Below are 72,089 nucleotides of genomic sequence, written 5' to 3' on the forward strand. Positions count from 1 at the left end.
GATTTTTCAAAAATTACTGGACCCATGACTAAGCTGACCAAGAAAAGTGAAAAATTTATATGAAGTCCGAAATGTGAAGAGAGTTTTCAGGAGTTAAAGAGACGATTGACGAGAGCACCTGTATTAGCTTTACCTAATAGAAAGGATAGCTTTATAGTATATACAGATGTTTCCAAAGAAGGCTTGGGGTGTGTATTAATGCAGAATGATAAGGTGATTGCGTATGTCTCTAGGAAATTAAAGCCGCACGAGAGAAACTACCCAACTCATGATTTGGCGTTAGCGGCTGTCGTATTTGCATTGAAGAAGTGGAGGCATTACTTATATGGGATGACATTTGAGGTTTTTACGGATCACAAAAGCCTTAAGTATTTATTTGCCTAAAAGGAACTGAATTTGAGGCAACGTAGGTGGATGGAATTTTTGAAAGACTATGATTGTATGATCTGTTATCACCCTGAAAAAGCTAATGTAGTGGTGGATGCTTTAAGTCGTCAAGTGCAGGTGGCAGGATTGATGATTAAAGAATTGCACTTGTTGGAAGAGGTTAGTTGTTGGAATCCCCGACTCGAATCGAGAAAAGTAATATTTGGGAACATTATCGTGAAATTCACTTTGTTGGAACGTATCAAGGAAGCTCAAGAAAAGGATTATGAAGTGCAAAAGTGGTTGGAGAAAGTGAATAAGGGAGAAAAGTCAGATTTTAACTTGGGAGTAAATGGCGTGCTAAGATTTCGAAATCGTATAGTAGTGCCAAAGGACGAAGGGCTTAAGAAGGAAATTTTAGAAGAATCACATCGATCTAAGTATACGGTACATCCTGGAGGGAATAAAATGTACCAAGACTTGAAGAGTTTGTACTGGTGGGAGAGCATGAAAAAGGAAATTGCCCAATTTGTCCAAACTTGTTTCATTTGTCAGCAAATTAAAACCGAGCATCAGAAACCATCTGGTCTTTTGCAACCTCTAGAGATACACGAGTGGAAGTGGAAAAATATCACTATGGACTTTGTATATGGATTACCAAGGACACAAAGAGGTCATGATGCAGTTTGGGTGATAGTGGATAGATTGACCAAATCGGCTCACTTTCTGTCGATTAGTATGAAGTACCCGTTGGAGAAGTTAGCTAAGTTATACTTGGATGAGATTATAAGGATACACAGGATACCTGTAAGTATTGTGTCCAATCGAGACCTTAGATTTGTTTCGCGATTCTGGCAGAAGATGCAAGAAGTATTAGGGACTAAATTGAATTTTAGCACTACTTACCATCCCCAAACTGATGGACAGTCTGAAAGGACGATTCAAACTCTTGAGGACATGTTGAGAACCTGTATCTTGGATTTTGGAGAGAGCTGGAGTAAGTATTTGCCATTGGTGGAGTTTGCTTATAATAATGGTTTCCATTCATCCATTTAAATGGCTCCGTATAAAGCGCTTTATGGTCGAAAGTGTAGATCTCCGATTTGTTGGGATGAAGTAGGTGAACGAAAGATTTTAAATCCAACTACAGTACCTTGGATTGAGGAGGCGCGAGAAAAAGTGAAGTTAATACGTCAGAGGATTCAAATCGCACAGAATCGTCAGAAGAGCTATGTAGACAATAGAAGGAAGAATTTAGAATTTGCAGTTGGAGATCAAGTTTTTCTTAAGATTACTCCTCTGAAAGCGAGTTTGATGGCAGGAAAAGGAAAGAAGTTGCAACCGAGATTTGTAGGACCATATAAGATTCTTCAACGTGTAGGGAATGTGGCCTATAAGTTGGAATTGCTACCAAATCTATCTCGGATCCATAATATTTTCACGTATCGATGCTCAAGAAATATCATCCGGATCCGTCTCACGTTTTGCAACCGGAAAATATCGAGATTGATGAAGCACAGACCTATGAGGAAAAATCGATAAAACTTCTAGATAGTAAAGTGAAAGAATTGAGGAATAAGCGAATTCCATTGGTGAAAGTCCTATGGAAGAACCACAGACTAGAGGAAGTAACTTGGGAAAGTAGAAGAAGAAATTCGAGGAAAATATCCAGATCTGTTCCCAAATCAAGGTATGAATTTCGAGAACGAAATTTTCTTAAGAGGGAAAGAATGTGAGGACTCATGTTTTATTCTTAAAACAATTATTTTTATAATTATTTACCCTAGTATTTGCGTATTTCGCATCGAAACGACTAAGTGGAGATTTAAGAAACTTATATTAGACTACTAAGAGTGAATAATTATAGTGTTAAAGGAATTACATTTGAGAATTAGTGCACAAGTGAAACAAACGAAAGAGAAAAGTGATAGTTCGGGACACTATTCGCGCATTATTCGTAGTTGACTTTTACATAGCTTTTGGCCACAAATTCTTAAAGCTTCCAAGAGAAGCTTCACACAACAAACCCTTCTCTCTTCTCTCTCCTTGGAGTCGGCCGAAACTAGAAGAAAAGAAGAGAAGAAAGCTCCACTTCACTTGCTCAATTCTTGCTTCCATTTCACTTCCAAATTTGCACCCAACTTCAAAACTACTTGGAGATTAACTTTAGCTTGGAGGAAGACATCATCTAGTGGAAATTCTTGGATGTTTTTGTGGTGAAAATTTCTGGTTTCTACAAGGGTTAGAGGTGAACCTATCAACTCTTCTAATATTTCCATTTAATCGAAGTTTAGTGATTGGGTTTGCATGGGTTTGAAACCCTAAGCATGTAATAGGCTAGCAGACTTGAGGTGTTTCATTTCTTGCTTTAATTGTTAGGCTAGCGGTCTTGAGGTAGATTATAGGTAGCTGGCTTGAGGTGTAATTAGTTTATTGTGGTTGTTTATGTGTTATTTGAGATGAATACGGTTAGAAAGTGAAGGAAAAATCGAAGGAAATTTGGAAATGCAAGCTGGCCGAATTTCTGGTTGTGATGTTCTATTTTGATTTTGAATTTTTGATGGTTATTTGACTGTGAAATTGAGTGATATATGTTGTATATTGTGTTTACAAAGTGTCTTGCCAAAATCGTTTCAATTGGTTACTCAAAACTAGAATTTTCGAAATTGAAGGAAATCTGGAAATGGTAATCTGGGCAGCCGAACAGTACCTCTTTGTTTGAACGTATCTCTCTGTACAAATTTGAAATTGAGTGCTGTTTGCAGCATGCAAAACTAGACATCCATAGTTTTCTTACGGTATAAAAATCATCCACTAGTTCATTTTGAGTCATCCGTAGTGATTCGGCAAAGTTTGTTGTCCTGTTCTGATTGCCTGTCCGAGAGGAATGGAGGAGCTGTATCTTTTGGCTCTATTTTCTCTCACTTGTGAACTGATCTTGAAAATGATTTCTTCTGATGAGATGTATCATATTGAATCTAGTTTCCAACGCCATCAACCATTCCCAATTTGAACTTGTATTGAGTGAGATGTGGTCTGATTTCAAAAGTGCAACAAAGCTGGGAAACTGGAAAGCTTTTCCTTTCTTGTTGGCCGAATGGTCAAACTGGTTTTGGGATGTATTGTCTCAAAAATTTTGATGACAATTACTTGTCAATTGTTTATTAAATGTTTATAGGACTTTGGTTTCAAAATGGATCGAATTGGGGCTGATTTCATTGTGCAAAACGTTTGGAAAAAAAAGAAAAGCATGAGGGCAGATTGGCCTTGAAATATTTTTCGAACTTTGGTAGTTTTGTTAAATACCTTCCCATTTGAGTTTTTACTTGAAATTTTATAGAGAGGTATTCTACATATGGAAGTTTAAGTGTACCAAATTTGGTGTAATTTCAATACCATTTCGATATCCAAATAACGTCCCAAATTTTGCTCTTCAAATCTGGAAAATTTCTCAGTGTTCAAATTTCAGCCAACTTTAAGCTGCTATATCTCCATGCCCAAAACTCCGAATTTAGTTTTGTTTGTCGTGTTTAAAACCTTGTTTGGAAATCTTATTGTGTTACGAATTTCAAGAGTTGATTCACTTTCTGTGAATTATGCCGAATTTCTAAAAATGACTGAAAAACCAAGACTGGATCAAATCTATATTCTTGGAACTGAAACTTTGAGTTGAAAAATGAGTGCTTTCCGTTTAGAATCTTGGAAAAGTGTCTTCTAGGAACTTTTAGTACTCCGAACCTAGTTTTCAACGGTGTTGATTTTTCTATTTTTGGACATGCTAAACTCAAGATTTGATTTTTTCAACTTTGTCACTTAAAGCTGAAATTTTTCGATTCCGTATGAAATGAGCTTTTGAGGACTCGTCGCCTTATCTTGATATTGATAAATCGTTTTAAAACCCGATTTCATGGAAGATGCAAGTTTCTCTTGGGACTTTAAATCCCCACTTTTGAATTTCGATTTTTGAGTGATTAAGGTTCTCTTTCATGACATTGTTTTAGTATTGCAAGTGTATATTCTTCCTTATTAGCAAGGGGTTTGTAAGTAATAGTGAGTGATAGTCAATTATTGTTTGCTCAGGCGCTCAAGGGGATTTTCAAGAGAATCTCGAAGCGGACGCCTGAAGACTTACTTGCTCAATTACTCACTTTTGACTTGGTGAGTGTCAAGTGTATGTAGTGTTGCTACGTGCTTAATTGTTCTCATTAATTGAGTATTTTGAAAGTGTCGAGTCGAGTGTGTACTTTATCGCACTCGTTTTCCCTTAAATGAATTATATTGAATTGTATGAAGTGAATTAAGTGAAGTGTTACAATAGTGAATTATGCTATGGTTGCATATGTCGATTGGAGTGAATCTCCTCGACTTAAATTTACAATAGTGGGGGACGCCCAAACTCATCGGCCGACCTTGCGACTCGAGCCGGCATGGGCTTGGTCGTAAAGCTTGGTGAGCCATGAGATAAATTTATAAATTTGATCTATTGGAGAGATCTCGCTTGACATACTCGAATAGTATCGCCTTATACAAAAGAAGTGCGGGCCCGGAGCAGAGGGTGTAACGGTGAACGGGGAAGAGTAAGTGAAGTTCTACGGACTCAATACTCACCCGGTTGACGGAGTGTCATCGCGGGGCAGTATTTGACTGAGCCTTGGCGAAGCAAGTGGAATATAGCTCTTGAGAGCTCATGTATCCTTATCAAGTGTGTTTTATTGTTTATTGTGAACTACTTGAATGTTATAGCTTTCATTCTCGTATAAGTGTTATTGTTATTTGAATTACGTGATTGCATGTGTGTTCTTGACTTCACGAGCATTCGCTCACTCCATTAGATTTGTTTTCTTTATCAGGAGCCGGAATGGAAGGAATTATGGAGAAGCCGACTTGAGACACTTTTGATTAGGGTTTGAATGTAATTGATTAGATGACTTTTGAATGTTGTATATTTTGGGGAAAGTGATGTACTTGGTATCTTGAAATGTAAGAATTGAATACTTATTAAGGAAGCGACTTTTCTTTATACCTTCGACTTTTATTATTCGGTTATTTATCCTTAAGCTTGAATCGAAATTGTATCGAGTCCTGGCGAGAGTTGGGCAGGCGTCCCGCCGACACCTTTTGGTTCGCTTTAGGGAGAAGTGGGGGTATCACATATCATGCCAAATTCTCTCCTGTGGTACTGGATTAATTGTTCCAGAATATGTCTTCTGGTACATCTCAATGCTAAATGTTGCATCACAATAATTTTCAAGCTTCTCTTTCCTGTAGATAATGCCTAAAGCAACATGCTTGCGTGGTATTCTTGAAATTTTAGATGCCCCTCTTTTGGAGTTAGTTTTTCCACAATTTTTGGTGGCACAGTAGATTTGGATATGCAGCTCCTTTGGAATCTGTTATGGAGTTTCTTCATAAATTTACTTCTCAAGCCTTCTACCAGTGTAAGTATAGGCAACTCCCTGAGATCGCCAACCCAAACATTGAATGATTCAGTGGAGTTATTTGTCACATGATCATTCTTCACAGCAGGAGAAAATGAGTGCCTTGCCCAAGCTGTGACTGGTATCTTTGTCAAGTATTTCCAAGCCTCAATGTTTATGTCCTAAATTCTGTTCATTGCCCCTTTATGGGCAGATTCATCAAAGTTTTTAGCTGCTTGCTAGAAGTAACTTCCCAATAGCAATCCTGGAAATAACAGATTGAAATTGTTGTCAATGTGTCTGCAACAATACCTGTAGTCAGCATTTTGTATCACCTCTTCATAGGCCAAGTTCAATCCCTACAAGGTCAATCAGAGAATTCAATTATCCTCAAACAGTACTCAATAAGTAACTAGTACCTTTTGTCCGTCACTTCATAAATGTTAATGGCAATTGGTTATGAAATGGACCAAAGTACTCCTCAAATAAATGAAAGAAACAGGTCCATGTCTCTTTGTTTTCACATTCAATCGCAGCAAAAGCAAGGGGCAGAATACTTTTGTCGCATCCAGAGCAACAGCAGTAAGTAAGACCCCTTCATACGGTCCTTTTAGAAAATAGCCATCAAAACCAACAAATGATCTGTATCCACTTACAAATCCATCCTTGAGTGCTTTGAAATTAATGAAAATCCTCAAAAATCTTGGTTCTACCAAGAGATTTGGCCTGTCATATTGAATTTTGCAAATGCTGTGTAAATTGCTCTTCCTCAGTACCTCAGCACATTTGCATAACTTTGCATATGAATGATAATGAGATCCTTGTATCTCAACCAGAGCCCTTCTCTTAGCCTTCCGAATTTGCATCTTACTATGGTGAGTACCATACTTTGTTACTATCTCAGTCTCTATAGCTTTGCTACTCACTTCAGGATGCAACCTAAGAAATGGTAGTAATTTCATAGCAAGCCAATCTGATGTGTCCTCTTGATTCCTATTATCTATGACACACGTGTTGAGGATTGTAAGTCTTGATTTGACAGGTTGTTTCACCAACAGGAGAGGCATGAATTCTCCATGGACAATCTTCAACACCACACTTAGCAGTACATTTGCTCTTCACATTTTTCACTCTTTGTAAAGGGAGAACTTTCTGGATCACATAATCCTTCAGCACAGCTCTAAATGCATCTACATTGGTGAATAGCATACCCTTCTCAAATTCAACATCATCTCGAGGATTATAGCTGACCATTTTTTATCTTAATGCTGCCCTGTTTGGATCAACAGGTTCATCAGATTCTCAATCTGGAATAACCTCCCCTTCATCATTGTCAATCTGAGAAGGCGACATCACTAGTGTCATCAAATTCATGACATCATCTTCATCGGGTAGACTCTCCTCTTTGTCACTTTGCTCAGCCTACAACCAGGAGTCATCATCACTTGATATGAATGTCTCATCGTATCCTGCAGTTTCATCTTGAGCTTCAGCTCTCCTAATAGCATCTCTGATTCCCAAGTTTTCTTGCCCACCTCCCAAGTTGTTGTTAATTGGATTATGAACAGGAGGAATTACATCTAGATGATCCACATAGAGATTGATCACCAGCTCATTCTCGTGTAACTTTAACATATGCTTGACTTCTTCTTTAGTGTTCACATCCATAGTTTTAGCACTTCATAGAATTTCACACCTTAGATGTAGTAGATAATTCAGATTCCCAGGAATTTCATGCAGTGCTCTTTCACAAACATTATTTAGAAGAATTACGTATGAATACTCATCAGGCTTCATATTGGGAATCCTAATTTTCTGTCCCCTATAATGAAGTATAATGTCGTGTATAATAACATGTGGCATATTGTCACACACACAATCACTTTCAGTATTCTTGTTAATGATTATGAAGAACATAAGCGCACTAATTCTCTATTAGCAAATTAACTAATCAACATTTTTGTTCATTGACATGTACAGAATCTTGTACAGCCAAAGAATCAAAGTGTTCATGACTTAAATAACAAATGTGTACTGGTTTAGCATCTGAAACCAGATTTCTAAGCTTTATTTTTCCTCTATCAAGCTACACTTTATAAGTATAATGCCAAGATCACTCATTTTCATTCAACAACCTCGGCTCATTCAACCAAACATCTATGACAACAGGTCTCTCTTAAATTAGTTGAGTACTTTCTGGGTTTAAGTTCACTTAAGTGCTAATCAGTCATCAACAATAAGTATTTCACACTTTTATTCCATGCCGATCATTTATGATGTATGTCAGCTTACTAACTCATCTCCATATAAGCATATGATTAGGCTATATACGAACAATACTAGCTATGACGACTATCAAACACACCACGTGCATGTCAATATATAGACTTTCATGCACATTTGGTAAACATTCAGGACCTGAAATCATCATGATCAGTTTTAACTACGTTTAATAAACATCAAAAGTTTTGATCTTTACCTCTACTTAGTTCCATGGAGCTTGAACTTCGGATATTAGATGCCCTTGTCCACAAGTCCTTCACTGGATGAAGGATCACAAGTAGCTGTTTCTCTAGCTCCTTCGGTTCTGTCCAAGAAACTCTTTTGGTTTCTTGCAAAAGTACTGAAGAAGTGCTGGTACAGGTACTAATTGGCGCCTTGAGCATTTTATATATCTCTAACTAATTGGCACCAACTAGCATAATAAAAGATTGTGTATTAAACCAATTATTTTCTACTAGATACTGCTTCGATCAGCGTAGTAAGTTTTTAGGGGCATTTTGGACATTTTGTGATTGCTAACGGTGACATTTGATGACTGACACACGAAAGGGAAGGTTTGCATAATAATGGATATTAGAAGGTATTTTTGTGAAATTATAAAAAGTTTCAGGGGAGATTTCTCAAATTATCCCTAAAAGCAAAGAAACTTGTAGTCACCCAACAAAAATATTTTGTATCACAGTTTCTCATTTCATGTGCTCAATAATTCCCAATGGTAGATTTAGTTTCACCAGTCTGTCTTGTATTGTTTCATGCGTATGTGTAGATTAAAGGAGAATAGATGGTGGAAGAAGAGGAATTATAGCCAGATGAAAAAATAACAAGAAATTTCTAATTTGGGTCTTTGACTGAAGCTAATTACAAGAAGTGCTGCAAATAGTGATAGAAAAAGGAGAAATTAATTAGTTAAAAAGGAGTAGTTCCATTAGATGTCCAGCGGCAAAGAAACTGCAGTGAATTTTGATGCCACCTTCCCTGTCAGAGTGCCAATGAATGATCATTGAGGTTTTGGGTTTTACCGCTGGTGGTTTTGGATTTCTATAATAAAGTTTTGCTGGAATCATTAGCCAGTAGAGAACATAATTTATCTCCCGGTAGGGACGCATTTCTTAAAACTTTACCGAATTGAAGGGGCCTTTTGTTATTCAGTCAGATTATAGGGTTTGTTTGATAATTTGGGTATACCGCAAGAGGTAAACGTAATTAACCTATACATGCGTACTCATCAAGCTTTATTGCGAAATTACATTTATAGGGAAGAGATTTATGGAATTTACCTAAAATCAGTCCTTCACTAAAACAATTTTCATGGCCACGCACAATCATTTCATTGACTAAAAAATTAAAACAGGAAACAAGAATTCTCGTTAACCAATAAAATGAGCTTGAGAACTCTGAGCTCGAGGTGAGTACTCGGGCACAATAAGGCACAAACAGGAATTCCGAGCTCATCTGAGTCACGCTCAAGCTCATGTACCAAGGCCACCAGTCAAGCTCGAGCTTCGAGTTCTTTGCTCATTCTCAAGCTCGAGTAGCACAGATAAGGATCGAGCTCGACTTTACTCGATTTACGCATGCTACTAGTTGCAAGCAGTAAATATCAGAATTCTCCTAGTCAGGATACTACCAACTCGATAATATTTGGAAAATGGCAGATGAAAGAAACTCCAACACAATGAGCTTCCAAGAACTCGATCAACCATGGACATCCATGGTTGCAACAGATATATGCAGCACTTGAGCATGTAAATTTACGGACGTCAGGCAGAACAATCAGCTCGGTTTTACAAGAAGCTTTATATAGCTGTTTGTCTTCATGCAGAATGTAGCAATTGGTCATCCATAATCTACTAAAAAACAGCACTTAATCTGGTAAGCAAAACCAAAATATTCACTAAAAGGTGTGAGGGACATAAAAAGCAGCGGTTGATAATCAATGTTCTACACTATAAGCTCATCTTCAAGATAATTGTACTCAAACGTGAACTCAGTCTTGATTCTCTGGCACCTAAACAAGAGCAAGGTATTTCATTAAAACCACAACAATGAAAACTTACTAGAAAATGCATATGTCTAATCAGTTTGCTCAGAAGATTGGCAGACATCAATAAGTGCAAGCAATGTATTTGAATTTCCCATTAATGTTGTCCTGTTCCAACATAATGGAATGTTACATTTCCTTCCCAAATAATAAATCCTTATTCCTGATGTATAAATGACTTAAAATAACTGTGAAAGTGTATTCAAGATTTATTAGGCAATAATAACCACATTTAAAAACTTGCACTGATCAGTCGCCACAAGAAGACAACAAAAAACTGCAGATGCGCGGAGAACAACAGACAAAACAGTCAACCTGAAATTTATGAGTTTCCTTCAGTTTCAGTTCTCAATTGCCACAACAAAGAAAGAAAATCAAAAGGCATCTAAAAGCTACATGCTTAGAGACCAATGCAAAAGGTTTAAGCGTGACATCACAAACAAGAGCAAAAGGCAAATATTAGAATTAAGACTGATGTAAATTAGCAAAAAGGAGTCCAAATGAAAATGAAATTAGAACATGCATACCATCCGTGCTGCTCATCATTGCCAATATGGAAATCAAAGTAAACGTATGTCCCCTGTTCATAATCATCAGTGGCAATATCCGGCTCCTTGTGTCTCTGAAACCATGTATTGTACTTCCTATGGTATCTCCATGATTGCTTCTTCAATTCCTTAGCAGCCAGATACTGCTGATAAGTATTCTGCCAATGAAGATTACAATTTTATCATGCTAGATGACTTGGAAAAGCAAAAAGCAATAGAAGCATTACAAAATGATTAAAATTACTACAACCTGTTGGTAGTAAAACGCAAAGAACAGGGTATCAGTGCCGTAGTTATCAGCTCCAAGACGCTCCCAGAAAGCAGGGTTATTGACAATTGGTGCCTGCACTTGGGGATAGCTTGGAGGAGTCACCACAGGGTGTCTCTGTGCAATGCCAAAGGAAAATATTAGACAAAAATATAGTCACCATATGGAAGAGAAATAAATAGCCAAATAAAATCGTTTCATACTGGAGTATAGCTCTTTGCCCGCTCAGAATCTTTTGGTTGTGGAAGTTTATAAAATGAAGATTCAAGCATCTGTAAATTGTACAACTGGTCATGCATTCCTCCAGATGTTGCAGGAGAAACACTGAGGTTATCACCAATTGCACCCAGGTCTGCAACACTTCTTCGACCAATGACACCAAGACTTCCAGAAGGTTGACTGGATTGCAAAGGCTGACCAGGAGATAAATCAATGTCCCTTGGCATTTGAGATGATTCTGTAAGAGCGCTACCCGCTCCAGCCTGCAGGTGACAGGGGATGACAGCCATCAGACATTCAAAAGCAATTCTGCGACAATAAGTTGGAACCAGTGACTCATTATTACATGAGATTGCATCATGAGCTGAAAATACTCGAAAACTCATTACTTCCACACTGGGATAGCATTAGACATAATATCCAGGTGTAGGACCCAAATGCATTGAAATCAAAAAGAATATTGAACCCCATTAAAAAAAAAAATGCTGTAGTGATGCTTCAGGGTGTTATGCTGCTTTTATTATCATGTAATCTGAGCACGTTTTGTCCAACTGAATCTTCAAGACCAAAGCAAAAGACAAAGGATTCGAAATTGAGACATTCTAGCTTGGATAAAGATCTTGTATGCATCGTAATGCTAATCTTCATTACACAGGTCCTAATTCTTATCCAAGCCCCAATAGCCATTTTTCATTACACAGGTTTCAAAAAACATCCAAATGGAACCGCTAACATTTTTACTAGGAAAAACAAATGAAAAAGAACCAATAACTTTCAGGCAGAATATGTACATCAAAGGACATATGGTAGAGTAGACAAACCCTAATTCAGATAGGTACACAACCTAATTCAGATGGTTACATGAATTTTTCCCTAAAAGCATGCCATAGAACATGCGACACTGCAGTAAAGCAATTTTTTTTTATATATTTTCAATGATTTTTCAAAGCAACCATCAAAATGGTTAATAAAGAGCAGCCCAAATATGCAAAATGCTGCTACTTCAAGTTCAATTAACAGGGTACGTGGCTCAAATGATACAAACATTTGAACTAAGCAAGCTACCAACCAAAAGCATCCTCATGCCAGCCACATTTTCTATGTTGTTCGAAATCTATCAAATTTGGACACTGCAGCTCCTATAACTATCACATGGAATGTGGAATTTGTTTGCTATAACTTCACTTGACCAGCATGGCAAGGTGTTATTTATCTATTTATATAACAGTGCTTTTTGTGGAACTTGCCCAACTTATTCATGAGATTTCATCAAATATCTCTAAACCTTTGATCTGGTAGCCATAAAAGCAAGCAAAATTTGTGTCTATGACTTAAAAATGGTTACGTAATGTGATTAATACAGGCATATGCGCATAATAGATACTTCAGTGGAAGTTTTTGAATATGGAGGCATTGGCTGAGGCACTTCATATCCCATGAGGCCCTGCAATACAAAACTACCAACAGAGGAGCTGTAAGCCTACAAAATTTTGCAAATAAAACCACTGGATGAAATTATGCTACATGGTTAAACACCATATCTCACAAGAGCAAGTTGCCCATCATTTTTCTAAACATGCAAGATGAATAGCAACTCTCTCCCTCCCTCCTTGAAACTTTGCCTCTCCCTCGAGAATGGACTTTATCATTTAAGGCAAGTCCTTACTGGCCTTCATAACATTTCCTTTTCTTCACCTCTAAACATAACTGTTAGTAATTATCTCCAGTTTTGTCCAGTATCCTGACACATCACTCTGATAACTCCAATAATTGGCTGTCTGAAAATGTTAGTAATAAAATCCAAAAGTGAAAATTCTACATTTGATGGATTAACATCACAATACAACTCTTATGGGATTAGCAAGTAGAGAAATGAGACAATAGAAAAACATAACATAGAAGAGACTCATTTAATAATTTTCCCCAGGAATGAAGAGGATGTTATCATCCAACAGATTCCTAATCAGAATAGTTGTTAAGGTGCACAAGGAACAGTGCCAAGCTACTGAGGATACTAAGGGACAACTTTACATCTTGATCTTGCAAAGTATGGTAATGTTGCAAAGGTAGCACAAAGAGACAAGGCACAAGGCACATGGGACTTGAGGCACAAACCTCTCTAAGTTCTGGTATGCTTTATCAGTTGTACCTTTTCATTTTGTGTTCCCATCTAACTTGACTTCTTGTTTAAACAGCAGCAGTTAAAATCACTGGAGTGCGGAGATATATACTATCATATCTTTCATAACCTTAAATTCAGATCCAATAACTGCAATTGCATATCAAGGCTTAAACTAAATGCTTAGGCCCCCTCCAGGCTCCAGATCTATTTCTATCCTAGTTCCCCAGTTCCCCAAAGTTGATATAATTTTCCACCCTCAGCCAATATTCTCTTGCCTTCTTTCCTGTCTCTTCCCATTCTTCACCTCTCACCCCGCCACTTTCATCAGTTACTAATTTCTTGTTCTTTTATTATAACACTACTCTACCTTCTGCACTTGTATCACTACTCTCAACCTCCTCGTCTTCTTGTTCGCTTCAGGATTGCAAGCACTGAAATTCGTGCTTGCACCTAAGCGACAAGGTATTCTGTTGCCTCAGTGCACCTTGTACCTGTAGCACCTCTGAGACCAATATCTCAACGATTTCTGTTGATCCTTTTATTTTAAATCGGAAAGAAGGCTATTAAGGCTGAACTTTTAAAAGAGAACAGAGTTATGGATGTCCAAGAGGTCGCAAATTGTATCGCTCATCAAGAATTAGAAGCTCACACAATAAAGGTGACAAAAACTGTCATACCATGTGAAATTTCAGCATATTACAGATTCACCACTTAAGGTTCAATTAGCAACCTCAAACCTCCATAGCTAGACGGAAATAGCCATGGAAGTTTACAATACTAAAGAAATACAATATCCCACATATGCAACTTTTGCTGAAAAAAAATTACGTTGGCGAGTCCTTCAACCTCCAAAAACTTTTATCTCTTACCAATATCATCATGTTTGAACACCAGCTCTGTAATACTCAAAGCATTATATTCATCAGGTGAATTCAGTAGACTGAAGACAAAGCAAAGCCAAGATAAACTTACTGCTAAAGGACACAGGCGAAAATACACTTATTTAGATAAATCTATGGGCTCTCTCATTCAACCTAAAGATAATCCTTGAGCATAACAGCATATGACTATGTTCAATAATAGACCTCACTCCAGAACTTCATAACTGCAAAGTGACAAAAGATCTGTATTTGCAAGACTATTGGCTCAGTTTTATCCAGCAAAACGCTAGATTCAATCAAGAAATCACAAAATTAATGACAAATTTACAAGGAAATCTTGCCAGAACAAGTAGGCCAAGTTTTATAAGCGGCCTCTCAAATGAAGGTTGCTATATGGTGGAATATATGGGTGTTAACTTTAGTGTTCCTGCAAACCTATTAGTAAAACTTGTTACAACGTGGGATATACATGTGTCCTCTCCTTACTCAGCTTGACACCATCCAGCAAGCTACCACTCCTCAAACAATCATTTAGAGAATGTGAGTTTGAGCGTTTCAGATAAATAAATGTTGAATGCAAACAATCAAGTACTAAGAGCATCTGATAAGTGATTCTAGAGTACACTAAAATACAACTATGTGGAGAGAATCCAATAGCAATACTAAAACGACAATTTATTACTTAGGCTTAAATTTCTGGCACCACTCAGTTGTTGCCTTCCTGACGGAGTGATGAATTCTTTGTGCATAACCTAAGTCAAGAAACCTATTACAGAATATTCATGAATTTGATCTCAGAAAATGTACAAAATCAATGTGTGCACAACAATACAAACTCCACCTACACTGCCCTCAGCGCATCAATTGAGCTACTAGGAGCTCAGCCATGGAGCATGCTTGTGATTATTGTAGCAATACAAAGTCCAAGAGGATAAGAATATGACTGTTTACAATTGAGTCACTGGGATGCTAGACCATGCCGCATTTGTAGTACGATTTTGAATACAAATACTCAAAGGATGTCCACAATATTTGCAACTTTGAATTTATCTATACTATTGAAAATCAGATAATCATTTGTGTATAATAGCCAAAATCTTTGCAAAAACCAGCACTAGTCATAAAGTTACTTGAAACATCAGAAAAGTTTTTGGAAAGAATAATAAAAACAAAATATACATACCGGAGGATCCAACGCATATGAAGCCTTCATATCATCCTCATTCATCAGATTCTTCACAAGTCCAGAGTTTCCAATAGATTCAGAGGAATCCTCAGATACTGCAGGTTGCTGATGCAACTCCTCCACTTTTGCATGACCAACATCTGTAGTTGGAAACAAAGTATCTTCATTCAACATTTGTATATTCTAATAATACAATGGCCACAAAAGTAGCAAACCATTACTGTGATACAGAGAAAACTATTTCACCTTTCCCAGTGTGGAAAACCTAACAAGCACATTTTCTTTCCCCACTCCCCCTTCCCCCCACCCCCACCCCCCAAAAATTTGGTGCACCTAATAAGTATATCAACAGCGAAACCACAATGTAACACATTGCTCCTACAATGCTACCTTGATATTATTAATTGCTGCAAACTAAGTGTGCAGTCTCCACATTGGAGCCAATTAAGTCGCAATAAATTTGACCACAAAATGGTTACCAGGAAAGTTTAGAATGATACATACGCAGATAAAAATTCCACTGCTCCCTCATTCCTGAGCATAAATCCCAGATCTTTGATGCACAATATACCAGCCATTTTCTACACAAATCCTTGAGATATAAACTAAAAACTTCAATTGACACCATACATTCACCAAATATATGCATTTTGACAAGTATGGGGTTCTAGGTAAATTTCCATTTTGGAAAAGTAGCATAACATTAGAGGTTAAATACAGCCAAATTGTCAAAGAAAAGGAATGCTTGAATGAAACTGACTAATCTTGTAAAAAGCTAATGATGCATAATCAAAAACTAAGTATAATGCTGATGCTGTAATTCAGAATACCAGCATCTCTAGACCCTGCCAATATTTGAGTCTGCTGACTTGACGACTGATGGATTGGAATGGGCTGCTGCTGCAATGAGGGAGATGATGGAACACTGTTAAGACCAGCTGGTTGAACCCCAACTCCCAACCCAAGTTGAGACGAGACAGAGGAGCTTTGGGAATTGAACTGAAAATATCATTCATAATTACATGACACTAAAAAAAATCTCATCACATGTAACAAGTCATCAATTATGACATTACATATAAAATTCGGGGTCAAGAACAAAAATAGCATTTTATATCTGTTTACCATTCAATTAATCAAGCACTACTTAAGGTTAGCATTTTGTGTCCGGGCACCTTTCAATTAAACAAGCACTATGAACTTTTACAGCATATCTACAACAATAACTTAATTGTGCAACAGCACTCATGTCAACAGTCTCTAGCTGAGTTTGGGACAGTGGGGAAGGCTATATCGCTTGAGATAAAAAGAAAAGAAACAAAGCCTCCTAACAATAAAATAAACTACGGACTTTTAGGTCGATAGATGTCTCAGGACACAAAATAGCTAGTAGAGAAAAATCGGCAGACACAGCAATTACTTTTGCCTGGACTTTGCTCTTTCCACCACTGATATCAAAAGTTCTTTCAGCAACTAGATCATTTTCCTTTTCAAGCCACATGAGAACTGCCCACAAATTTCACCTGATTCCTAACTCATTCATCTTCCAGATAAATCCTGCCTACAATCCTTGTAACTTTTATAAACTATGTTACATAGACTGACATATCGGTGTCAGAACTGGTATGTGTCTAATGTCAGATTAGATACTATTCCAAAAGCGATATACAGGGACACAATCAAAAAGTTTTATATGGATACGGAAGTGCTAGCTCATATGATTTATCAGCAGTATTTTACAATTATGAAAAAGATGGCTCTAGCACAGAACAACCTCCCATCTGCCATAGAACATGACAAAGTCAAGCTTTCCAACCAGGGCCCCTGCGCGTATCTTTTTTGAAAAAGGGATGAAAGAGAGAAAAGATCAGACCAGGCAAAGAGAGCAGATTCACTAATCTAGAGATTGCAAACTCTTACAGCTCTATAGGTTCTTTGGTGAAGTTTTATCACCCAAAAGCAATCATCAAATAATTAATGACCATTGATTGCTGATAAAATAAATGTCAATTAAGATAAAGATTTTATCCTTAGAACTATATATCCCTTGTAGGAAAAAGTTCAAGTTGCCCAGGAGCATTAAATTTTGTATAATGAACAAGTTGCTATAGGTGATGCTGGCCTAGGGCTAGCTTTAATTATTTCGCCATGATATACCCAATCCATGGGGATTGTCTTGATCGTCGCATATCCATAATTTCAGTCCTTCATTCCTTCCCTAATTCATACTTAAGAGAGGAGTCTTACAGTGAATTCATCCCTTAAAGATCCTATGGTATCTTGTTCTGTTACAACAGTTACCTCTATCTTATCACGTGCTAATCCATCTGTTGATTATTATTATTATTATTATTATCATCTTTCTACTTTCGCCAAATTGTTATATTTTGTTAATTCTTACTCATCGTTCGCTCTACCACCACCTTTCTTGTCTTCTTTTTTTTAAAAATTTTAAAAATTTTTTTTCCATCAGACCATTCAAACTGTCAATGGAGAATGCTGGCCAAATTTAACTCTTCACGGCAATGTGCGAGCCATAAATCTTTCACGAAATTTCATCCAATTCCAGATTCGAGTTAGCGATGACTACAACCCACCTAACACAATCTTTTTCTTCTCTCCTTCATCATATCAACATGGATGTGTACACTTAATTTGATCATGTGTTTGCATGGGCATGTCTTTTACATATATATATATGGATATGTACCATATTATAGATTTATGTTTACATGCAGTTTCTAGCCATTTTTACAGCTGTAAATTTCAAAATGAAGGGAATCCAACCACTTTAACACAGTTTACCCAGATCATAACAGCCTACTATTCCTTTTCATTTTGGTAGACATTCATTGATACAACAAACAAGGAAGGCAGAAGTAGGATAGGCTTCATTCTATGTCATTATCTCTGCAATGATGGTGTACCATCATGCTCAAACAAGCAACATGTGCCAAAGGTAAATATTTGTGTGTAGATATACCAGCCCACTTGTACAGACAGTTACAGGAAACTAAGTAACAGGAAGAACTTCTAGTCAAGAAAGCAGAAAGATCACCTGCTGCAAGAGGGAATTCTGTTGCTGAGCAGAGAATTGTTTATGATTCCCTCCGCTAAGAGGCAAGCCAAGAAGGTTAGTTTGACCCTGCTGAACCTGCTGAAACCGCTGCAGAAACTTCTCCCTCTGGTCAGGAGCAATTTCAGTTCTTCCACGGAATTGTCCCTAAGAAAGTACATTATCAGTTGTAGACTCAAATATGTCAAACCAAAGGACCATGCACATATATTTCACACATTAAACATAACAGTCATTACTAAGCCAATTAAGTTTTTTACCACAAACCCATATTATACGGTTTGATCCATTCTAATAGTTACCATACAATGATTTATTTCTCCACCATCAAAAGTCCTATTATGCTTGAGTTCCAGAACTATCGCTCCTTTGTAAAAATAGCTTCAAGGTTTCTAAATCAAGGGTATGGGTATCGCGAAATAAATTAAATACGTAGATTAACTGCATTTATTTAAACTGTGCAACTAGGCAAAATCCAGTTAGAAGAATGTCAAAGGTAGAATTGGATCAAGGAATACTTCATCAATCCTAGTGAAACAGTCATTATCTTCATTGCAGATAGTTCTCATATCATAATTCATTTCTCAATCATCGAAAGTCCCATTAATTACGAATTGCATAACTATCTTCTTTATTAAAATAGCTTCAGGGCTTCAAAATCAAGGGCATGGGTATCGTGATAGAATTTAAAAATGCAGATGAACTGCATTCAATTAAATTGTGTGAAGCGAAATAAATGATTCCAATTAGTAGAATGTGAAAGATAAAAGTTGATAAGAATATAGTGCCTTCCTCCCATTGATAGTCATTCTTTCCTTTTTAGGTTATCCCAAAATATATCACTTGCCTTCATTTGACTAACATGTTCCCATTCAAAATCTACCTTTACCCCTCAAGACACTTCAAAAAATCAATTCATTTGCCTTTTATCGGCCCACTAATTGTTACCAAGGAAAACAAAAAAGAAAAGGAAAACACTTGCATAGTTCATGAAAGCCACCAAAGGTAAAGCAACTAAATGGCTTGATTGCATGTGTTATTCAGCGATAATATTTTGAAATTGAAAAACAACATCATGGTTACACACTTCTTTGTGTAATAATAATTATAATTTTCAAAAACTATGCACTGTTAATAACAATTACAATTTCCGTGACAACTTTTTTTGGGGTTCAGGGAGTACAAAAATTGGGTTGGAAAACAGCCCAGCAGTTGCTATAAAAAAAATTTAAGTTACATAAAAATATGCTGAAAGTTCAAAAGAAACACTGCATAACGCCATTATTCAATCAAATACATCTTATAGAAGTAAAAACCAATTAAAGCAAAATTTCAACAACAGGTTTTCCACTTCGATTCTCAGCTTGCACAAAAAAATATACGATGCAAGCAAGAATGGTAAATTGAAATCAGCCAAAACAGAAGAGCTTACAGCAGAACCACATACCACCTCATTCTGGTTCTGAAAGGAACTTCCAGGCCTCCATTGTATACCATGAACCACAGAAGAAGATAACACCCTCCCAGCCATAGATGCAGCCTCACCAACACTCCCAGCATCAGCTGAGCCAATTCCATCACCAGTTTTCCCAGCCTGTGGCAAGATCATTCTATTACCAAGAGGAGATACAAGTGATTGCACCATGCTACTACTTCCAAGTCTTTCCTCAGCTCCAAGCATGTTTCTTTTTCCCATTTCAGAACCTGACGTTACACTACCAAGGGCTCCATTGCTCGAAATTGTGCTTCCAGAACTGATAGGGACACTACTTGATGGTTGGTTGGATAATCCACCTCTACCAACACCTCGTAGCCCAACTTCAGCAAGAGCTGGGGAAGGTTTACGGCCAGGGAAACTTGTAATGTCTTCTTCCTTTACTGAATAAGGGACACTTACAGGAGATGAAGGAACGCCTGCATTATCTAAGAGACCGGTTGAAGAACTTGAACCAAAATGACCAGAGGAAGCAGTTGATGCACCAACGAAGTCACTTGTAGCTTTCACAATACCAGGATTGGAATGGCTTCCTACTGGTGTTGGTGGAGCAGAAGCAGCAGCTGAACTGCTTTTAGGAGGGGGAGTCCTTGCAACAGTATCAGTAGTAGTGTCCTGGGTTGCTGTTTCCTCAACTTGCTCTTGGGGAGAAGTGCCTTGTTGATTGGCAGATGTAGCTGTAGCCTAAATATATGATTACAAAAAATTGTATTAGATTCTCTAAGAGCTTTCTCAAAGGATGAATAAGACAATAAGCGAAACAAATACCAAAAGGTGAGAGAGAGAGAGAGAGAATAGGTATACCAGCAGCGGCTACAATGCCATAGCTAACAAAAGAAAAGCGTAATCAAAGTTTAATGAAGGTTTCCGACCCCGCACCACTAAAGGAAGGGATGAACTGAAGAACAAACTTCCAAAACTTTAAACCACTAACATGTACCTACGGTCCACTAACAACTCCTCAGCTGGCAAAACCTCTAATTGGTCCTTCCTTCACCTTGATATAGGATACTGATTCTTTATGATATCTATTGACCAGTTTTGAACTAAACCAAAACAAATTTCAGTACTGCCCAATTACTATGCGCCACCACCCCCTCCAAAAAAAAAAAAAAAAAAGCAGAGAGAGAAGAAAATAGTCTACTTCAATTTCCCACTTTGGTCGCCCAATAACAGTTAATGCCCAGGTTTCGTTACACTTTGGATAAAACTGCTGCACAATGAAATCTCGGAATGCTTAGTTCCATCCCAGTGATAAAAGAGAAATTCCTACAGAACTGGAGAATCAAATTCAAAAAGTTGAACCACTAACAGAGTTTCTCAGTGTTAGCTTGAGTCAACAAAGATCAACAGTCCGTGACCATATCAACAAATGAAGAGATTGCAACAACAACAAACTAGGAACCTGCTGCAAAGTATGAATAGGTCAACCAATTTTGTGAAACATGATATAAACTATATAACAGAAACACGTGAAAGGGTAGGAACTCAGCAAATTTTATGGAAATGATCATCCCATGATGACGCTACAAAGACAGAACACATCTCCTAACATGTCATCATATGCCAATAATGCTAATAACTGCTGTCTATCCTTCAGTAGATTTTTATACAAGAATTTCTATATTTAAAAATTCAGTATTTTGTCTTCAAATAAGAAAAAGGGCATATTTTGCACAGCCATTAAATGCCAATTATCAAAGTCAAGCGCCATAATCCTCCTTTCTTTCATTTTTTTCAGTTTTCAATAAAGAAATCTTATTTTGTTTCAGAAAAGAAGATGGAAAACTAATCGAACTGTTCATATAATGCCTAGATTAGAAGTGTCATGACCAATAAGATTATTCGGCAAACCAGACCACGAACTATCACAAGTTACTACAAATGTCAAATCAAAAGTACTGATTCCTCTAATATCAAAACTTTTAGTTCAACTAATTTTTGCGAATACATGCATCATCTAGCAATGGAATCAGTGAGTTTGTTTGGATAAGATTTATTTGATCCAGTTACTGTAGCACTTTTTGTGATGTGATGTATGTGAGATAAAAAGGCGATTGGGAATTGTGTGTATGATGTAAGCAAAACAAAATCTGAAATTTTTATTCCAAATTCTTGTTGTCCAAACAAACTCAGTGGGTCTGAAGCTGCTCCAGAAATAAACATTCCCCTTCAGAAATGTAGTGTGGAAAAGAACATGAGGACATTCAAGACAAGATCTCAAAAGGACTCCTTTATCAGAATTAAAAGCAGCTTAACAATTAGGGATGGGGGGCAAAAACATACAGGTGTTTGAGCAGCAGGTGTAGCCAAATGATTTTTCATGCTTAAAACTGCATTGGAGGCACTGACACCCTGGCGAACAATAAGAAACGTCAAACAGTTCAGCTAGCCAGCAAAAGTGCAAGACAACTCAAAACTCCTACTAAACTATTGCGAGAGTGTAATTGCACAATTACTACATTTCAATATAAACAAGGCTCTTTCAACAAGTATATTTACCAAGTTTAAACCTTCAAGGGAAAAACAAAAAGCCAATTGACAAAACACCTTATGTTAAATCAACAAAATAGGGTAAAGTGGCAAATATAATTTTCACCTTAACAAGACCAGGAGGGCCCATTGTTACTAAATCTTCAAGAGACTCCACCCTGTCTAAAGGTAAAGAGCTGTAAAGCTCGTCAACATCATCGAAATCATCGAAATCCTCCTACAAAAAAAGTATGATCATCTCTTGAATCACAGTAGAAATGCCAGTCAGGAAAGCTAGCAGTGAAGGCATGCTAACAGGATACACAAAATGGAAATCCTATCAGAGAACCATATATAGCATTCAACAGATGATCATCATTATAGCAGATTATTATTCTTTGACACCTGATAATTAGCACACAAAGGATGATTACATTATAAGTACTTGAATGAGAATAATGCATTCTGCGCTAGCTAATTACTTCAGAATGCATAAGAAAGCTACCAAATATTCAGATAGATAACCTGATTACGCTCAACATAATCGTCCAAGAAATCTTTAACATCATTAACTGTTTCAGGACTTAATTCATCATTGTCCAGTAGTCTCAAAATCAATTCTAGTTTCATTATATGAGCCTTGTGTCGAGCAATTGACGCCTCCAAATGTGTCTGCAGGAGAAAAAATAAATAAAATAATTCTTCAATCAATAATGATATAAGTCAATGAGAAATCACATGCACATTAATAGGATAAATTCATATCCCTTACCAGTCTAGGAGGCCTTGTTTTCCCTTTTTTTACAGAGAGACCCTCGATTTCAGCTTCAAAGCTATCAATTTGATTTTCTAGTTCGCTCACCTACTCACGGACAAAAGGAAAACAAGTACTAAAAACCTAAATGATTTCAAAGAAATTACAGGCATATAGTAAAGACAAACCTAGCAGTAAAAATAGAAACAACGTCAACCAAAAATAAAATGTGAATTGGAAAGACAATGCATAATATACTGCCCAGAAGATTAAAAGTTAAACCAAATAATTATAAGCAGTTGTTGAAAACATGAAGAGACTGGAAAACCATCAGTCCATAGCAAATTATTGGCTATAAACAAGTGAAACAACTAATTTCTCAAACAACACCATTTCTCAGAAAGTTTCAAGAAGGTAGCATGGATTTGCATCACCGTAAAGGAATGAAAATAAACGCATGAAATCTAAGAACTTCCAATAATTCAAAATGGAAGCAGATCTCCACAAAACCAATATTGTTTCCAATTAAACATATATTACAGCAAAAGACAAAGTGTCAGATCCATACCACATTGTTCAGCCAATCTCGTGTATCTGATTTAGCTTTCTCCTTTGGATCCTACAATGAAATTGAATAACGTTCGACAATAAGCAAAACCACTGATGGACAAATAGGCAGCATAGTAGATCAAAATAATCTCAGGGTTCTAGATTGATGATCCTAAAACTATCATAAGAATATGCATGGAAAACCATAAATGAAACATCTGATGAAGCTAAATATAGTGAACAGGTTCAGAAATTTTTATAAATTCATATGGAAATTTCTCAACTCTACAAAGATCAACCTTACCACAGAAATCACCCCCTCCCCCCCCCCCCCCCCCCCCCCCAAAAAAAAAAAAAAAATCACCCACAAAAAATGAAGTTCAAAGTTATAACCAAACAAAAACAGGGAAAAAATGTGGAACGTAAAACTGGCCATGGTGTACATTAAATGAATTGCACATGAAAAAATGCTAATTGAAAGATATACATGAAGATAGGTGATATAAGAAAATTACCAACATCAAAGTGAAGAATCAGAGGAAAACATGTGCCAGAAAGCTTACCGTCTTAGGCTGTTGGCCCAGGCCTTCTTTTGAAAATGCTTTTGTTTTAGTTTCCTTCTCACAGATTTTAAATCGTTCCATTTCACGCTCAATTTGCTTGCGAGCATCCATGAGAGCCTGCTCATAAGAGGCACTAACCTATGTCAACACGTATGACAAGAAGATTTATGGTCAACTTCTGCATGATTTATGAGATTCAAAATATCTCCAATTTAATCAACATATACAAATATAAGAAAACATGTATCACAAAAACACTTATGGTCAACTTCTGCATGATTTGAGAGGTTCAAAAATAACCTAACCTAGGCAATATATAAAGATATTATAAAGTGACTGAACAGGACCGTCAACAGACAAATGAAGGTAAAGTAGTGCTGCAATACAAGAAAAAAGAAAGCAAGTAGATAAACTCAACATAAATGTATAATCAGTGCAACTGACTCAAGCACCTTACAGACAAGGTCGTACATCATAAATTGGTATATTTGATTAAAACCAAAACATTAAAACTAAAACAAAGCAGATGTTTAAATAAGTCAGAAGTTCATAACGTCCATGCTTAAAGTCTACATAAAGATCCAACTCCGAAATGGTAAGACCAATTCCTTTTGAATTTAAGGATGTATTTTCTTCTATTGCAGCAAAAATAATGCAGAACTTCAATTGCTAGAAAACATTGACTCTTCACCATCAAAGGAACTTGTTCTAATGAGTCATGCTATTAAATTACACATTAGTCAAAAAAAAAAAACCCAACTTGATGCACTTATCTAAAGATCAGATATGAAATGTAATTAACGTCGCATTCCCTACAATCCCAGAATTAGGATTACCATAAAGAAAGAGAAGGATGAGAAGAAAGCCAAATTTCATTCAAGTTCCCAAAATCTTTAAAAAAAAATTAACCCCTATATCAAAAGGGTCAAATTCTTTACAGCCTTGTTGTGCATGCATGAACAAATTCCAGAGAATTTACTGTTCAAGAAACTAATTAAACAACAGCAATAAGAAGAAGAGCAAAAACCAGGAAGCAGTGGGGAAAAAAGTCACCTTTTTATCCTTAATTTCACTGGATTGGATCCATGTCTTAATTTGGTCTCTGTATCTTTGAAGCTTTTTAATTTCCTTCTTCAAATCCGCTTCAAATTTCTCCTTCTGATTCGCATTGTCCGTATCATAAACCTACACTCACGAAAAAATTGGCAAATGAACAAAAACACTCTACATGCACTGAAACCAATTAAGCACAGATGATAATAATAATAACTAAACGCCAACAAACACAGTTAAAATCAAAGATTAGAAAAACCTTGTTCCAAATGCTGTCGAATACATCCACGCCTTCTTGAACCTTCTTAAGAACCCGATCGATTTCTCCCTGCAGCTTTCGACTTGCGCCCATTTCTCAATCTTATTAAACAAAAAAAAAAAACCCCCCTCAATTGAAATCCGTCAAATCGAACATTAAACTAGGGTATTTCTTGAAGATAATGAAATTGAATAAAGGGGCGATTTTCGTTATTTATTTGTTTGGTTTCTTTGATTTATATTTATTTGTTTGGTTTCTTTGATTTATACTTTCTGGGTTTTGGTGATTTTTGGTGATTTTTGGGGTTTTGACAGTTATAGTATTGGCAGGCACTCTCGGCTGGGCGTTTTCACTAAAGCGCAAGAGGTCAGAAAGAGAGACTTGAATTTTGGGCAAATGACAACGTTGTCCCTCAATTATTTTTTACAGCTGAAATTTTCCCCCACCTTTTTGCAACCAATTTGGTCCTTCTAAGTTCTACCTGCTTACTCCCCCAAGAAAAAGCAAAATTTCAAATCCTATCATTGATCCGGTGCAAAAAAGTCACACACGACTCCCCTTAAAATTGTAAAAACAATAGTGAGTTTGTTTGGATAAGAGTTTATTTAGATGATTTATTTGAGATATTTACTGTAGCACTTTTTGTGATGTGATGTATGTGAGATAAAAAGGTTATTGGGAAAATAAAAAGATGATTGGGATTTGTGAGAATAAATTAAGCAAACCAAATTCTCTATATCCAAACAAACTCAGTACTGAATTTGATGTGCATATATGACTCCTCTTAAAATTGTAAAAATTTGATGTGCAAACTGGAGACGAAATTGGACTAGCTCGAAAGGAAAGAATTGGGACTTCTTTTATAACCCTAAAGATTAGCATCAATTCACCATAAAATCCACTCAAAGGGTACCCATAATTGAAGCTTTCAACTTTCCAATTGCTATAAAGCAAGAATTCATATCAATTCTAAGTTGTATATTTTCCGTGTAAGAAGCTAGCTAGTAGCAAAGAATTGATGGAAAGATGCGTATCCAGCAAGAACATTATGGAAAAATGCATATTCAGCAGTAAGATTTCATAGATGCCACAAATTTGGAGTAATTTTTACGAGATATTTTCTTTCTTTATGAATCTAAAGGGACAATTTTTATATATTATTTAGGCTTTCATATTTATAGATCAATCAAGAGATTGGAGTTTTTTTGCCAAAATAACACTCTTTCTAAAAAATATTCCCAATGTGTTTCACTTTCAAATTTTATTCCCATAATGATGTTATTGTTGCCACCTAATTACCCTAATTGTCATGTAAGATAACAAGAAAGAAAAACTTTAATCTAGTTTATTGTTTTCCAACATGAACTAAAAATGTAACTTTTTTATTATAGAGGAACAAGAAAATTGCATAACTTTGATAATTTTCTTATAATTATTTAAAATGAATTCTACCATTATTGACCTTGCTATTATTGGTCTCTGCATTTTTTTTAACATGTATCAAACCTATTGCATATATTTTTCCAAAGAAAAATTTGAAAAATACAAAAATTGCAAAGAAAATTGTAAGCAATAACAAGAAAAAGTTACAAAAACTTCAAGGCTATCTTTTTTTTTTTTTTTTGCTAATCCCATCCACGGGGAGGGAAGCCAACCCCTATTTTATTTTATAAATGTAAGGACTCGTAAATTTTCTTATATTAAATTCTTATTTCGAGCTCAATTAATTATTTATTTGGCCAATTGGCCAGAATATTATTTTCTAACCTTTTTAGACCTAATTATATGGATCTATAGCTTAGTTATATTTTAAAGTGACTCGTTTCAAAATTTAATTTCTGAAGGCTCGTTAAGTGAAAATAGTAAATACGCGAATGGAGTAAATAATTGATTCGAGAATACAATAAGTTTGAAAATTTAGAAACTTGTACATTAGTCTCAAAATAGGTATTTTTATGTTTAAGTGCTCAATTATTAGTTAGTAATATTATCGTTAAAAGAATTTCTTAGAAATTTCACTCTATCACGTATAAATCGGAAGTACGCGTTTTCGCGTGCACATTTAATTGAGGGCCTTTAAACCATTATTTTGGGACTACTAAGAGTGAATAATATAGTGGTGTTTGGATATATCATATTTGGATTTTTTCAAATAATATTTGAAATAGGTGTTTGGATAAGAAAGATGTATACCCAAATTGTACCTTTTGTACAAAGACTCTTTATCTCCACGTGGAGATTTCTGTACTGCCAGCACTGACGTGGATACAAATATTTTAGTTTACCTGAACACTAACTAAGCAAAGTTGAAGGCAAGCTGTCTTGACCGTCAACCCATTTGTTTCTACAGCCTTTAACATGCCAAGACCACTGTGTAAATTTTGTACCGTTGTGAACTACCGTCTGAGTAAAGCAATTGTAAAGCTGCAGCATTATAGCCGTTCCTCAGAGAATTTATTCGATTTTTCCGCCGGCAATTTAATTGCCTTCATCTTCTCTAATCGGTGTCTGCAAATCTATTTCCTACCAACAAAGCTGCATTTGCTGCTACCAACAGTCGGTGAAGGAATCCGATTCCTCTGCCCACGCCAGCGGTACCTCGAATTGCCGAAAAGGAGGTGAGCATGAGCTATCTTAATTTCTATATAAGCTTTGGCCTTGGATTTTAGATCTGATTACCTAAAAACAACTGCAGAAGAGGGCGGACCGAAGATCCCAACCTCCTGAGTTTTATTATCAATTCGCTGGCCTATCTTTGAGCTTTGTCCGCAGTCAGCAAGGAAAGAAGCTGATGTGAATCAGCTTGGCCCTAAATTTTGTGCCCTAATAACCCACCTGTGGAGTGCACATTCTGGTTAGTCAATTGTTCTATTCTCACTTGCTGTTATATTCCCCTTCGATTGCAGTAATGTCCTCTTATTATCTGAATTGCTGCGTAGTGCATGGAACTCCACATGAATGACTGGTGATTGAGAATTGTTGGACCTTGTTAGTGTTTTCGTTTGGCCTTCCCCAAACTCAAATAATTGTGCAATCGATGCTCTTTAAATCATGTTACAGATTGTAGTTCACTTCAGATTGTAATATGTCTGTGCCTGCTTCATGATCGGGTAAATAATTTCCCAAGCAAATGGAGTGTTAAGATTTGTAGTTCACCATCCCTGCTTCACGGCTTTGTTGAGGATACAAGTTTATATTCTTGTTGTGCCTTACGTTTTGGATGCTGATTTCCTGCCTTTCTCCTTACCATGGATAAACAAAGCAACTGAATATTTGTATCAACTAGTTAAGTAAATTGTAGTAGTTCAGTTTTTTGGTCTACTACATGTCTTGCCAGTGTTATAATTTACCTTCTGTAACACCTCAAAACTTCCATTACATTTACCATCACGAATAGCCAATTTCCCAAACTATTTTTCATTCGGTCAAGACACATGTCCACTGAATTGTTTTCCTCCCAAATTCTGAAGCACTGTGTGTGAAGCAATTGAGGTGTTCATGCCAGCGAGCAATACCAAAGGGCAAAGTTCCAGTATTGGTATGACTTTCAACTATTAAATGCTGCTATTAATACACATCCTTTCTCCAACTTGCTTTGGTGAAACTTAATCAACTAATACTCAGCTTGTGTGCAGAAACCACTTCCAGTCCTGCTTCTTCCGTTAGTGCACATTCGGTTTGTGACTCTAACGACTTTCAGCTCAGCCTATTAAACTACTTCGACGTAAGGAGTTTCACGGACAGATTTGCTATAAATTTAATGTGTTACACTTTGTAGATAAAGTTGATTATTTATTATTTATATGCAGATGGAGCTTAAAAAATATTGGCAGCCCTGGGAGGACGAAGTGTATGTTCGTACCTACGTTGAGTGGCAGAAAAATGGGAAATGGGAGCCAACTCGCACCACATTTGCAAACTACACTGCTTTGGCCAATTACCTGAGCCAAGAATGTGGCGTCAATTGTACAGCAAGTCAGTGCCAGTCGAAGTACTATCGAATGGTGGACAAATGGAGGTTGTTCACTCATCTCCGAGGAGATTCTGCCAAGTCAGAGACAGGGATAGGATGGGATGCCGAGCATAGATGCTTCGTAGCGCACAAAGATCAGTGGGCTTATTTGTCTAAGGTATATTCAATCTCCATTTTTTAGTTAGATATAAGCTTGTAAACGTTTTGGGTGTGTTGATTGTGGTTAATGTTTTAAATCAACAGCTGTTTGACTCCCTGAGCATTTCCTATCCTGTTCATTTGAGTGTATTATTAAAAGTTAAAATTATGCTGTAATGGCTCATCCCATGGTTGCTGGTGGTCCGCATTGGTTGTATACAGTTATGGAACTGTTAATTTCCAGCCATGCAGTCCAACTTATTTTGTATGTAGGTTGCTATGTTTACCACCGTCAATCCTTTTCGATTTTAAATTACGAGTAGTCTCCATTGCCTTATACACATAACTTAAAGTTATAGCTGGATTACTACGTCCTTGTCCATTTAAATTACAACTTGGCTAGATGAAACAGTTCATAAATATTTGGTCTTAAACTAAATATATGCACCTCACATCTGAAATGATATTTGGGTCGATGAACAAAGGGTATGTGGAGTTCCAAACTCCAAACAGTGCTGATTTGGTGATGGTTTGGGATGAGGTGATGGATGGCAAACATGCCACTGGCAGTCGAGCTCAGTCTTCGGCCCAACCTCCTGCCCCATTCGTGCCTCCTGCAGTGCGGAGACGTAGGGCTGATTATAGTGGCAAAGGAAAAGGCGTGGCTTCAAGTTCCGTTATTGACCCTCCACACCATTTTCTCTCATCTGACGATGATGGCAGCCCAGTTGGAACACATCCTGGCAAGCGTCCGCTCTCCACTGGCGCCTACTCTTCTGAGAAGGAGGGATCTAGAAGCTCGAAATCTCGAAAGTCGGGTTCGGAAAACTATCAAGAGGCTCTTAGCAACTTCAATAGATTCTCGTGCATTGTTTCAAGCGAAAGGGAATCAAAGGAGAAAAACTCAATAGAAGCAGTAAAGAAAGTTGTTGAAAGCTTGAAATTAGGGGACGAACTACATATGTTGCTGCTGAAGGAGTTGCTAGATAAAGAGTTTCGAGCTTTGTTCCTTAGTTTCAGTCAGAGTGAGCAATATACATGGATTGATATGTTCATAAAGCCGAAAATGGTGTAGCGAGATGCCCTTCTAAGTTTTCCAAGCATGTAGCTGGACAAATGTTTACTATTTATTGTCTATTCATGGTTCTTGTTTTTTAAAAATGTACTCTACTGGTATGGCCTTCTATGGTATTGAATTACCAAATTTTGCTGCTGTTTAGTTTGGCCAAGTAAGAGATTATAGAACTTGAGCCATGATTGTAGTGATGCGGAAAGGTTACCAACTTGTTTGATGTGGTGAAATTTTTAATGCGTGATTTTCATAAGTTAAGAATTTGTTTGCACAATTTATTTGCAGCTATGACTTGCTGCTCCAACAGCCTTCATTTTAAGTTCCATACTTTATCCCTGAAGCACAGACTTGCTGTCAAGTGTAATAGACTCAGGATAACTAGTCTTTCCCTTTGCAAAGTTAAGCGACTAATTTACAAAATAAGCCAACTCGCTGTAAATTTCGATTGTTGAAGGAACTTCATACCTCCCATATCGGTGGTAAAAAGTTAAGCGACTTCATAAGATGTTGCTGTAAATTTCGATTGTTGAAGGAACTTCATACCTCACATATAGAAAGTAAATTGACACCTTGGCAACATATAACTAATGCAACCATGGCATAAAGCCCGTTTGTATGCTACCTGATTACCAAAGGACAAAGGACCCATTTGATCAAAAGCATGCACTGGTCTTACGGTAGCAGTTGATTATTGAAAATTTGCCAGCTAGTAAATTTTCCTGTTTCCTGATATATCAGTAGTCTTGTCAATGAGACTGTAGATTCACGAAATTAGAATGCCTTAAAAATTTAACCCATTCATGGCAGAGTGTGTGTGGATGTGATTGCCTGTGCAACTGGGATTTGCATATGTTCTTTGGATGATCTTGAGATATCGTGGGCCATTGCGTATCTATAAGAAGGTAGATATACAACACTTTAATGATAGACAACAAGGCTAGATGAAATGAATTGATAGCTTTGGGGCTCCACAGGTTTTTTTTTCGCATTGGCGGATTCGATGGAGTGCAACAACCACAGCAATCAATTCTAAAGTGAATAACTCCAACAGCAACCTCTTGTCAACACATTTTCTATATTTCAAAATAAACTCCGTATTCTGCAAAAGTTGCACCCTCCCTATAAAATGGTGTAGAGTTAAGCCTTCTTATGTAGCTCACGAACATATCCCAAAAAATTGATACTCTCGAGTCCCATACGCTAGTTTACAATTCTTAAAGTGTTTGCCAAGCTTGAGGATTTATCCTTATCGTTTCCAGCCATGACCCACTTTTTACCCAACTACTCCTCCAATTCCTATGGAGAAAGTTCTGAAAATGATGACGAGGTGATACTCAATGCAGCTGCACTACTTCTATTTTCACCCGAAGCAGAACAGTACGATGGCCCCCTTATCAAGGTGCCCTGCTGAACTGGAGATATGCCAGGTTGGAAGTGGGTGGAGGAGCTAATAACAGGCCACCCTCTTCGTATATTAGAGAATTGTCGAATAACAGTAGACAATTTTCTACGACTTTGTGAAGTTTTAGTGCAAAATAACTACGTTCCACAAAATCCTCATAAGCACGTGTCAATCGAGGAGTCGTTAGCTATGACTCTCGTTATGTTGAGTCATAGTACACGAACACGAGTGGTGGCAGAGAGATTTCAACATTCGACGGAAACCATTCACAGAAATGTGGCCGAAGTACTTTTGGGATTATGTAGATTTGCTCAAAGGATCATTCGGCCAAAACAAACAAATGGTGTGCACCCACGAATAAGATATAGCACAAAGTATTACCCATGGTTTAAGGTTAGTAATTTATATAAATCAAGTTTGTTTGCACCCACACATTGCTTCCACTTTATTGTCTTCTAGCCATGTAGTAGACTCGTTTTCAGCGGCATAAGCTATCTCAATCCAGTTATGGAACTGTTAACTACTTCGGACTCGGCTCCCCTTTAAGATAGGAAGGATCCTTTATAATTTAATTGTACTATAAGGAGGTTAGAAGGTGCTATAAGAGAGTAAGCTATAATAGTATGCTACTATATTCTATAATCTAGCAAATTTATTAGAACTATCAAAACTAAGGCATTGTACTCCTTCAAATTTTTAGGATTGACTATTGTCTAATGCCTAAATTCAATTTTTCAGGATGCTATAGGTGCTATGGATGGCACCCATATCCCTGCTTCAGTTCCGCAGGCCGAACAAATGGCTTACACTAATAGGCATGGGACGCAATCGCAAAATATTTTAGCCGTATGTGATCATGACATGCGCTTTATTTATGTGTATGCAGGATGGGAAGGTAGCGCACACGATGCTCGAGTATTAGAAAGTGCACTTAGAATGCACACCGACTTCCCGATTCCACCCCCAGGTTCGATCATGCTTTGCAAAGTATTAAAAGCTCCTGTAGTTAGTAATTTATATAAATCAAGTTTGTTTGCACCCACACATTGCTTCCACTTTATTGTCTTCTAGCCATGTAGTAGACTCGTTTTCAGCGGCATAAGCTATCTCAATCCAGTTATGGAACTGTTAACTACTTCGGACTCGGCTCCCCTTTAAGATAGGAAGGATCCTTTATAATTTAATTGTACTATAAGGAGGTTAGAAGGTGCTATAAGAGAGTAAGCTATAATAGTATGCTACTATATTCTATAATCTAGCAAATTTATTAGAACTATCAAAACTAAGGCATTGTACTCCTTCAAATTTTTAGGATTGACTATTGTCTAATGCCTAAATTCAATTTTTCAGGATGCTATAGGTGCTATGGATGGCACCCATATCCCTGCTTCAGTTCCGCAGGCCGAACAAATGGCTTACACTAATAGGCATGGGACGCAATCGCAAAATATTTTAGCCGTATGTGATCATGACATGCGCTTTATTTATGTGTATGCAGGATGGGAAGGTAGCGCACACGATGCTCGAGTATTAGAAAGTGCACTTAGAATGCACACCGACTTCCCGATTCCACCCCCAGGTTCGATCATGCTTTGCAAAGTATTAAAAGCTCCTGTAGTATGTTCTGACCTTTTTTTTTGTGTACAAAACTAGTACAAAATTGCTTAAAATTTGGATTGGCATTTCACACACTTTCATAATTACAACATACAGTTAAGGAAAATTTTATATTTGGAAGAAAGCATGAAAGAATAAAAGGACCTTGTCCATTGTGGCCAAGTCTTTAAAGAAGCTGAAGTAGCAAAGGGTTACCACCACTTCCAAACGTGCCAAATTTGATCAAGGAATTGATTTACTCCCTGGCCCAAACTCCGGCAAATGTTAAACTTCATTTAAACATCTAGAGCGGCAGCAGCTCAAAGTGTGTTTTTTTACATGTAGGTAAGTACTACCTCGTGGATGCGGCATATAAGATGCAGCCCGGATTCTTAGCACCATTCAAAGGAGGACGTGATACACGAGCTGGACAAGGACGTGGTCGAACCCAAGGTCCGAAGGAGCTGTTCAATACCCGTCATTCCCAACTTCGTAACGTAGTTGAACGTAGTTTCGGCGTCCTTAAGCAACGATTTGCATATTTGAAGGGGCCGGTACCATATTCATATATGCAGACCCAAATCAACGTGGTGATTGCATGTTGTGCTCTGCATAATTTTCTAAGAGAGACTCAACCTTCTGACGATCACTTTGTGCAGTATGAACAAGAGGATTTACAAGTTTGGGACGAAGGGGGCGTAGGTCCATATCCACAAATTCAACCATTGGCTGTGTCCCCGCAAGAGATTGAAACTTGGAAGGCAATGAGAGAAGAAATGGCAACTTCCATGCATGCCGCTTCCCGTAGGCGAAGGTAGTAGCTGACCGACAGTGGTTGGCCGGCTTGTTGAGGCTTCCTTGTATGGGAGTCAAGTTCTGCTTCCTCATTTCCAGTGTACTCCCGTCTGTGGCTGCTGCCGATCATATCGGTGCCCTTAATAATCATCTCTTGTTTGTGCCTTCTCAGTTAAGGTGGAGATTAGTAGCATCAATTATTGCGTATGAATGGGATTGGGTGTGTAATTTACTTCTACCATAGCCTTTCGTTTTATGTACTGTACCGTCTGAGTTTCACAGTCCACTACTACAATAATTTGCATCTGCTTCGGTTGAATAAAATATATGCAATCGTTTCCAGAGAAAAGATGGCTTATAGATGCTCCATAAAATTCGCTGTTTTATTCTGTGTAGTTATGGTGCGCTAGTGCCAGCGTAAAAAGAAGTCTAATCCTCTTTAATGGATTGGCAATGCTCATAGTTTGGTGAGTAAGCGCTGCGTCTGTGTTGCCAACTTCTTGGCCCAACATGGAACGCAAATGCAAGCACATAAACCATCACCAAAGCCCTCATCTGATTCACCTCTATTCTCTTTCTATACCTCATCCACTGAAGGTAATACTCGTCCTTCAACAGCACAACCGTTTTACGTGTGAGCTGCTGTACCATAACACCCACACGATTACCTTAAAACTCTGCCCATAGTCTTTTTCCGAACAAGAAAAGTTCTGTAAGGTCCGTTTACTGTACTCATCGACTTGGTTTAATATCTGGAGATGTATGTAGGTGTCATCCGTAGAAGCATATTTGCTGCAAACCTAACATTTGGAAAATAAACATCACCGGCCGACGTACTCCTCTGAAAATGATATGGCTCAGCCTAGGTGATTGAACGGCAAAACGTTATATATGCAGTTAATTGTACAGCAAAATATGGAGGTTGCTTTGTTCACTGTTGTTTCGTCTACCTTTTCTCTGTTACCGACTTTCAGCTCTACCCTTAGCTAGATGGCTCATATTTGTCTTTCATGGCAAATGGGTTTCTTTGCACAGTAACACGCTATCTGCAATGGAAGGTTAGGTGACGATGATGGCAAATGCAAATAACAGCTAAGTAGCCAAAAGGAAGATATTGGACCCACGTGGACTAAGAAAGCCTTTTAAAGGCACTCAGCTGTACACCGTACGTATATTTGCTATCCTGTCAAATATTTCGGTTATCTGCACAGTAATGTACTTGAGCTAAATATTATGTCAAATAATATTCCCAAAAAATGATATCCAAACACATTAATATTAATGTGCATTAGAGGTTTAGTGCACTAGTGCAACAAACTTAAGAGGGATCGAACACAAAACGTGCGCATACGCGCACTATTGCGGTTGACTTTGGTGCACCAAACACTTAACCTTTAAGTTACCTTTAAGGAGCTAGTCCATCAGATTTTTTTTTTGCCTTCTCTTCCCTCTCTCATTAGCCGAGCAACACAAAGAGAAAAGAGAGCTCCAAGCTTCCAAATTTTTCCAATTCATTTCTTGCACAAAAACATCACCAAATCACACCAAAATTGAACTACACATAGCTTAACCCTTGGAGTTTGTATCTAGCTAAGAAAGAGGGGCTGTTTTCACGGTTTTCTTGGCCAAGGAGAGGACCGAAAATTCTGTCCTTGTGCATCTAAGAAGGTGAGCCCGATCAACTCTCCAAATCTTGCTTCATGGAAGTAGTAATGCACGTTTAAGCCCTTGCATGTTTATGGGTAGCTTGTTTGTGATGGAAAATTGGTTGTGTGGGCTCTATGAACTCCCACCTTGGATATATGGACTGATTTGTGGTGTTTTGATGGTAATAATGTTTATTTAGTGCTTAAACTAGTGGATTAATGTTGGGTTATTGATAGAAACTCAAGGATGGTGCATTGACCAAAAGTGACCGTTTTGCCCCTGTCTTGTTCGAGCACTTTGGTGCGAAATTTTGAGGATCTAATGGCTTGTTTATGTTGTTTACATGTTATATTTATTGTGTAAAAATTTTCATGAAAAAATAACATGAATTGGTTGGTTAAATGAAGTGATTTCCAAAGTTTAGAAAACTGGAAAATGGTTCCCGTCACTGCCCAGGCAGTAACTTTGTTTCGGCTATAACTCATCGCTCCAATGTCGGAATCGAGTGCCGTTTGTGGTACTGGAAACTAGACATTCCCAGCTTTCATTTGGTATAAAATGCACATTCTTGTTCCACTCGAGTGAGCCAAACCATTCGTTTGAAAATTGCTGTCCTGTTTTGTTTGTCATTGGGAGGCAGATTATGAACTGCAATTTTATGCTCACGTATGAGCTGGTTATGGACAGATTTTGAAAATAGTTTCTTCTGAGAAAATGTATCCTTATGAATCTATTTTCCAACGCCACCAACCACGCTCAATTCTGAATTGAATTGAGTGATTTATGATCAAAATTCGAAACTGGTTTTGTGAAGGAAAACCATGCATTTGGACAGATTTGAAACTAACGATGCTTTGGGACTTGTTATCCGAAACTTCTTGGTGTAAATCACCTATCAAATGTACCTTGGGCATATTTTAGACATTATCTACTGGAATGGACCATATTTGAGATGTTTCTTGGCCGAATGTTTGAAAACGGCAAAACGAAAGTTCAAAGGCAGCTTAGCCTTAGAACTTCTTGTGATTTCAACGGTCTCGTTAACTGATTTTCCGTACATATTTTTCTATGAAATTTGGCAAGGGAGTGGACCTTATATGGTAGTATATTCATGCTAAGTTTGGTGTCATTCCGAGTCCGTTTCGTTGCTCAACTAAACTTCCAAAGTTCATGATTTGAGTTGGAAAACCCTTGATTAACAAGGAAATTTTAGTAACTTTGAGCTACCGTATCTTGGTGCTCAAAACTCCAAATCTTGTTTCGTTTGTTTTGTTTTAAACTTGGATCGCAACTCTAATAAAGTTCCAAATTTCAGAGGTTAGTTCGGATCAAGTGAATTTTTCCGAATTTTCAAAGTTGGCCAAAAACCAACCTAAACCTGTCTTCAATGCCCCAGAACAGCAACTTTGAGCTAATTTTTGGATACCTTCCATTTCGAATCATGGAAAATTGTCTTCTAAGGACTTTTAGTACTTTCTAAGAGGTTTCCAACGGTACCAAGTTTTCCAATTTTGGACTTGTAGAGAGTGAGATACGATTTTTAAAAATAAGTGTTACAAATCTAAAAATTTCGAAACTGAAAGGAAATGGAGTTGTTCAAACGCTCTTTTCCCTTTTAATGTCACTTGATCGTTTTACACTCGATTTTAAGGATGTAAATCAGATTTTGTTTATGTGTTAAAACCACACTTTTGAGTCTCGATTTACGAATAATTAAGGCTCATTTTTGTAAAAATTTCTTAGATTGTACAAGAGTGCAATCTTCCTTATTAATTGAGGTTTATAAGTGATAGTTTATTATTAAATGCTCAGGCGCTCAAGAGGACCTTCCAGAGGATCTCGCGGGAGACGCCTAAACCATCATTTGAACTTGCTACTTGAATCATTGTGAGTGTCAAGTGCATGTATTTATTGCTAAATGGTTAACTGTTTCTTATCCGTTATGCGAATTTGAAATTTTGAGACGAGTGTGTACTTTACCGCACTCGTTCTCTTTCGAATGAAATTATATTCGTATTTTGCTATGTGAATTCATATTCGACTTGTACATAGTAATGTGGATGTGATTCGTATATGTGATTCCTATTTGGAATCGTTGATTTGAGCGTTGCTCATCGACTTATATTCGTATCCGTATTCGGGGGACGCCCAAACTCGTTGGTTAACTTTGCGAATCGAGCCAGCATGGGCTTGGTCGATAAGCTTAGCAAACCATGAGATATTCGTAGAGCCTGATCTATTGGAGAGATCTTGCTCGGCATTACTCGCGCAGTATTGCCATGATATACTCGAGTATTATCAAAATTTTGATGAGCGGGTCCGGTATAGGGATGTAACGGTGACGGTATTTGAAGAAAAGTGGTGTATCTACGGATTTGATACTTATGTGGTTGACGGAGTGTCAACATGAGATGTGATCAAGACTTTGATTCGACTACGTGGAATTTAGCTCCTGAGAGCTACAGTATCCTTGAATTGTTTCTATTCAATTTTCCTATTCGAAATGTGAATTATTCGAAGTTGATAGCTTTATTTATTAGATAAATCGTGGCTACTTGAATTACGTGTTTGCATGTGTGTTTCTTAGCCTCACTGACTAATGGCTCATCCCATTAGTTTGTTTTCCTTAACAGGAACCCGATTGGAAGGAGTTAAGCAAATGCCGACTTGAGGCACTTTTGTATTAGTGTTTTAATTGTAATCGACTAGACACTTTTGGATGTTATATATTTTGGAAAAAGTAATTATAAATTTAGAATTATGATGTAAAACTGGATATTTACGTATGGAAATGATTTCGTACCTTTATTTTGATTTTCATTATTAGTATTAGACTAGGTTTGAATTGAATTTGTCTCGAATCCTAGCGAGAGTTGGGCAGGCGTCCCGCGGATACCCTTTGGTTCGCCTTAGGGAGAAGTGGGGGTGTAACAGTTGGTATCAGAATTTAGGTTTCAGATCTTTGTAGTGTTTCCTAGGCTTAAAAGTTTAGGATGCCGGACTGTGGGACTGATTTTAAAATTAAGTGACTGCTTGTAGGGATAAAAAAATCAGAGCCGCTTCCCGTGGTATTTGCGCGGGGTAAGTTTGGGCCAAATGGTGTTATGGTCCTTATCATATGAATGAGTAAAGGTTTAAGTACTCTTTTAGAGCGTAAGCTGTGAATCATGAATGTGATAGGTATAAAACTTTTATCGTGATACTTGGAGAAGATTAGATATGTATGCTGGATAGCAATCTCAAATGTGGTGATTTACTTTTGGGATTGGCCAGCTCGAGATGTAAATTATCTTATTTCAGATTCTTGTACTCGAGTACTTAAGAGTTGAGGGCAATGTTAAGGACTTGAGATTTTCATTTGCGGGAAAAAGAACGAATCGATATTTCACGTGAATAGTTACAGAAAAACCAATAGTCGTTTGGCTAAGGTGGCACAATAATTGAAAGAGGGAGGTAGAGAAAGATTGATGGATGGTCCTATGTAACTTAATAGGATCCTAGTGCTTGATATGAGTCGAAAATGAACGAGAAGATCAGACCTATTAGTGTTACACAGGATTGACTTAGTTTGGGGCGATGCTAAGTGCTGAGACCATTGTATTTTGCATGACTGTGTGGCCTACTTTTGAGCCACTTGCTTTCACTTTAGTCTACTAAAAGTATTTTGTGGTACCTGTGTGCTATATTTTTTGATCTTTCCCTTGACTTGCTAATTGTATGAACCTGAAGTGTTAATGAATGTAAATTATTGTTATTTTCGATGTTTTCGTGATTGGTTCTTGTTTCAAGAATTTTCCCTCGTAATTGATTTATTCCTTGCACTAGGCACACCTAGGATAATGGAAGGACGAAGGGGTGGTCGAGGCCTTGGTCGAGGTCATGGGCGAAGGACTAGACAGGCTCAACCTCATGGTGATGACCAGGGATCGGCAGTTGGACCGACCCAGGGATAAGAAAATATTGAGGGTAATCAAGTGGCTACTGCCATTAATAGGATGACTAATATCCTAGAAAGTTTAACTGATAGACAAGGTCTTGGACCGCTTAACCAGCCCGGGGACCAGGATAGAGGAGAAGATATGGCTTTGGAGAGGTTCTTGAAGTTTACCCCACCTAAGTTCACTGGAGAGCCCGACCCCGAGGCAACTGAGAATTGGTTAGAGAGAATGACTAATATATTCACTGCCTTAGACTATACCGAAGATAGGCGAGTAAATTTTGCTGCTTTCCAATTTGAGGGAGTGGCACGTGCCTGGTGGGACTTGATAAGGGGGAAATGGGAAAGAGCGCAGACCCCTTGGACTTGGAAAAACTTCACGAAAGAATTTAATGAAAAATTTCTTCCACCTTTGATTCAAGAGAAAAGGGAAGATGAATTTATAAAGTTGAGGCAAGGAACTTCTAGTGTAGCCGAATATGAAGGAAAATTTACCAAACTTTCTAAATATGCTCCAGAATTGGTGACTAATGAACGAAGAAGGATACGGCGCTTTGTACAAGGACTTAATGTGGAGATTCAGGAGGGATTAGCAGCAGCCCAAATTTCAACGTTCACTGAAGTCTTAGAAAAAGCGCAGAGAGTCGAGAGTGCAAGGCTGCAAGTTAGAGACTTTCACGCTAAGAAAAGGGGCACTTTCAGTAACCCTTCTGGACAGGCAGATAAGAGTGCCCCACCTTTTAAAAAGGGAAAAGAAATGGGTGGAATGGAGATATCTAGCACACCAAAAGGGACTCAACCAAGAGGAGGCCACAATGGACGAGGTCAATCGAGAGGGACACCTCTAAGTGGTCAATCTGTGGCTCCCCAAGTTGTTTGTGGTTATTGTGGCAAGTTCAACCATACGGAGAGTGATTGTTTTAGAAAACAAGGGAGATGCTTGTATTGTAGTAGTACCGAGCGCCAAATATCAAAATGTCCAACCGTACCAAAAGAAGGAGGTAGTACCTAAAGGCCTGAAAAGTCAGCTGCTAAGCAGTCTAATGCTAGAGGAAGTCGATCTAAAGCACCAGTTAGGGTTTATGCATTAGGCTATCAACAAGTTTCCAACTCTGCTACGGTCGTTGAAGGTATGATTCTTGCTTTTCATTGTCTATCTGAGGTTCTAAGTAGCCCTAGTACAATTCACACTTTTACAAAATCCTTTGTTCATAAGATAGAATCAAAGTTTGACTACAATTTAGGCGGATAGAAATTGTGAGATAAGGGTTAGCGATTGTAAGTTACTGATTGATCTGATAGGCGCGACTATGAAGAGGTATGATGTTATCCTAAGTGTGAATTTCGAGAACGAAATTCTCTTAAGGGGGAGAGGATGTGAGGGCTCGTAAATTTTCTTATATTAAATTCTTATTTCGAGTTCATTTAATTATTTATTTGGTCAATTGCTCTGAATATTATTTTCTAAGCTTTTTAGACCTAATTATATGGATCTATAGTTTAGTTATATTTTAAAATGACTCGTTTCAAAATTTAATTTCTGAAGGCTCGTTAAGTGAAAATAGTGAATACGTGAATGGAGTAAATAATTGATTCGAGAATACAATAAATTTGGAAAATTAGAAACTTGTACATTAGTCTCAAAATAGGTATTTTTATGTTTAAGTGTTCAATTATTAGTTAGTAATATTATCGTTATAAGAATTTCTTAGAAATTTCATTCTATCACATATAAATCGGAAGTACGCGTTTTCGCGTGCACATTTAATTGAGGGCCTTTAGACCATTATTTTAGGACTACTAAGAGTGAATAATATTAATATGAATGTAAGTGTATTAGAGGTTTAGTGAACTAGTGCAACAAACTTAAGAGGGATCGAACACAAAACGCGAGCATACGCGCACTATTGCGGTTGACTTTAGTGCACCTAACACTTAACCTTTAAGTTACCTTTAAGGAGCTAGTCCATCAGATTTTTTTTTTGCCCTCTCTTCCCTCTCTCATCAGCCGAGCAACACAAAGAGAAAAGAGAGCTCCAAGCTTCCAAATTTTTCATCTTCATTTCTTGCACAAAAACATCACCAAATCACACCAAAATTGAACTACACATAGCTTAACCCTTGGAGTTTGTATCTAGCTAAGAAAGATGGGCTGTTTTCACGGTTTTCTGGGCCAAAGAGAGGACCGAAAATTCTGTCCTTGTGCATCTAAGAAGGTGAGCCCGATCAACTCTCCAAATCTTGCTTCATGGAAGTAGTAATGCACGTTTAAGCCCTTGCATGTTTATGGGTAGCTTGTTTGTGATGGAAAATTGGTTGTGTGGGCTCTATGAACTCCCACCTTGGATATATGGACTGATTTGTGGTGTTTTGATGGTAATAATGTTTATTTAGTGCTTAAACTAGTGGATTAATGTTGGGTTATTGATAGAAACTCAAGGATGGTGCATTGACCAAAAGTGACCGTTTTGCCCCTGTCTTGTTCGAGCACTTTGGTGCGAAATTTTGAGGATCTAATGGCTTGTTTATGTTGTTTACATGTTATATTGATTGTGTAAAAATTTTCACGAAAAAATAACATGAATTGGTTGGTTAAATGAAGTGATTTCCAAAGTTTAGAAAACTGGAAAATGATTCCCGTCACTGCCCAGGCAGTCACCTTGTTTCGGCTATAACTCACCGCTCCAATGTCGGAATAGAGTGCCGTTTGCGGCACTGGAAACTAGACATTCCCAACTTTCATTTGGTATAAAATGTACATTCTTGTTCCACTCGAGTTAGCCAAACCATTCGTTTGAAAATTGCTGTCCTGTTTCGTTTGTCACTGGGAGGCAGATTATGAACTGCGATTTGATGCTCACGTATGAGCTGGTTATGGACAGATTTTGAAAATGGTTTCTTCTGAGAAAATGTATCCTTATGAATCTATTTTCCAACGCCACTAACAACGTTCAATTCCGATTTTAATTAAGTGATTTATGATCAAAATTCGAAACTGGTTTTGTGAAGGAAAACCATGCATTTGGACAGATTTGAAACTAACGATGCTTTGGGACTTGTTATCCGAAACTTCTTGGTGTAAATCACCTATCAAATGTACCTTGGGCATATTTTAGACATTATCTATTGGAATGGACCATATTTGAGATGTTTCTTGGCCGAATGTTTGAAAACGGCAAAACGAAAGTTCAAAGGCAGCTTAGCCTTAGAACTTCTTGTGATTTCAACGGTCTCGTTAACTGATTTTCCGTACATATTTTTCTATGAAATTTGGCAAGGGAGTGGACCTTATATGGTAGTATATTCATGCTAAGTTTGGTGTCATTCCGAGTCCGTTTCATTGCGCAACTAAACTTCCAAAGTTCATGATTTGAGTTGGAAAACCCTTGATTAACAAGGAAATTTTAGTAACTTTAAGCTACCGTATCTTGGTGCTCAAAACTCCAAATCTTGTTTCGTTTGTTTTGTTTTAAACTTGGATCGCAACTCTAATAAAGTTCCAAATTTCAGAAGTTAGTTCGGATCAAGTGAATTTTGCCGAATTTTCAAAATTGGCCAAAAACCAACCTAAACCTGTCTTCAATGCCCCAGAACAGCAACTTTGAGCTAATTTTTGGATACCTTCCATTTCGAATCATGGAAAATTGTCTTCTAAGGAATTTTAGTACTTTCTAAGAGGTTTCCAACGGTACCAAGTTTTCCAATTTTGGACTTGTAGAGAGTGAGATACGATTTTTAAAAATAAGTGTTACAAATCCAAAAATTTCGAAACTGAAAGGAAATGGAGTTGTTCAAACTCTCTTTTCCCTTTTAATGTCACTTGATCGTTTTACACTCGATTTTAAGGATGTAAATCAGATTTTGTTTATGTGTTAAAACCACACTTTTGAGTCTCGATTTACGAATAATTAAGGCTCATTTTCGTGAAAATTTCTTAGATTTTAGAAGAGTGCAATCTTCCTTATTAATTGAGGTTTATAAGTGATAGTTTATTATTAAATGTTCAGGCGCTCAAGAGGACCTTCCAGAGGATCTCGCGGGAGACGCCTAAACCATCATTTGAACTTGCTGCTTGAATCATTGTGAGTGTCAAGTGCATGTATTTATTGCTAAATGGTTAACTGTTTCTTATCCGTTATGCGAATTTGAAATTTTGAGACGAGTGTGTACTTTACCGCACTCGTTCTCTTTCGAACGAAATTATATTCGTATTTTGCTATGTGAATTCATATTCGACTTGTACATAGTAATGTGGATGTGATTCGTATTTGTGATTCCTATTTGGAATCGTTGATTTGAGCGTTGCTCATCGACTTATATTCGTATTCGTATTCGGGGGAGGCCCAAACTCGTTGGCTAACTTTGCGAATCGAGCCAGCATGGCTTGGTCGATAAGCTTAGCAAACCATGAGATATTCGTAGAGCCTGATCTATTTGAGAGATCTTGCTCGGCATTACTCGCGCAGTATTGCCATGATATACTCGAGTATTATCAAAATTTTGATGAGCGGGCCTGATAAGGGGTGTAACGATGACGATATTCGAAGAAAAGTGGTGTATCTACAGATTTGATACTTATGTGGTTAACAGAGTGTCAACATGAGATGTGATCAAGACTTTGATTCGACTACGTGGAATTTAGCTCCTGAGAGCTACAATATCCTTGAATTGTTTCTGTTCAATTTTTCTATTCGAAATGTGAATTGTTCGAAATTGATAGCTTTATTTATTAGATAAATTGTGGCTACTTGGATTACGTGTTTGCATGTGTGTTTTTTGGCCTCACTGAGTATTGGCTCATCCATTAGTTTGTTTTCCTTAACAGGAACCCGATTGGAAGGAGTTAAGCAAATGCCGACTTGAGACACTTTTGTATTAGTGTTTTAATTGTAAACGACTGGATACTTTTGGATGTTATATATTTTGGGGAAAGTTATTGTAAATTTGGAATTGTGATGTAAGACTGGATATTTACGTATGGAAATGACTTCGCACCTTTATTTTGATTTTCATTGTTAGTATTAGACTAGGTTTGAATTGGATTTGTCTCGAGTCCTGGCGAGAATTGGGTAGGCGTCCCGCGGATACCCTTTGGTTCACCTTAGGGAGAAGTGGGGGCGTCACAGTTGGTATCAGAGCTTAGGTTTCAGATCTTTGTAGTGTTTCGTAGGCTTAAAAGTTTAGGATGCCGGACTGTGAGACTGGTTTTAAAGTTAAGTGACTGCTTGTAGGGATAAAAAAATCAGAGCCGCTTCGCGTGATATTTGCGCGGGGTAAGTTTGGGCTAAATGGTGTTATGGTCCTTATCATATGAATGAGTAAAGGTTTAAGTACTCTTTTAGAGCGTAAGTTGTGAATCATGAATGTGATAGGTATAAATATTTTATCGTGATACTTGGGGAAGATTGATATGTATGCTGGGTAGGAATCTCAAATGTGGTGATTTACTTTTGGGATTGGCAAGCTCGGGATGTAAATTATCTTATTTCGGATTATTGTACTCGAGTACTTAAGAGTTGAGGGCAATGTTAAGGACTTGAGATTTTCATTTGCTGAAAAAAGAACGAATCGATATTTCACGTGAATTGTTACAGAAAAAGAAATAGTCGTTTGGTTAAGGTGGCACAATAATTGAAAGAGGAAGGTAGAGAAAGATTGATTGATGGTCCTATGTAACTTAATAGGATCCTAGTGCTTGATATGAGTCGGAAATGAACGAGAAGATCAGACCTATTAGTGTTACACAGGATTGACTTAGTTGGGAGTGATGCTAAGTGCTGAGGCCATTGTATTTTGCATGACTGTGTGGCCTACTTTTGAGGCATTTGCTTTCACTTTAGTTTTCTGTTACTAAAAGTATTTTGTGGCACCTGTGTGCTATATTTTTTGATCTTCCCCCTGACTTGCTAATTGTATGAACCTGAAGTGTTAATGAGTGTAAATTATTGTTATTTTCGATGTTTTCGTGATTGGTTCTTGTTTTAAGAATTTTCCCTTGTAATTGATTTATTCCTTGCACTAGACACACCTAGGATAATGGACGGACGAAGGGGTGGTCGAGACTGTGGTCGAGGTCATGGACGAAGGACTAGACAGGCCCAACCTCATGGTGATGACCAGGGATCGGCAGCTGGATCGACCCAGGGATAAGAAAATATTGAGGGTAATCAAGTGGCTACTGCCATCAATAGGATGACTAATATCCTAGAACGTTTAGCTGATAGACAAGGTCTTGGACCGCTTAACCAGCCCGGGGGCCAGGATAGAGGAGAAGATAGGGCTTTGGAGAGGTTCTTGAAATTTACCCCACCTAAGTTCATTGGAGAGCCCGACCCCGAGGCAGCTGAGAACTGGTTAGAGAGAATGACTAATATATTCGCTGCCTTAGACTATACCGAAAATAGGCGAGTAAATTTTGCTGCTTTTTAATTTGAGGGAGTGGCACGTGCCTGGTGGGACTTGATAAGGGGGAAATGGGAAAGAGCGCAGACCCCTTGGACTTGGGAAAACTTCACGAAAGAGTTTAATGAAAAATTTCTTCCACCTTTGATTCAAGAGAAAAGGGAAGATGAATTTATAAAATTGAGGCAAGGAACTTTTGATAACCTCACCTCCCCCTAAGGCGAACCAAAGGGTTCAGCGGACCGCCTGCCCAACTCTCGCCGGGACTCAGTCAGTCACTACAGTTCTCAAATAAATTACAATATAAATCTCAAATATACATCAAATTCTTCAATAATTACATGTCATAAGCGAAGCAGAAACAATTCCCCAAACTATACCTAAAATGATTCCAAATCCAAACTGTACAAGATATATGCCATCCAATCACGTGAATAAGTACTACAAGCCTTCCTTCGCCACGAGCCCTGTGGAGGGGAATAAAATATTTTTGGGGTGAGTTAGAAACTCAGTGAGTAACCAATAAAATCAGTAATCAAATATATTTCACAATAATGCATTTCGATGATGTCATGATTCCAAGATCAAATGTACGTATTTTTTTTTTACATGCCAACATTTGTACAGTGAGAGCAAAGCAAAAGCCGAAAAGTAACACCACATGGTAAGGATACGGGTGGCTCCAAAGCCAACTCATTTGTCGAGTTTGATCACTGGTTGACCCTTAAGATCCTGAGCCACACAACTCGTTTCTCTTAAAGGATCCCACATAGAGAGACCATGAGCCTCAGCTCAAGTCACGAGCAATAAATGCTCTAAAATATTTTTCAAGCAATAAATGCTCTAAAATTGTAGTTCAAGCAATAAATGCTCTGGTTCAAGCAATAAATGCTCTAGGTCAAGCAATAAATGCTCTCAAATTACGTCACAAGCAATAATTGCTCCGCAAATGTTTTACAAGCAATAAATGCTCCATAACAAATCACAAAATTATATTTCACAGGTATCAATAGCAACTAATGGGGTTTAGGTCGAGTGCGATAAAGTACACCCTCGCCTAAGTGCCCATTTTTCATAGTAAACTCATATTAGCATGGAGTTACACAGAAACCCTGATTACTCACATGCAAACACACATGATATGCAATCAAGTAAATAATGCAAGAAACAGTTCATAAGTAGCTTTGGAAACAGTTTGGGATCACTCACCTCCACGGCTCAGGAACCATCCATCATATATCCTTACCTTGTCCGAATCCAAGCCCTAAATCACAAACTCAAAGCAATCATACACTCTATAAGTTCGGACAGCATTTCCCCATAAATGCTTCATTTCCAACCTACAAGCAACACCAATTCATCTCGAATTAACCACATACACATCATAAACTATCAAATACACCTTTCAGTACAATATCCATAACTGAAGCTACACTTATCGGATTGAAACGAATCTTATGGCGTTTCGAAGCCAAGACATAAACCTACATTTCTTATGAAGACCTCCAAAGCCAAATCATGCAATTTCATGGTCAAAAATGGAAAACTCCACGAAAACAGAAATCTGGGCGCAAAACAGGGCACATGGGCAGTCAAGGGTATTACGGTCATTTCACAGGCTACAGTACTCAGATCGAGTTGAAATTTTACAGACAGCTAGTTAACACCATTTTATACAACTTTCATGTTTTAACCTGAGCCTGATTCGGCCTCTAACATGCCCAAATAAATCCGGTCAGAACAGGGCAAAAGCAAACCCTAAACCTGGAATTTCGTATCAAACCAGAAATTTTCCGCAACCAACTTCAACTAACATATACAAGCTTCATTTTACACCATTACCAGCCATCATACCATGATCAAACCATGATCCTCATACAAAACAGAAAAATAACAAGAATAAATCAAAATTCATCAAACCTTCACTTCCAACCATAAACAAACCATAATCACACCATATGTCATCATATTAAACCACTAAAGCCACCAATTGAACATTAGCAAAGCTAAAGGGAAAGATTCTTAACAACTCACCTTGTAACCTTAAGACAACAAGCAACTTAGCACCTTTTCTTCTCAAACCACTTCACCACTCACCTTAATCCTACAAAGAGAAAGATTTTTATGGAGCAAATCAAAGTTTTAGCGGTTGGTTTGTGAGATCAAGGCAAGAAATTGAAGAAAGAAGTTGGAGGTTTCTTTCTTTTCTCTCCCTAAGGAGTTCGGCCAAGAGAGCTTCAAATGAAGAAATAAAATGGCCAAAATTAGCTTTAAGATGGTAAAAATATCTTGGTCAAAAGTCCAAGGGTGAATTGAATGGTGACACTTGTCACCTTTTAGCTTAAAGCTTATCTCTTTGTCTCTCTAATACTAATCCATATAGGTAACTTCTAATGATCTCTTAGAACCTTGTAAAATAATATCCCTTAATACAAACCTCCAACAAGTTGTCAAAAATATATTGCATTTACCGTACTAGCGGGTCCCACGTCCACAATACACTTCAAACTTAACGTGGACTAACTCGTATCAAGGAAATGATTTGAAAATTATATTCCTTTATAAAAATGTATAGGAAATTAATATATTGAAGAAAGGCATAAAATTATAGACAAGGAAATAAAATAATGTCTCAAAAATATATAAAAAGTTTCGGGTTCTCACACTCATTCTTTCGGGGCGTCACAGAACTTCTAGTATAGCCGAATATGAAGGGAAATTTACCAAATTTTCTAAATATGCTCCAGAATTGGTGACTAATGAACGAAGGAGGATAAGGCGCTTTGTACAAGGACTTAATGTAGAGATTCAGGAGGGATTAGCAGCAGTCCAAATTTCAACGTTCACTGAAATCTTAGAAAAAACGCAGAGAGTCGAGAGTGCAAGGCTGCAAGTTAGAGACTTTCACGCTAAGAAAAGGGGCACTTTTAGTAACCCTTCTGGACAGGCAGATAAGAGTGCCCCATCTTTTAAAAAAGGAAAAGAAATGGGTGGAATGGAGATATCTAGCACACCAAAAGGGACTCAACCAAGAGGAGGCCACAATGGACGAGGTCAATCGAGAGGGACACCTCTAAGTGGTCAATCTGTGGCTCCCCAAGTTGTTTGTGGTTATTGTGGCAAGTTCAACCATACGGAGAGTGATTGTTTTAGAAAACAAGGGAGATGCTTGTATTGTAGTAGTACCGAGCGCCAAATATCAAAATGTCCAACCGTACCAAAAGAAGGAGGTAGTACCTAAAGGCCTGAAAAGTCAGCTGCTAAGCAGTCTAATGCTAGAGGAAGTCGATCTAAAGCACCAGTTAGGGTTTATGCATTAGGCTATCAACAGGTTTCCAACTCTGCTACGGTCGTTGAAGGTATGATTCTTACTTTTCATTGTCTATCTGAGGTTCTAAGTAACCCTAGTACAATTCACACTTTTACAAAATCTTATGTTCATAAGATAGAATCAAAGTTTAACTACAATTTAGGCAAATAGAAATTGTGAGATAAGGGTTAGCGATTATAAGTTACTGATTGATCTGATAGGCGCGACTATGAAGAGGTATGATGTTATCTTAAGTGTGAATTTCGAGGACGAAATTCTCTTAAGGGGGAGAGGATATGAGGACTCGTAAATTTTCTTATATTAAATTCTTATTTCGAGCTCATTTAATTATTTATTTGGCCAATTGCCTCGAATATTATTTTCTAACCTTTTTAGACCTAATTATATGGATCTACAGCTTAGTTATATTTTTAAAGTGACTCGTTTCAAAATTTAATTTCTGAAAGCTCGTTAAGTGAAAATAGAGAATACGCGAATGGAGTAAATAATTGATTCGAGAATACAATAAGTTTAAAAAATTAGAAACTTGTACATTAGTCTCAAAATAGGTATTTTTATGTTTAAGTGCTCAATTATTAGTTAGTAATATTATCGTTATAAGAATTTTTTAGAAATTTCACTCTATCACGTATAAATCGGAAGTACGCATTTTCGCGTGTGCATTTAATTGAGGGCCTTTAGACCATTATTTTGGAACTATTAAGAGTGAATAATATTAATATGAATGTAAGTGCATTAGAGGCATAGTGCACTAGTGCAACAAACTTAAGAGGGATCGAACACAAAACGCGCGCATACGCGCACTATTGCGGTTGACTTTGGTGCACCAAACACTTAACCTTTAAGTTACTTTTAAGGAGCTAGTCCATCAGATTTTTTTTTACCCTCTCTTCCCTCTCTCATCAGCCGACCAACACAAAGAGAAAAGAGAGCTCCAAACTTCCAAATTTTTCCTCTTTATTTCTTGCACAAAAACATCACCAAATCACACCAAAATTGAACTACACATAGCTTAACCCTTGGAGTTTGTATCTAGCTAAGAAAGAGGGGCTGCTTTCACGATTTTCTTAGCAAAGGAGAGGACCGAAAATTCTGTCCTTGTGCATCTAAGAAGGTGAGCTCGATCAACTCTCCAAATCTTGCTTCATGGAAGTAGTAATGCACCTTTAAGCCCTTGCATGTTTATGGGTGGCTTGTTTGTGATGGAAAATTGGTTGTGTGGGTTCTATGAACTCCAACCTTGGATATATGGACTGATTTGTGGTGTTGTGATGGTAATAATGTTTATTTAGTGCTTAAACTAGTGGATTAATGTTGGGTTATTGATAGAAACTCAAGGATGGTGCATTGACCAAAAGTGACCGTTTTACCCCTGTCTTGTTCGAGCACTTTGGTGCGAAATTTTGAGGATCTAATGGCTTGTTTATGTTGTTTACATGTTATATTGATTGTGTAAAAATTTTCATGAAAAAATAACATGAATTGGTTGGTTAAATGAAGTGATTTCCAAAGTTTAGAAAACTGGAAAATGATTCCCGTCACTGCCCAGGCAGTAACTTTGTTTCGGCTATAACTCATCGCTCCAATGTCAGAATCGAGTGCCGTTTGTGGCACTGGAAACTAGACATTCCCATCTTTTATTTGGTATAAAATGCACATTCTTGTTCCACTCGAGTGAGCCAAACCATTCGTTTGAAAATTGCTGTCCTGTTTTGTTTGTCATTGGGAGGCAGATTATGAACTGCAATTTTATGCTCACGTATGAGCTGGTTATGGACAGATTTTGAAAATAGTTTCTTCTGATAAAATGTATCCTTATGAATCTATTTTCCAACGCCACCAACCACACTCAATTCTGAGTTGAATTGAGTGATTTATGATCAAAATTCGAAACTGGTTTTGTGAAGGAAAACCATGCATTTGGACAGATTTGAAACTAACGATGCTTTGGGACTTGTTATCCGAAACTTCTTGGTGTAAATCACCTATCAAATGTACCTTGGGCATATTTTAGACATTATCTACTGGAATGGACCATATTTGAGATGTTTCTTGGCCGAATGTTTGAAAACGGCAAAACGAAAGTTCAAAGGCAGCTTAGCCTTAGAACTTCTTGTGATTTCAACGGTCTCGTTAACTGATTTTCCGTACATATTTTTCTATGAAATTTGGCAAGGGAGTGGACCTTATATGGTAGTATATTCATGCTAAGTTTGGTGTCATTCCGAGTCCGTTTCATTGCGCAACTAAACTTCCAAAGTTCATGATTTGAGTTGGAAAACCCTTGATTAACAAGGAAATTTTAGTAACTTTAAGCTACCGTATCTTGGTGCTCAAAACTCCAAATCTTGTTTCGTTTGTTTTGTTTTAAACTTGGATCGCAACTCTAATAAAGTTCCAAATTTCAGAAGTTAGTTCGGATCAAGTGAATTTTGCCGAATTTTCAAAATTGGCCAAAAACCAACCTAAACCTGTCTTCAATGCCCCAGAACAGCAACTTTGAGCTAATTTTTGGATACCTTCCATTTCGAATCATGGAAAATTGTCTTCTAAGGAATTTTAGTACTTTCTAAGAGGTTTCCAACGGTACCAAGTTTTCCAATTTTGGACTTGTAGAGAGTGAGATACGATTTTTAAAAATAAGTGTTACAAATCCAAAAATTTCGAAACTGAAAGGAAATGGAGTTGTTCAAACTCTCTTTTCCCTTTTAATGTCACTTGATCGTTTTACACTCGATTTTAAGGATGTAAATCAGATTTTGTTTATGTGTTAAAACCACACTTTTGAGTCTCGATTTACGAATAATTAAGGCTCATTTTCGTGAAAATTTCTTAGATTTTACAAGAGTGCAATCTTCCTTATTAATTGAGGTTTATAAGTGATAGTTTATTATTAAATGTTCAGGCGCTCAAGAGGACCTTCCAGAGGATCTCGCGGGAGACGCCTAAACCATCATTTGAACTTGCTACTTGAATCATTGTGAGTGTCAAGTGCATGTATTTATTGCTAAATGGTTAACTGTTTCTTATCCGTTATGCGAATTTGAAATTTTGAGACGAGTGTGTACTTTACCGCACTCGTTCTCTTTCGAACGAAATTATATTCGTATTTTGCTATGTGAATTCATATTCGACTTGTACATAGTAATGTGGATGTGATTCGTATTTGTGATTCCTATTTGGAATTGTTGATTTGAGCGTTGCTCATCGACTTATATTCGTATTCGTATTCGGGGGAGGCCCAAACTCGTTGGCTAACTTTGCGAATCGAGCCAGCATGGGCTTGGTCGATAAGCTTAGAAAACCATGAGATATTCGTAGAGCTTGATCTATTGGAGAGATCTTGCTCGGCATTACTCGCGCAGTATTGCCATGATATACTCGAGTATTATCAAAATTTTGATGAGCGGGCCCGGTAAGGGGATGTAACGGTGACAGGATTTGAAGAAAAGTGGTGTATCTACGGATTTGATACTTGTGTGGTTGACGGAGTGCCAACATGAGTCATGATCAAGACTTTGATTCGATTACGTGGAATTTAGCTCCTAAGAGCTACAGTATCCTTGAATTGTTTCTGTTCAATTTTTCTATTCGAAATGTGAATTATTCGAAGTTGATAGCTTTATTTATTAGATAAATTGTTGCTATTTGGATTACGTGTTTGCATGTGTGTTTCTTGGCCTCACTGAGTATTGGCTCATCCCATTAGTTTGTTTTCCTTAACAAGAACCCGATTGGAAGGAATTAAGCAAATGCCGACTTGAGGCACTTTTGTATTAGTGTTTTAATTGTAATCGACTAGACACTTTTGGATGTTATATGTTTTGGGGAAAGTGATTGTAAATATGGAATTGTGATGTAAGACTGGATATTTACGTATGGAAATTATTTCGCACCTTTATTTCGATTTTCATTGTTAGTATTAGACTAGGTTTGAATTGGATTTGTCTCGAGTCCTGGCAAGAGCTGGGCAGGCGTCCCGCAGATACCCTTTGGTTCGCCTTAGGGAGAAGTGGGGGCGTCACAATAAATCACCAAGAAAATGAGCGTGAATCCAACTTATGATGCAACAATAGGAAATAGAATACTACTCCCATACATACTTATGCGGAATTTTCATAATAGACGCAATGCCTAACTTATCTAGACACATGGCTTCTCTAGCTAGCGTGGTAAACATGAGATTGCAAAATAAATCTCTTCTCGAATATGAGAACACCTTACATTCACTAAAACATCGGCAACTTGGTTCACCTGACGAAAACAAGGACTAATCTGTGGAAAATGAGCTGAAAAAGCAAATAGCTGCTGCACCTCATTGTAAATACTCCATGGCCAACCAGATTTTCCATTTAAAATTTGTACCAGAATTAACGACTCCAGTTCAATTTCGAAGCAACCAAAGCCTCTCTACAGGCACAAATCCACTCCAAAAAGAAGAGCTCGAGCTTCGGCCTGCATACTAGTAGCCGATCCAAAATGACAAGAGAAAGCCAGAAGCGACTTGCCCTACTCATCTCTCAGTACCCCCTCTCCTCCACTACTAACACCTAGATTGCCCTTAGAGCAGTCATCTGTATTGAGTTTGAGAACATTATGGGGTGGCCGAAGCCACCTTACAAGCCTATGCTTTACTGGTGTAGACCAACTAGAAATCTCCAAATAAAAATATAGACAAGAAGCTGAAGAGAACCTGCATTTTGGGAATTGCAACCTAAACATTTCCCATAGATCAGCAAGGTTATCATATTTGTTTATGTTATACTTCCTATTCCTTGAAAAGAACTTTTACAATAAGTAATCAAACTGAATTTTTCAAATTTTCAATTGCAAACTGAAAACTACAAGATTAAATATAAGTAATCAAGTAGTATAAAAGGCCAATGGCATCCTACTACTAGAAAAATTCATGTTGTAAAGGGAAAAATGACAAAAATAAACTTTTTATTAAACTTTAAAAATGCAATAAAGTTCTCAACATCCATATCTTATGCAAAGAACTAAAAAACAAGATATTCTGAATTAAAAAACTATCATAGTATAATTACAATAAATTTGCAATCGAAAAATGTGTCCCATAATCATTGCCAATTGCAAGCAATTTTGAAATTTTGAACCAACACTCTTGAAGCTTCCTTAAGTGTTAGCAAAGAGTGAATGAATACAATAATGTCATTAGGCAATCCACTGATCCTATGCTTAGGCACTTCAGCACTTCATTGATCCTATCTCTAGAATGGGTAAGCTCTATTTGATCACTGCAAATCACATATAGGGAATGAGGAAAATAAAATGTCACAAGTTAGAAGTAAAATAATAGAAAACTAAAATCCAAAAAGTGTTTTTGGATGCATTATGCTTAAATTGCAAGCTTAGAGTCTAGAGATATGATAACATCACAAGGAAAAAATTATGGCAATTGTACAAACCCAAGGAGGCTTCATACTTAACTAAAAGTAAAAAGACAACCAAATTAGCTCCACAAAGTTTGGAACATTAGAATGCAAAACATAGACCATTATTTATTTTCCTTCTCTAGTTCTAAATGAATATTTTCCTGCATTGTCAATAATTAGCAAGGTCACCTTTTACATGTTATTTATAATACCACCGAATACAAGAACTGCTAGTAGATTAAATCAAAATTGAGACTAGTAAATTTCATGTAGTGCAAAAGAAATCTACTAATGCAATTAAGACAATGCTAAAGTTGCTCAAAAGTAACACAAGCCATCAATTGATGTTGAATAAATGTGCAAAAATACTTCAAGTGTAAGAGTGTGAGAACCCGTTTTTCCCTAATAATTTTCCTAGGGTTTTTCCCCTTTAATGGCATGTTTTCTGCATTTTCTGGCTTAGGAAATTTTCCTGGTGAATTTTATGAGTAATTATAGTTTTTAGATGATTTTTCTAGCATTGGGTAGTTTTTGAAAAATTACGGATAGATTATGGATGTGGGCCCCACTAGTGCGGAAAGTTCGGAAAAATTCGGCCAATAAGGTTACGTTTCGGATACTGTGACAAATTTATCGGGTGTTAAGAGATAAGTAGAGTGTGTGAAATGATTGATGTGAGAGGTAAAAGAAAAGATAGGATTGCATTTATGAGAGTGACAAGTGTCACATAGTTATTGGATTTGACTTAAGAAAGACTATTCACTATTTTGACTTTTGACCCAAGGAAGTATATATCTCAAAAATTCACAAAAATTACCATTTTCTTACCTTGTGTTGGCCGGCTCTCTCTCTTGCAAGAAGGAAGGAAATTCTTCAACTTTCTAGCTTCCATTTCACTCAATCTTCCACAACTAATCACCTAGAATAGATTCTTCTCCATAAAAACCTTTCTTCTAGTGCTAGTAAGTAGTTTGGTGGAGTTTGTTTGAAGAGCTAAGGTGTCCAACATCTCTCTCTCTCTTAATTTCTTGGTAAGTGATGCTTGAACACCCTACTACACCTAATGATATTTATGTTATGCTTAGAAGTAGCTTGAGTGATGGTATATGTGATTTATTTCTTGGTTTGAAGTGATTTGGTTGAGTTTTTTATTTTTTGAGGAATTTTCTGGTTTCATATGATCTTGATGGTGTGGTTGTTTTTGATGGTTGGTAATAAGGGGCTTTGACACTAGTGGGTGTGAATTGTTGATAAATGCAATCAATTTTGGGTTTGGAATGAAATGTGAAAAGTTAGGGTTCATGAACCCCTAATCTGTCCGAAATTTTAGGTCATAGATAGAGGCCGAATTGGACTTTGCTCAAAACATGAAAGTTGTAGGTATTGATGAGTATGAAGTGCCTGCAAAATTTCAGGGCATTTGGAGTAGTATAGAGTGAGTTATGCCGTTTTTACTGTTGCTGTTTTTGGTGAACAGAATGTCCGAACTGCGATAGTAATTGCCTGTTTTGACTGGAATTGGTTTGGATTTTGTTGTTGGTGTCTTCTGATGAAATGTATCTTGATGTCTTAGCTTTCATATGCCTTTGGAATCAATGCATTTGGACCTTTGTAGGCTGATATAGACTGATTACAGTTTTGTGTGATTTGGGAACCTGCAATTACGGTTCTGGCTTGGTTTTCTGCATTTTTGACCTAGTTGTGCTAGGATTTGGACTGAGAGGCCTTCTTCATTGTTGTAGCCCTGTTTCATAGCTTCGAGATGGTGGGTCTTACGCCCTCATCCGATAAACGTAGCGCATTTTGTGCTATTACCGCAAAAAGAGGACGAAAACTGTTTTTTTGTTAAGGTCAAGTGGTGCATTGCTGAATTTCTGGTTTGCTATTATGCTTGTTTATGCATATGAAACCCTATTGGGTTATAATTGGCGTTGCTTTATGACTCGTTATCGAGTCTCATTGCACTTGTTTGCATGTTCTAGGAAGTGACGGTGGTGCACGACGTTCGTTTAACGACGGTGCTTGAAACATCACCTACTTGAGTGGTGAGTATACTACTCACTTAATTGTTACAATGTGGCTTTGTATATGTGAATTTGATGCCTTGAAGGCTTACTTGGCTATTGGAATTGATTGAGGTGAGGGTGTACTTGACCGCCCTCACCCCTTGTGATACCGTTAATGACTGATTACCGATTTACTGAAATACTGCACTTGCTATTGAATTCATGGAAAACTGAGATATTGAAATACTGCACTTACTGAGATATTGAATTCCATTCATGGAAAACTGATTTGGTGTCGTTTGGACGAATATCCAACGGCCCTACTGTACTACTGAGCTCGACCCCGTTGGTGGTCAATTGACTCGAGCCAGCGAGGGCTTGGTCGTGAAAATTGACTCGCCACGGGGACTGAAATGGGAATCTTGTGGTAATGAGACCCTTGGTTCCGGTGTACTCGAGTATCACCCAAAGTTACTGCTTGGAGTGCGGGCCCGGTTGGGGTATGTTTAGTGGAAGGAATGGGAGTGAAGTGGGTTCTACGGTTGGTACTCATAAACGTTGACGGAGAGTCAATGAGATTGGATCAAGAATATAAGCGTGGAAATGGGCTCTTGAGAGCCGTCCGTATCCTTTTACTGATTTGTTTTATTCCTGAATTGTGTACTTGAATTGAAAGGTTATGCTTAAGTGATCTTTGTTGCTTATGTGGTAGTAACTCACTGGGCTTAAGCTCATTCCGTTCCATTTGTTTTCCTTACAGGAAAATGATCATTTTGGAAGATCATACTTGTTGGTTGCCAAATTGAGCCATGTATATGTCTATTTTGAATAGCTCTTTGCATGAAACCCTAATGTGTATTGGGTTCATCTTTTGATTGGCAAACCGAACATGTGTATCCATGATGAATAGCTTTTGGCATGCCAAATTGGTTGTAAATGTTGAATTGCAATGTATTAATGGTTGGTTGACATTTGGTTGGATTTCTGATTAACTTGTATTTCAAACGGCAAAAGAAAAATTTGGCTACTCTCGGCCTAGTATCTGGATTCTGACGTGTCCAGCACTGTTCATCTTCGGCTTCGAATTTCATTTTTTTTTATTTTGTGATTTTGACTTGTTTACACGCGTGGGTATGTTCCGGAACGTATTAGATCGACGTGAACTGATCCGTAGTCCTGGCGAGAGCTGGGCAGGCAGTCCGCTAACCCCTTTGGTTCGCCTTAGGGGAAGGTGGGGCTGTTACAAAGAGATTATTTGATCATGTGATAGAGAGGCACTACAAATAAACATACTCATATATATGGTGGAAATCAAACATATTGAGCATGAATTTATATTGTTACGTAGTTTTCCTCTTAGACATTTATCAAACACATGGTGTGAGAAATCATTGGTTAAAACTATTAGTATTCAAAATTTTTTGAAGGTCATAGGAATGTTTCAAAAGCTGCACAATAGCAAAGACAAGAGAATAATCTTTGTTCACCTTGAGATTATCAAATTGAAAAGAATATTTTCATCTACGGATACAATATCAAGAATGATACTGAAGTTTTAGATGCTGTTAATATAAATATTGACTTCTCAAAAATAATGAAAGAAAAAAATTGCAGGAAGGTTCAGAGAGAGAATCGGGGAAGATACTAGATGGGAAAGAGAGATGGAGTGTGCCTTTATCTCTATCCTTCACACATGCAACCTATGTGGTGAAAGAAAAATTACAAAGGTAATAAATTTTAAAATTAGGTTACTTTGGGTATATGTTTTAGAAGAAGAGTTATTTTGGCAATAAACTCTCTTACCTATAGTATTATCCACCTATTTGTAGGAGGGCAACTACAATTATTTATACTAGTGTTACGGGTGGCATACCCAATGTGTGTAAAATTTAGAAATAATTAAAATAAATTAACTTTACATGAAATTTTTGTTTTTTACATAAATCAAATTAATATAAAGTTTTTCATGTTATAGTAATTTGCTAATTAGATTACAGTAGTTATGAATAGTTATAAAAGCAAAATGTGATTAGGCGATAAGTTTAAAAATTAATTATTTGTAAGGGTGAAGTTGGGAGTTCAAAAGATGACCAAAATTGTTCACACCAACTGCCACCTCTCTGACTTTATAAATTGTATACTAATAATAAAGGGAAAGATGAGGTAGTTGGGGTAAACATTTTATGTCATTTTTTAAAATTCCAATTTTGTCATTAAAAATTTAATTTTCGCCCTAATCACCTAATCACATTTGCTAATATGATGGCCCATAACTCCCTTAAATATTGTCACTACCAAATCAACTATAATTGTATTAAAGAAAAAATTACTAATAAATTGCAATTTTTCATGAAAAATTTATATAAAATTTAATGTTGTAAAAATAAAATTAATATATTCATAAAAATTAATAATTATTTCTAAACTGCACACATATTTGGTGTGCCCTTAACACTAGTTTCTAGATTAATTAGAAGAAGAGCAGGTTGTAGGAATAAAATGAAAAGCCTCACAAAGCGAAAAACAAAAAGCTTCTAATAGAATTTCAAAAGAACAAAGAAAAAGTAATTGTTTTATGAGTTGTGTTGACACTGCAATGGTCCTTACTTATAGCAATGTGGTTAAGTAAATCAAGTTATGAGAAACCATAGCAAAATCTTCTTCAATGTTTATTTTGTTTCATAGTAATGGTATTAGATTGGTGCATTTTCCTTTTTTTTAAGATCATGAATCAATATATTTTTTGTGTATTATTTTTTTATAGAAAATATGTGCATAAATCAATAAAAGACAATGTTTAAGCATTTGTAGTCATCCTAGGGAGAGCTACTCCTTAACTCATTCAAAATAAAACTTAAGCAAAAGAGGGACAAGAATTAAAAATAACAAAAGCACAATCATTAGTTCCTCCCTTTCTAGCTAGTCCATCTACTATTCTATTTTCCTCTATAAATAACATTTCAAAGATACCTGGTGGAATTCCTAACAGCTCCCTAAAATTAAATAAAATAGAAGTAAGTTCATGAGAATCAAAAGTAGACTTTTAATAGAGAAGTAGGATTACAATTGAGTCCAATTCAATTTCGAGAAAAAAAAATGTTCGATTGTCTTCCAAACATTATACAATCTCGAAAGGCACAAAATTCTACCAAGAAACTAGTAGTCAAGACCAAGTTCTTATAGAAATAAAAAAGGTTAGTAACCCAAATTGTCCCTAATAATATCCCAACCCCAACAATACCGAGATTACCTAAATTGAACCAACAGTATTGAGTTTAAACCAATTTGGAGGAGAATACCAGGTCTAATGGATGAGCTTCTCATCTTTCAAACTTATGTAGGTTTTGAAGGACATAATAAATAGAATTCATCAAATGATTAGAGGAAGATTTTCACTAGATCCTCACAAAGATTAGTGGATTTGAAAATGGGCCTATTTTTGAAATTTCAAATATGCTAGCAACCAAAGATAAAAATCATTCTTCATGGGATGATGTTGAATGGAAATGTTATAGTAGAGCTATCACCTTTTTTTAGCCAAGTTTGAAATAGAGTATCTAGTAACTATTTAAAAACATTAGCCAGACCAATATGATTCCAAAAAATTGAGGCTTCATTATAGGATCTAAAGGCATGATTAAAATCCTCAATGAACTAGCCACATCTGAAGCAGTGGTTATCATTTAAGATTTAAGATTTAGTAAGATAAGCATTTGTCAGCAGTCTATCAAGATAAATTGCAAAAATAAAGTACTTCATTTTATTGAGAGCTTTGAGGCTCCTAATCCAGGGGAAGAAATATTGAGGCGAAGGATCAGTAATAGAGTTTCTAACGAGTAAGTGCTGCCCCCACTTCATATGCATATTTATAAGTGAATATGCTATCACTATAGTGACTGCATATGAGAATGTCATGAATGAGACAAAGAACTTGTTTAGGAATGGTTTGAATCTTCAAACCCATATGAGAAGATAAAATGAATGAGAATTTATCTAGGCACCAATACAGTTTAGACCAAAGAGATTCTCAACAAGGACCTCTTTGTCACCTTTATTAAGAGGTCCTTGAATAAGACCCCTCAAGTACCAAAAGATAACTATTTGTCAAGCCAAGGTTTGATGGTGAGACCATTTCTTACACTCTATCTATAGTTTTCATTGTATGTCCTCTTGAAGGTATTTTTTATTAACAAAGTCTAAACCTTTGGAAAGTACAAGAGTACATGTTTTTGTTAGAGAGATTTTCATCTATATAATTTGCTCTAAGACTTTCACCCAAAGTTTGTCACCTTTTTGGGATGATATTTTAATACATTTTAACCATAGCAGCCTTATTAAGAATAGATTACTTGAGTCTGAGTCCTCCAAGCCTATTAGGATTATTGACTCTTTCCCAATTGACAAGAAGAATTTATTTTATCTTCTATAAAGCTCCGAAGAAAATATTTTTGTTCTTTGCCAATCTCATTGCAAATTTCTTTGGGGAAAGGAAGACAATGGGCATAATGGAAGGGAATTGCAACAATTCGATTGTTGGATGATTGTCTTTCTGACAACAAAAAAAGACTAGCTTAACTTGCCACCTCTTAAACTTGTTCTTGACTTTCTCTATAATGAAGTCATGATCCTACACAGAGGATTTCTTAATAGAGACGGGATTCCCCAAGCAAGTACTTGAATCATCTATAGGTTTGATTGACAAGCAATTGGAGAAGGAAAGCATGGTTTCAAAGGAAGTATTTGGAAAGAACAGGATGCGAGATTTATCCAAATCAATTGAGAGGTTGGATCTAAGACGGAACTCTTCAAGAGTGCTTTGAATGAATTGAATAGACTTTAAATGGGTTGTACTTAAGAAAATAATAGTAGCAGCAAAGATAGAAAGTCCCTTCCTTTTAAAATTGAGAGATTGCCAAAGGTTTTGTTCATTTGCATATTGATTATAATCTTACCCATATACTGTGCTCATTCCTAAGTGTAATTCAGCTTAAAGCAAAACCTAATTCCTTCCAATTAGCTTGTGTACTGTCTCCTATAAATTAGCGTCTAAAATTCTAACTAATAATTTGTGTGAAGTTCTTCAATTTATTATTTCTCAAAGCCAATCAACATTTATTTTGGGTCATTTAATAACCGAAAATTTGCTTGTTGCTATTGAATTGAATCACTATCTTCAGAAAAAATATGCAGACTATGCAGACTTACATTATGAAACTTGACATGAGCAAAGTGATGTGAAGTTTTAATTAAACTCAAACTTCCATTACTACAAGTGTAAAGATCGTACATGAGTATAGGGAGGATACAAGTGCCGATCTCATAGAAAAGATTAATTGATTATCTACGTTTATCAAATTTCTCTTTTGTTTAGACAATCACCCTAAAGAATCACATAGGTAAGCACAGTGAAAATTTAAAATTTTTTCCTTTAATAACTCGTTCTTTGATTAATTCTATACACCAAAGTGTTAGTTTAAGAAAATTATCTCTAAACTTATAGCGAATCTCCTTAAACACTGAAGCAAGAATGTGTGTAAAGTTCTTAGCAATCCACTTGAAATTGTTTAAACGTCCAGCCTCTAATGGTGAATCACAATAACTCCTTGAATAGAACCCTCTTAGGTAGAAGTCGTTTAAGTTAAAAAAGTTCTAACATACTACCAAAATCTAAGCACATAAATTGTTTTTGAAGAAGATGAAGAACTTCTAATTCTTGATAATCTAAGATTCGGCTAATACAAAGGAGGAGAGAGAGCCATTTCTCTCTCTTAGAAGGCTGGTAGAGTTTTTCTTCTTCTTTTTTTCTCTTTAGATCTTTTTCAAAATCTCACAATTTGATTTTGTGTTCATTAGTCTTATTAATTTAAGTTACAAAAGTATTTATAGGCAAATATGTTATTTAAATCTATATAAAAACTAATTTTCAAATAGATTAAATTTTTATCTTCTGATACAACCCATGTCATAGAAGACTTAATCTTATATGTACCATAAGTCCCTCAAGTTTAATTTGTTTCATAAATGAAACTATAAGTTAGAAAATTATCTTTCAAGTCCCAACTTGAATTTTCTTTTACTCTAACTAATGAAATTATTAATGCGTGTGACCTATTAGGTTTTTATATATGTTAGTAATAAGTTTATTAGTTTAGAGCATGTGCCTACTCTATTTACACTAACATTATTATTTTGTTAATCATATAGACTAAGAAAGAACCCCCCTTGCCAACTAGGATTTGGTCGTCCGCCAATATGGCAAGAGAATGAAGTGGATGTCCAAGTTAGTCAGGGTTTAAGTGTTGATCAAGTTAGTATTCCAATTAGGGGTGACAATTTTCGACACAACACGAATCTAACACAAAATTAATGGGATTAGGTTGAGGTTTTGCGGATTCGGATCAGAATCGGGTCGAACTGATGAATCCAAAAAGAAAATAGGTCGAATTCAGGTCACCCACAGGTTGATCAGATAATCCGTTTATGAATTAAAAATAATTTAATAAATATAAAAATATTTTATATAACTAAACTAAGTTATTCTTTTCTTTCTCAAAGGCATTAACCACTTAATTCTAAATGAATTTGTTTAACTTGTGTGAAATTGGAATTATTATATTTGGACAAATGATATATTATATTATTTTCTACTTTTATAGTGTCTTAATTTACTTTAGATCTGGTTTGGAATAAAACACTTTTATGATGTTTTAATTTATTTCAAATTTTTTTGAGATTTTTATTATTTGATTATATAATTAGTCTTGTGCGAAATTGATTCTATTAGAAACTACAGTAGTAAATTAGTAAATTGAAATTATGTTTCAAATCATATCAGATCGTTCGGGTGACATGCCAACCTAAAAATTTCGGGTTCAGATCAGGTATCCTGACCCGTTACAGGTTGGCAAGTCGTGTTCGGATCAACAAGTTTTCTGTTGTACCTAAGTCTCAACCTGATCCGTCAACCTGTTTCTGACCCGATTGCCAACCCTAGTTTCAATTGGTCTAGTGATGTGAGTTCATGCTAAGAAACTCAAAGATTCACTATAGGTGTTGATTCAAGTTGTTCAAGAGCAAATCGGATTGCATAAGGATATTGAAGAATTGGTCTTGAGAAAATAATACTTTATACACTCATTCAAGTGGACTAAGGTGCTCAAAATAAACCAGAAACATGGTTGAATCCATGGATGTCTGGAGCCATGACTAGTGATATATCTGGTGCCAGATTTTGAAAAATCCTGATGACCAGAAGACATTCGACTCCAAGTTCAGCAACAAGACTAGCGCCGGTCTTCATCGAGCTTAGTTAAGGTTTTTGATATTTCATCTATTTTTTTTAGTTTATAATTTGATTAGTCATTTGTTTAGTTATTGTTTAGCAATAAATGGTCAGTTAAGTTAAAGCTTATTAGGCAGCTAGTTTAGTTATTGGATAGAATAAGTAACATAATTCAAATTCATTCTAGATTTGGCTAGTTTAAGCGTTGTGGCTATAAATAGTCTTTATAACCTATCCAAATTAATAAATCCAAATTTCTAGTAGATAATTGAGAGTTTTCCTCTTGAGTTCTTCGTGAGTTTCTCTTGAATTCTTCAGAGCAGTTTCTGAGTGTTCAATCGACTTACCAATCAAGAAATATACTTGATTGTGCTGTCTTCTACCACATATCAAGGTTTGATACCTAATAGGTTGAGGTTTCTGTTGCAAATATTGATTCCATCTTGTAGATCCTAGGACTTGTCTTATATGAGTTTCATCAACCATTAATGGGGTTTGTATCAGTTGGTATCAATGCTAGTTTATAATATCAGGATATATCCCTTTAATTCTCGTCATTTAAGTTATTTTTTGTCCATTCAAGTTGTTTGGTTTTGCTTATGTCATGTCCAATCTTGTCAACTTCTCATCTATTCTTGTTGTGTTGTGTTTTGTTCTTGAACTTTGCTTCTGAGTTTTGTGTCTTTATTCTATTGCTACCTTAATTGTCCAATTAAAAAAAAATATTTTTGCTTGTCTTGAATCATTCAAATCAAGCTATCTAATATCAATAGTTGCCCTAATTATTACTATTGTTTGTTTACTATGAAAAAAAGACAGTTCTTGAAAAAAAAAAAGAGAGAAAACAACTGTTTGACTATTTGAATTCCTTTCCAAATTCAGAACAAATTTGGGGCAAGTAAAGACATTGCATTTTGTTTATCAAGAAGAAGGGAGCTTATCTTATTCTTTCTAATCATTTTTTTCTAAGTCAATCTACGATTTTGATTCCATCCATTCTTGTGTCGAGTTTCATTTGTAAATTCCAAATCCTAATTATCTACAATCTTGTTGACTTACTTGATAAGTGTGTTTGATTGCTTGAGACAATTCTGAATAATTCAAAGGTGAATAAAAGCCTTAAGAATTAGATTGATGAGATTATTAGAGGGCTAAACACCTAAGTACAAACACGAATGTGAAGTGCAACCTGTAAAGGAGTGCGTGATGTACTTCTTTTGTACTAACATTTTCTTGCAGAATAAAATGTCAAACATGATAAAAGTGACAAAATTAGCACTAAGTTAATAATGAAAATCATGATAGAACAATTTAAGTGGATGTTAGACACCGCTTTAGAACCACTCCATGAATGAATTGATCAAATAAAGAATTCCCTTAATCAACACTAGAAGCAGGTGTCTCAAAGACATAAGGAAACATGTGATAAGATTTCGGTAGAGGAATCTGATGACCCCAACGATCAAGAGGAGGTTGATAAGAGGCGACGATGTGGGTATCATGACAATAGACGTGAAGGTGATACATTGAAAGGTATCAAGGTTAAGATTCGACCATTCAAAGGAAAATTCGATCCTGAGATTTACCTAGAATGGGAAAAAAAGATGCAGATGATTTTTTTACTGCCAACATACTTGAAAGAGCATAAGGTAAAACTTGCAGTCATTGAATTTATTGACTATGTGATTGTTTGGTAGGAATGGTATGCATCAATAGAAGGAGGAATAAAGAATTGTCTATTGAGACTTAGACTAAGTTGAGAGCAGTCATAAGGAAGCATTTTATCCCTAACCACTATTACCATGACTTTTACCAAAAGTTGTAGAATCTCACTTAAGGAAATCGGAGCATGGAGGAATGCCATAAGGAGATAGAAACAGCCATGTTTCGATCTGATGTGGAGAAAAAGCATGAGTTGACCATGACTCAATTCTTGAATGGATTGAGGCCATAAATTGCTAATGTTGTTGAGTTGCAACACTATGTAGAGTTTGATGAAATAGTGAACAAAACTGTGAAAGTAGAAAGGTAAATCAAAATGAGGGATTATACGTGGCCTAACTTCAATACTCAAACCAACAATGGGAGGCTGCCCCAACCAAAGAAGGAGGAGAGGATGCCGTCAACTTCAACTCTAAACCAAAAGTTAAAACTTCAAAAACTGGAGTGAAGGTTGTGTTGGAGGGTCCAAATTTTGCAATTGAAATGAAAAATATTTCAAATGTTAAGGAAGGGGACACATTGCAGGTCAATGCTCTAACCGCTGGGCGATGGTAATTTTGGAAAATGGAGAAATCGTAACTGAGGATGAGGCCAAGTATGAGTCAATACCACTATTAATTGGGAAAGAATTCAAGAAAAAGTAGCCTAGCAACAAGCAAGCAAGTTTGGTTGTTAAAGGAGTTTTTCAATTAATTAAACATAAACTCACACATGCACAATTACTATGTTTACTTTATTTTGATAAAATTTTTGAAATTGAATGTGATGTATTTGATATAAGTATTGGTGATATGCTCATGTAGGGAGATAAAACTAGTCATATACTTTAGTGAGAAGTTAAATAGAGTTGCATCAACACATGACAAGGAGTTTTATGTGTTTGTTTGTGCTTTAGAAACGTGGCATTATTATCTAATGCCAAAAGACTAGTTAGGATTTTTGCTATTATACTTGTTTTTCTTTTAAATTTATAATTTAATTTGTCATTTGTTCAGTTACTGTTTAGCAATAAATGGTCGACTATGTTAGACAAGAAGTTTCATATATTGATTTGTACTTTAGAAACATGGCATCATTATCTATGTTTGTTTTTCTTTTTAATTTATAATTGAATTAATCATTTGTTTAGTTATTGTTTAATAATAAATGGCCAGTTATGCTGGGACTTTTTGGGCCGTTGATTTAGTTATTGGATATGATAAGTGACATAATCCAAATTCATTTTTGGATTTAGCTGGTTGAAGAATTGTGGTTATAAATAGCCTTTGTAACCTATCCAATTTAATTAATTAGAATATCTAACAAATAATTGAGAGATTTCCTCTTGAGTTTTTCATGAGTTTTTCTTGAATTCTTCAGAGTAATTTTTGGCTGTTCACTTGGCTTATCAATCAAGAAATACATTTGATTGTGGTGTCTTTTATCAAAAATCAAGGTTTGATACAAAAGTTTGGATTAGGTTAAAATTTTCATTGCAAACATTGATTCCATCTTCTAGATCTTAGGACTTATACAAATTTCATCAACCATTAACGGGATTTGTATTAGGATTGGTCTCATATTAATATTGTAGAAAGGCATTGGTGATAATGTTGGTCATCCTCCATGTATAGGTCATGTGAGTCTGCAGTTTTTTTCATTTCATTTTTCTCCTGATCTATGATCAGTGTTGGACTTGAGGTTATAAATGATAGAACATCACCGCACGTTTCCACTCATGTCTTCAAACTTCTTCCTTCACTCTACTTCTTTTTCATATTTTCAGTCATTTTCCTTCTCTCTTGTTTTTTTCCTTATTTCTTTTTGCTCCTTTTAATCTTTTTTATGTCAAAATCCTCCTCTTCCCTTCACCTCTTCTCCATGTTATCTACAAGCATTTGATAGACAGGTAGCAAAGATAATTTTGAGACTTTTTAAGTTTTTAGAACATATCTCATCAACACTGATTTTAAAATTTTTTCTTAAAAATCTTCTTCTTTTGAAATTTGATGCCAATTTGGCCACTTTTTTATATAAATTTGTTTCTCTTTTTTGTGTCTAAGCATTCTTTTCACGCAGATGTAATTTCCTCTTTGGTTTTTGTATTTTTCAGTTTTACTTGTCTAAATTGTACTTTTTTTTGCAATTATAGATTGTAAAAGTTGGACTTTTTCTTTTTGAATAGTATTGAATTACTTCAAGATATGGTAAATTATATGTTATCATGGAATCACCTTGATTGACTAGAAAATCTCAATAAAGTGAAACAAACCTCAACATGAGTTAATTATAATACATATGTAACTTTAACTATTTAATAGACATGTACACTAATGTCACACCCATACAGCTACTTTGTCTAACATAGAATCCTTATTGAGTTATGCAGGCAACCAACTAGTTCAGGTCTTCTTGCTTCTTTTCTACATGTTTATGAGTATCACCACATGTAAAACAATCTTCAGATAATTTAGTGCCTAATAAAAAAGTAAAACCAAAGGCAATAAGATATCAATTTTCATATCAATCCTCAGTGCAAATTTGTCTGCTCAAAATTTCACACAAGAACAACAAGCAAAAAAGACCAAATAAAAAAAATCTAATTGAACAACGATGGCTATCCTTCAAGAACATCCCAAACTCACTGATAAGGAAAATCATGGAACAACACCAACGCAAGAAGAACACAACCAAAAAAAAAAAAGCAATTAATAACCATAACAATCTTTAGTGAAAACTTGTCTGATCCCTACTGGAAAATCCTTATAAGAACAGTAAAAGAAAGGACCAAATAAAAGAAATAACAATATAATGAAATGGACAATGACAATCAAGGACATCCCAACACCATTCATAGTAAAATCATAGAACAAAATCAATGCAAGAAAAATACAATCAAAGATAATAAGAAATTAATCTCTATAAAGATCTTTAGGGCAACCTATTTGCTCTAAAACCCTTCTAAAAATAGGGAAAAAATACAAATAAATCTGATAAAAAAGATTGGCAATCCCTCAAGGACATCCTAAAATCATTGATAAGTAGAAACATAGAACAAAATCAATGCAAGAAAAGTACAATCAAAGACAATAGGAAATTAGTCATACCAATTTTTGGGGCCATATTGTCTCCTCAAAACCCTAATAAGAACAGCAACCGAGTAGAGAAATGGAAAAGAGCAATGAATAGGAGATTGTTGCTGCTTCATTGGGGAACCCATGACAGATTATTTGTGGTAGGGAGGGTGGAGAGCTGAGAGCAGGAGAGGGAGTGAAAGGGGGGTGAGAGAGAGAGAGAGAGGGAGATGACTTAGAGCAGTGTGTCTAATGGAGTTGAGAATTGGATAATCGTTAGGTTGATTTTTTCCTGTTTCTTCTTTTTTCTCAATTTGATAAATCTAACAATTCAAAGATATTTTAACTTTTTACACACACACACACACACACACACATATATTATTAGTTCTTGTCCTCGCATTTTGGTTGAATTTTTCTTTTTTCTTCTTTTTTCTTTACTTGATAAATTTATCTCTTTACCAATTCAAAGATATTTTAACTTTTTGCATATATATATATTATTAGTTCTTGTTCTTGAGGTATAGCACAAGGGTGCCCAAGAATCATTCTCATATATTTTTTTCATGGTTATATTAAGAGATTGACTGTTAAGTGTACAGGAAATAGATAAACAGATTGAATACATGTAAAAATTAGGTACTATCCGTGGTAATTGTTGTAAGTAAATACTAAAAGAATGTTGAGTTGATACAAAATTTAAAAATATCAGAATATTTAAAATTGTATAGAAGTTTTGATAATTATTTGCATGCATCAAGAACATGTAAGCATAATTTTTGAAGTGGTATAAAATTATTCGAAAGCTGTACTTTTTTTTATTACCATGAGATTAAATTTGAGAAAAAAAATTAGTTTCAAGTAAATAAGTTATAGAAAAATTTTGTAAATATATTCAATGAAATTAGGTATCTTTGTACTAGAGGTAAGTAGGTATGCTTAAGAAAGAGCATATACTTATAGTAGTGGTGGTAGTTGGTTGCATGCATATGTAGCATGTTTTGTGTAAGGTGACTAATGGAAGTAGTTTTTCTTTTTGCATGAGTGCCAATTAAAATCATTTGGAAAGCCACATGTTATAAGTTGAGGTATATATGCAAGTCGATAGTGGTGTTTAGCTTTGTGTCAATCTACGTGTGTCCTAGGGGTGCAAACGAGCCGAGCTCGAGTCGAGCTTTGGCTAATCGAGCCGAGCTCGAGTTAATTTTGTGAAGCTCGAACTCGAGCTCGAGCTCGACGAGCTCAAAATATCAAGCTCGAGCTCGAGCTCGAGTCAAATTCGAGTCGAGCTCGAGCTCGAGTCAAATTCGAGTCGAGCTCGAGCTTAAAAAATAAAAAAAAAAATAATTATTATTATTTTATTTTTAAAAAATAAAAAATAATTTTTTTTAAAAAATGAATAAAACAATAATTTTTTTAACAAATAATAAAATATTAGGGATATATATGTAATTTTACTATTAAAATAAAAAATAAAAAAAATATATATAATTGAGCTCGCGAGCCAACAAGCTTAATGTTTTTGAGCTCGAGCTCGAGCTCGAGATCGACTTAATTAGCTTGAGCTCGACTCGAGCTCGATATTGATGAGCTCGAGTCGAGCTCGTATTCGAGCTGCTCGCGATCGGCTCGATTCGCGAAACACCCCTGCCAATGAGTATACTGGCAATAGCAAATATCTTGACAACAATTTTTTGCCTTTTGGTGGGCTCTTGATTCATTGAGTGGATGTAATGTACATAGGAACATCAATGAGAAACTGTCAATCATTTGTAACCGTAGCCTTACGGTGACTATTTGTTTCAATTTCACTGACAAAATTTTCATGAAGATTGTCTTTCCCTCTTAATTTTTTCATCTATTTCGATCCATGACATGTATTATGTATGATTCCTCACTCAGAAAAATGTCAAAGGGAAGAACTTGGCAAGACAGAGGGTAGTTGAGCACAATTAGTGAATGCATCATAAACCATTAAAACAGTAGGTATAAACAGAGTAGAGTCCTAGATATTCAATGCAGCCAAAGCAATAGTGTAGATGCCTAAACTTGTTTCAACTTCTTTTTTAACATTTGCTACACCATATCTTTTATGACATCATCGATTCCTCTTTGCATATCTCTCCTCAAGTGATGTAGATTTTTTATTTTTAGACATTATAGATATAACAGAATGCAGATCATAGAAAAGTTGATGATAGAGAGAGAATTAATTTTGCATGACACTTAGTTTCTTAGCAAACTGTTGGCTCAGTAATTTGTTTATAGAGAAGGTACAATATAGCAATATATGCATGGAACAATTAACAAACTAGAATTTCAAACATTCATTGCATACAACCAATTCGAATAACAGACCATACAAAGTTTCAACATACTATGGATCTATCATACTAAATAAAATTTTACTAATAATTAATACATATGCAATAAATAATTCATTTCTAACGACAGGGGATTTGGCTTTGGATATGATAAAAAATTAATGAGAACCAATCAATTTGAAAGTTTTTGCACCAAATCATGTACCTGCATAATTAACAAGTTGTCACCTTTCGTTTATCTATATTTGTACTAAGACAAATGCATGCATAGATGAATCAACCAAGTAGAATTTCAATTATTTAAAAAAATTACATGCAATTCACCTCACTCCATTGATCTCACTGTAAAATCAACAAACAGATAAATCTCAATGTAAAACATCTATGCCATACAATTAGTTTAGTTAATTAGTGATAGCATTAATTGATACTAACATTCTTATGTTCAGTGCAGTACCAAA

General features: G+C 36.3%; 2 protein-coding genes across 8 annotated transcripts; one reads left to right on the forward strand and one right to left on the reverse strand.

Moving 5' to 3' along the window:
- Nucleotides 1–9,747: 9,747 nt before the first annotated feature.
- LOC113695342 (uncharacterized) lies at nt 9,748–25,875 on the reverse strand. 7 transcript variants are annotated; one of them, XM_027214396.2, is made up of 16 exons: nt 25,553–25,834; nt 25,294–25,425; nt 24,241–24,378; nt 23,697–23,747; nt 23,147–23,236; nt 22,900–23,046; nt 22,502–22,612; nt 22,189–22,257; nt 19,855–20,586; nt 18,390–18,554; nt 16,162–16,231; nt 15,329–15,471; nt 11,127–11,405; nt 10,906–11,040; nt 10,635–10,813; nt 9,748–10,074 (listed from the first exon to the last, which is right to left on the reverse strand). In XM_027214396.2, the coding sequence occupies exons 1-16, from the start codon at nt 25,643–25,645 to the stop codon at nt 10,008–10,010; spliced, it is 2,601 nt and encodes an 866-aa protein (XP_027070197.1). In that variant the 5' UTR covers nt 25,646–25,834; the 3' UTR covers nt 9,748–10,007. The 7 variants fall into 7 exon arrangements, with proteins under 7 accessions (XP_027070197.1, XP_027070194.1, XP_027070199.1 ...); XM_027214393.2 differs by having other exon boundaries at nt 16,162–16,330; nt 24,241–24,357; nt 25,553–25,797; XM_027214398.2 differs by having other exon boundaries at nt 16,162–16,228; nt 25,553–25,797.
- A 6,242-nt stretch (nt 25,876–32,117) lies between these two features.
- On the forward strand, nt 32,118–34,551 carry LOC140009852 (uncharacterized). The gene is made up of 4 exons (XM_072056188.1): nt 32,118–32,162; nt 32,876–33,124; nt 33,488–33,644; nt 34,079–34,551. The coding sequence occupies exons 1-4, from the start codon at nt 32,118–32,120 to the stop codon at nt 34,549–34,551; spliced, it is 924 nt and encodes a 307-aa protein (XP_071912289.1).
- The last annotated feature ends 37,538 nt before the right edge of the window (nt 34,552–72,089 follow it).

This window comes from Coffea arabica, chromosome 6e, assembly GCF_036785885.1.
Source record: "Coffea arabica cultivar ET-39 chromosome 6e, Coffea Arabica ET-39 HiFi, whole genome shotgun sequence".
NCBI classification, from domain to species: domain Eukaryota; kingdom Viridiplantae; phylum Streptophyta; class Magnoliopsida; order Gentianales; family Rubiaceae; genus Coffea; species Coffea arabica.

Excerpts from the sequence above, each read along its gene's own strand:
- LOC113695342 (XM_027214392.2), bottom strand. The coding sequence starts at position 25,645 with ATGGGCGCAAGTCGAAAGCTGCAGGGAGAAATCGATCGGGTTCTTAAG. Across the intron at positions 24,379-25,293 it reads GTGAAATTAAGGATAAAAAG|GTTAGTGCCTCTTATGAGCA; the intron begins GTGACTTTTTTC and ends GTGTTGACATAG. Across the intron at positions 22,258-22,501 it reads GCCCTCCTGGTCTTGTTAAG|GGTGTCAGTGCCTCCAATGC; the intron begins GTGAAAATTATA and ends ATTGTTCGCCAG.
- LOC140009852 (XM_072056188.1), top strand. The coding sequence starts at position 32,118 with ATGGCCCCCTTATCAAGGTGCCCTGCTGAACTGGAGATATGCCAG. Across the intron at positions 32,163-32,875 it reads CTGAACTGGAGATATGCCAG|GATGCTATAGGTGCTATGGA; the intron begins GTTGGAAGTGGG and ends TCAATTTTTCAG. Across the intron at positions 33,645-34,078 it reads TGTGTATGCAGGATGGGAAG|GTAAGTACTACCTCGTGGAT; the intron begins GTAGCGCACACG and ends TTTTACATGTAG.